This window comes from Cebidichthys violaceus, unplaced genomic scaffold (assembly GCF_023349555.1).
Source record: "Cebidichthys violaceus isolate CVI_PGR_0920_01 unplaced genomic scaffold, fCebVio1.0.p SCAF_10, whole genome shotgun sequence".
NCBI classification, from domain to species: domain Eukaryota; kingdom Metazoa; phylum Chordata; class Actinopteri; order Perciformes; family Stichaeidae; genus Cebidichthys; species Cebidichthys violaceus.
The window spans coordinates 13,608,592-13,680,680 of NW_027176263.1; the positions used below are offsets into that span (position 1 = coordinate 13,608,592).

The 72,089-nt window shown below is 41.9% G+C and overlaps 1 protein-coding gene across 1 annotated transcript; it reads left to right on the forward strand.

Annotated features, from left to right (window-relative positions):
- Window positions 1-347: 347 nt before the first annotated feature.
- On the forward strand, window positions 348-60,350 carry LOC137884746 (cilia- and flagella-associated protein 46). The gene is made up of 59 exons (XM_068726736.1): window positions 348-697; window positions 801-922; window positions 2,721-2,852; window positions 3,226-3,290; window positions 4,122-4,286; window positions 4,759-4,882; window positions 5,122-5,216; window positions 5,961-6,107; window positions 6,266-6,365; window positions 6,741-6,839; window positions 7,303-7,493; window positions 8,599-8,824; window positions 9,080-9,197; window positions 11,111-11,240; window positions 11,706-11,836; window positions 11,999-12,117; window positions 13,384-13,496; window positions 14,610-14,822; window positions 16,130-16,310; window positions 19,534-19,683; window positions 23,664-23,774; window positions 24,608-24,789; window positions 25,168-25,299; window positions 25,424-25,589; window positions 26,790-26,862; window positions 27,181-27,316; window positions 27,413-27,596; window positions 28,283-28,436; window positions 29,058-29,281; window positions 29,392-29,514; window positions 29,690-29,851; window positions 30,324-30,472; window positions 30,869-30,967; window positions 31,047-31,107; window positions 31,508-31,660; window positions 32,167-32,367; window positions 32,454-32,560; window positions 32,777-32,959; window positions 33,974-34,112; window positions 35,851-36,048; window positions 38,419-38,607; window positions 39,675-39,791; window positions 41,385-41,567; window positions 41,820-41,993; window positions 43,030-43,127; window positions 43,474-43,547; window positions 44,143-44,321; window positions 44,559-44,665; window positions 44,973-45,043; window positions 45,591-45,752; window positions 50,605-50,684; window positions 51,061-51,121; window positions 51,209-51,241; window positions 51,673-51,775; window positions 51,889-52,001; window positions 57,745-57,826; window positions 58,491-58,627; window positions 58,837-58,896; window positions 59,332-60,350. Exons 1-59 carry the CDS (start codon window positions 649-651, stop codon window positions 59,442-59,444), a joined length of 7,743 nt encoding a protein of 2,580 aa, XP_068582837.1. The 5' UTR covers window positions 348-648; the 3' UTR covers window positions 59,445-60,350.
- Window positions 60,351-72,089: the final 11,739 nt, after the last annotated feature.

Below are 72,089 nucleotides of genomic sequence, written 5' to 3' on the forward strand. Positions count from 1 at the left end.
AGTATTTGGTTTGACCAAGAAAATTATATTTGCATACTGAGTGGCCTGATTTCTTGTGATGCACTTTGAAGTTAATAAGCATTGGGACCAGGAGCCTAAAGAGGTGCTTTGTGTGAGTCAGAGAGAGAGAGAGAGAGAGAGAGAGAGAGAGAGAGAGAGAGAGAGAGGATGTAAAAAAAAAGGTCTAATTTGACTTTAGAGACTACAGTTTGAACTCAAGTTAGTAGTCAATCAATACAAACAAGTGTCAACCTTTTTGGTCCTATTCGTTTACCGTAGTTTCATCCCGTTCTCGGGTTGCTTAGTAACGCTCCCTAACTACAAACACGGATGGTGGAGCTCTAGCTTGCATTTCACGACGACACTGGGTTAGTTGTTCATTAAAAACACTAATAAGTGGCATATTTACATTGACGGTAAAAATGTAACGTACGGACGTATTGCTTTTGTAATCAAGCAGTTTTGAAATTCTTGTTGACTGATGTAACAAGTTTCACACACCTGTAACGTTACAGCTTTAAATTGGGCAATTTAGCGCGAACAATAGCATAACTGGCTGTCATTAAGTTAGTTTTAGCTAACAAACACAGGAAACGGCTCATTATTAGCATAAACACATTAGCTGACGACAGTTAGCGTTCTCCCGACATGGACCGGGATATTCGTCAGTATCTCACCGAGGCAAAGGAGCGACAAGGTTTGTATCGTACTGACGTTAATTCAGTAGTACTTTCAGCTTTAACGAGTTATTAAAATGTGCCTTCACTGTGTTTAACGTCATGTTACGTCATGTAATGTAGACTCTGGAGCTCTGCAGTCAGCTTACCGTTTACTTGAGAACGTGGCGGTAGCTGGAACCAGCGGACGAACTCCACGCATTGCCCCGGAGTTGTACGTTGTTTGTGCGGAAGCAGCTCTACAGGTGAGACCGGGGGCGGGGGGTGAATCAGTGAAACGTTACCTGTTGATATGTAGATTCAGCAGGGTCAAAGAAATTATTTGAGACATAAACCTAACGTTAGGTCATGAGTCGCAGCCCCTGGATAATACAAATGTGTGTGTGTGTGTGTGTGTGTGTGTGTGTGTGTGTGTGTATTTTCTGAGACCATGTGAATTCTTTGGAAACTATGTCCCTCAGAAATGTAAGTTTTATATTATCCCCGAGTTAGGATGCGATAGTCACAGGCCTCGTTTTGTCTACACTGTTAAAAATGGCCGACTAAAGTTTACAAGATATAATTATTGATTTAAATTACGATTAATCGAGTTTAAGATCGAACTAGTTGTGCCAAAAGTGCTACTTTAATGCCAATGGCACCTGAGGTTTATTTCCCTTTGGCAAATTCTTCTAAAGGAATTATGCCGCTAGGTTACATATCACACAATACAACTGATACCTATATATTCTGTCACCAGGATCATATAGAATCATGTGAGCACCTACATTGAAGATGGCCAATGCAGGTGTTCACATAGGCCTGATGCTGCCAATGCCATCTTATGCTGAAATCCTGGTGTTTGAAAGATTCACATGAGAGAGCAGTAGCTCTGAATGTGCCTGCGACGTTGCCTTCCAATTGCTGTGAGGAGCGTTGTCATGCTGTGAGGAGTTCAGAGGCTACTGAGATGCCGCATAAGACGCGTTGCTTCAAGCGGCCTCAGAAGATGAAAGATTTGCATCTGACTGAAAAAATGCTTGCCCCCATTTATATTAGTAAATGCCTGCTACATGTAAGCGTCATCATCTGCGGAAGTACTGACGTTATTGGCACGTGGAGAGGATTTTATTTGGTTTGAGTAAATAAAGCAGAAACATGATCCTTTTCAGGGTTCTTCGTTGATTAACACAACTGCTTTGTTGAAGTCAGCATCTAAAGGTACTGATACAGAAAATCATTTGAATAAAAACCTCTGCAGGAACGGCGCTAGAAGAGTCATCACAAATTCCATTATGTCACTGTTTTCATACAGTAACTTTAGTTAGCTAAATCTAACTATTCTCCCAGTGGGACAGGATAATAATGAATATTCACTAATGTCGACTGAAGTGTCCTAGGGCACTGGAAGCATATTTGAATAATGGAACACAGTGATATTCCATAATGTGATTTGTTCTGTCTTTTTTATGTCGTACAGCGAGGCTTCTCAGTGAAAAAGCAGCTTGCCTTGAAGTCTCAGGCCTGTTTGAATACTGAATTAGTCCACATCCCCAGCAGGACTACATCACAATAGTCTTCAGTTGTTGGAGAACTATGAATATTCCTGTTGCATTAAGACATTTTTCTAACATTTTCTCAGATACTGATTCACTGTGCGTCACTGTTACGTTTCACTTGTTTTATCATCTTCCAGCATGAGAAACAATGAGATACTTAACGATAACACAATTAAAAGCTGACAGTATACAACATTTCTGTTACGAATGATCTCCCCTGACAGCACTACAATTCCTTGAATGGAAACTACCCAGAGTGAATTCATCTAACAAGTAGCTGGAGACGGTGTATAAAACAATACTGACATGCTCGAGGGCAAAAACCTGCAGTTAAGATAATGTTTTTCGTCATGTGTAAAATCGATGTGCATCACACAACACATCAAGCCATTTCTGAGTTGTTTTGATACCACATCAAATTTAGAAAATTGCTGGTGACACAATGTAACAACACATGAGATTTAAATATGTATTTTGTTTGGCCTTTTGTGTTTTTTTTTCTCAGCTGGGTTGTTTGGAGATAAGCACAGCGTGTCTAAAGATGTACTTTGAAGGGAATCCGCCAGCTAATCAATTTCTGTGTCGAGCCTACCTCTGCCGGGGCCAGCTGAAGTCTCCGCCGGCCACTGGCAGTGTGGTGAGGACACCAAATTGGACACATCTCCTCAAGGGGGGTTGTGTGTATAAGTGTTCCTTTGCCAATGGGACACACACACACACACACACACACACACACACACACACACACACACACACACACACACACACGCGCGCGCAGTTACTTTAAAAATATACTGTACTGTTTCGCACTGTAAAAGGAGCAGATGTCCCTGCTTCGTAACCTACTTTTTTTCACAATGTGATTCTTCAAGGCACATTGCCCTTTGTCTTTTCACACTTAAGTGCAGTTTTTCTTGGTATTTTATCAAACTGTGGCCTCTATTGAAGAGTTTCCTTCTCTCATCTTTGTATGTTTTTGACAAAGTCTTTTGCATTTTTTTCTATTTCAGGGAGACTTTGAAGAGGCTGTGCTATGTTTTCTTAAAGCAATCGAAATTTCAAAGCATGAACCAAGGTACGTTACCTCTCAGAAGTGTGTTTGGCTTTGTTCTAGCAGTGTCAAGAAAGTTGACCAGTGTATGCCACGCACAGCTTATCATCTCTGCTATTGCTTGCACGTAATAAATGTGAAATATTCAAAACAGGAAATGTTCTTTTTTTTTAGCTATGATAGGTTATGAGGGTTCAGTCTGCTGCACAAGATCTATTCAGCGGCATCAAGGTTTGACTTGCAAAGAATGCAGTTGATACATGATTCTTCATGCTTCACCCCACAGGTGGATGATATTCAGCATGTTTTCTTCTTAATCTGCGAGCAGGGAGAAAAGGATGATAAATATAGATATGATGATAGAAATTGTGACATTTGAAGAACGACCCATCGGGAGATAGCGGCTCAGCCTTTGCGAACGAGCAGCGCCGACTCTCTTCCCTAATGAACTCATAACCTGTCAATAAAAGGGCTGAATGAGCAATCCCAATTAACACCAAAGGGAATAAGTTTATAATACATCCAGCCCAGACTAATGCACAACGCACTCTCTGGTTTATAAATTAGCAGCACTCAAATGGTCCGTTCACACAATTTCCTCTAAAACAGCGCCTTGGATTCATAAATTTCCCTCATTTTACATTGAAAGGCTCATACGGGGGGGGGGGGTCTCCTGAGGCCCAATGGACGATGGTTAATCCACACACATTTGCAATTCACAGAGCTTCTCTGTACAGAGTTGACACTTGGGCTGAATTGAGTTGTTCCAAGAGATCAAATGGCTTGCCCGTGGATCATGTGAATAATTAAGTTTTTCTCTGTTGAATTATTTTGCATCCGGTTTGTTTCTCACAGATACCACTTCTTGGCGTTCAACGCCTCGGTGCTGTACCTCCAGACAGTGCGTCCTCTCCTGCAGCCGGGGCGGTGCCGCCGCCTGGTCCCCTCCCTCGGGCAGGTGGTCCAAAGTCTGGACGAGGTGGCAGACCAGGACCACAGCTGGAGGGCTGAGCTCATGATGCAAGTGGCCCCTCGATGCTCTCTTAGTTCTCCTTCATGAATAAGTCCAGTCCTGATTCTGTCCGGTCTCATGCTGGTGACGCACAGAGCTAATTAGCCAGCAGTTCATTTGCGACCGTAGCTCTCTGGTTTCCATACTTATTTTCTTTTCTTTTTTTTTTACCTTATTCTCCTAAATGAGTGGAGAATCCGTATTCATGTAGGCTGTTTAATCATGTCTCCTGTTACACCTCAAATGTTACTTTGTTCTCAATGACCAACAGAGTATTGGTAGAATGCAATGCAATCCAAATCCTGGATTGTATTGGATGTACAGTAGCTAGGTGTATGTAAAATAATAAAGTGGAAACTTGGCATATATCGTTGTGAAGAACAATGTCCATGTTTAGTGGAAATATCCCAGTAAGCATTGCAAAACACTGTTCTTTCACACTGAAAGAATCAGTCTCATTTTCTCTCCGTTTCTACTCAGGCATCTCATTGAATGTCTCGTGGACGCCGGTGAAAAGGAAGATGCTGCAAGTTTTGCCAAAGTTACAGAAGAGTTCATGAAGTCCCACATCCCACATCTTTATCCAAGACTCTTTACGTTACTGGTGAACGGCATTTATTTTCATTTTGTAGTGGCATTTATTATGGGAGTGAGTTTTTTCAATACATTTTAGACTTAATGGCGCTCTGGAGTTATTGGAAGTGTTGGGATCACACAATCTGAAACAAGGCTACTTTTCATGCAGTTCACTGAGTCTAATTTGTAATACAGTAGAGCTTTTAGTGAAGCATTTGGGGATGATGAATAGAAATTAACTTCTACCTTTTACTCTTCTCTCCGTAGGTACAACACAAGCTGACAGAGAGTGATGACCTCATTGAAATGAGCAGGCAGTGTGCTACCTTAGCAGTCATTTACAGAATACAGGAATTTAAAAAGTAAGGACATTTTCTTTGCTATATTTAAGTAAGTGTGTTTTTTTTTGTTTTTTTTTCTTGCTGTCGTGATGAAAGCATCTATTGATTGGATGTTTGCGTATTAGCTCCCTGCTAATACTACAATCACGTTCAGTCATGTCCTTTATTAGGTATGACCTTATTAATGGTCATACCAGCTTCGGTTGTTCAGAGTTTCACCATTCTGTATTTGTAACCTACAGAGTGTGTTATGCTGGTGTCCGTCCCATCCTCGTGGATGTGATATCTCCTTGAGCAAAAAAAATTTGGCTAACAAACTATTATTTTGGCAATAACTCAAGAATTCATATACTAATGATGAGAATTTCACACAAATGTCTATGAGGATAAAATGATAACGTGGTGACACTTTGGACAGACATGGATGTAAACTGCAACATGACTGGTTGGCAGTGACAAACCGTATAGTACCACGACTTCTGGTGTGGCATCATACTAACCCAGTCCCAGCCCTCGACCCCCCCCCCTTTTCTGCAGGCATGTACTCGACATGTCAGAGCTCCTTATGGCTCTCTAGCTCATCTATAAACGTCAGCAGCGTGAGTCAGTCTGACCCAGCCATCGTCAGCATCATATATGTAATTTTGCCTCAGGTTTATGCACTGTTTAGTGAGTATATTAGGGGGGGAAATGGAAATACAGAATGCATGCATACTCTTGGGTGCATACGTTTATGTATTTTTAATTAACATGTTGTACAAACAGCAAGTTGGAAGAAATAAAAGAGGTTGAACCAACAAAAGAGGAGCTCGAGCAGATCTTTCGTCTCCTGGTGGATTGCACCAAAGCATCTGCTGTGCCTGTGAACTCCAGTCCTCCTCAGAGCCCGACACTCATCCAACCAGCTGACAGGTCTGTGACCCAGAGTGACCCGAACAAATGTCCTTCCCTGTCCTCTTACTAAACCTCCCACTACCACACAACCACATATGGATAACCCGAGGGCAGAGCATGGCCCGGATTACTGTACTTGGAATTGTATAAATTATGTTTTTATCTGGGATTTGCAGAGTCTCCTTCCTCCTGGAGTTGGCTCTGCTGGCCTTGCGAGTGAAGCGGCATGAAGTAGCTGTCGACTGTTTGAAGGAGCTGAAGTCGGCGGGAGAGGCTGTGAGTGTCCGGTGTTCTCCTGAAATGTCACAGGCCACACACTGTAACTATATGCAAATGCATGCACGGATTTTGACATCCACTCTTAAGTAGGCATTTGACAATAGATGAAATCAATTAGCTGAACTCACGCCCAACAGCTTAAGAGGTTGCTGCAGTTACTTTCAATAATGTAAGAATATTTTAATAGAAAGGTGTTAAGTATTTTTACAAATTTGTAATTTTGCTTGTATTGTGAATTAAGTGATATGATAACACAATTGGCAACGTTGCACATGTAAGAACTTTTAGCAGAAAATACGACTACCCTTACAGATGTGTCACCTTCTCTTCTGTGCACTGCTGAACCACATGTATGTGCTTTTGTCTTTTCAGAGTCTTGGCCAGCGCATAATAATGGAATGTGTCAGCTGTGAAATCAACCTCCAGAAGAGAGGGGGGAAGATGAACGACTACTCCAAAGCCAGTGTGGAGGTGCTCGATCATACGTCCGAGTTATCAGCCGTGTGTTCCCGTCGCATGTGATGCGGGCGGTGGACCCATTGGCAGAGTCATGATTAACTGTTCAGTAACATTTTCTGTAATCTCATTCTCTGTCTAAAGGCAGTACATCCATACACTCCCTGTCACTTCAATGGGTATCTCTGCCTTAAAACTACTAACCCAGCTAGCAGCGCTTAAGAGTTTTAGCTGGGAACTTTAATTATCAGTTTTTCCTCTCTGACTAAAAAAAAAAAAAAAAAAAAATTAAATCTCCATGGAATGACGACTTTGTAATCTCATTTTGTACCATTTAATATTCGGCTTGAAAACTGTCACATTTAAGAGTTGGCACCCCATTTTCCATACAGTCCAAGTGCACTTGCCAAATGATAGAAATGTTGTGCTCTCGTTGCTACAGGAGAGACGCTCTCAATCTGTAGTTTTGATCCCACAGGCCCGGCTGAAGGAGATAGGCAGGCTGGATCAGTGGCTGCAGACGGCAGTGAGGGAGAGGGACCCTCAGGCCGCACAGGCGGTGTGCGCTGCGCTGTGGAGCTCCTGTCTGCCCCTCTTGCAGCACAACCTCAGGAAACGCATCAGGACACCTCTGCTCAGGGTGGCCCAAGTCCTGGAAGACATTCAAAGGTTTACAGTTTCCTCAAATCCATCATGATACATTATTTGTTTATCAGTGCTGTCCTACTACAGTTGAACCACCTCCTAATAACCTCATTATGACGGCACAGCTACAGGTTATTATTTTTTGTGTGTAAAAACCTCATTTTCACATAACACTGCAACATTTGACAAGTGAAATAAAATGTTACATGAAGCTCAACACCTACAAATACACTAACTGCAGAGTGCAGATACATGTAATTTAACACAATGACAAGAACAAACTCACAAGAACCAGTCACATATATGTCAACAAAGCAGGTAGAATAACATAAAACCTAAATAACACGATTCAACAGGCCTCTGCACATTCCAGCAAAACTGCGGCGCTAAAACACGCATTCCACCACACACTGAAGAGCAGCCTTATTATTCACATCAGAGGGAACAATATTAACCATATCATAAAAACGACACGATAGACACATTAACACAGTAGTAACGCTACTGCAGATGAAGCAGTTCACTTACCAAAGTTGCTTTAAAGACAAAGTCCATCCTCCTTTCTTCGTTAACAAAGAGTTTAATGACACGGTTGTACAGTACGTCGGTGCGGTTCGGGTCCAGCCAGAGGTCCTTCTCGATTGCCATGGACACCAGTGATGACAGTCGAGCCTCCCCAGTTGTACAGACAGTAGCTGTGCAATGAGATAATAAGCTAATGGGAAAAATATTTAGAATACATGTAGTGTATTTATGAAAAATAATGAAACTATAAAACAGCTATAACTTTGTGATTCTGTCAGTGTCTAGGCCAGTAGAGAAGGCTTTGCTGGTCCTTACGGCCCACCACTGATGTCTACATATGTTTGGCTGTGTCCAGTAGCTTATTTAGCCAGAACAAATGACAAACAGGTTGTGTCCTGATTCAACATGCTGTCAAAGGGAGCATTACTTTACATATAGTATATTGCATGTTATAGTGGCTCTGTTATATTATAGCTCAACCTGTGTTGTAATGCAAGATGAAGTACTGTCTCCCAATTTTGAATTGTGGTATCACACCTACAGATTTGTCGTCATATATAATGTACTAGTTTATGCTGGAAGTGTTTGTTTGCTTTTTTCACAGTGTGCAGCTGGAGACGCGCTGTCAAGTCCACTCTGAGCTGGCAGCGATTGAAGAGGAGGACGGGCGCCTTGAGGCTTCTTTGACTCACCTTCAGAAAGCCCTGCTGCTGGATGACGGGACGCGACGGGAGCGCCTGTCGTCAGCTCTCCGCCTCCTGCAGCTCAGAGGCACCCTCTACCAAACGCCCCCCCGGGCCGAGGATAAAGCCGATATGCTTATGCAGCAGGTTTGCAGCCCGTCTGTGTCAGACAGTCTTAACATTACAAAATGAAGCGGTTCTTTAAAACTTAACAAGCGGAGGCTTTTTTTATGCAAAAGCATACTTGGTTTATAAACAGCAATCATACATAGGTACAGTGAAGGAGAACTTAAACTCTGTGTGTTTTTATGTATGGTGAGAAGAGCAGTGAGCCTCCTTCAAGGACTCTAAGTGATGGCTACAAGTTAAGTCTGACATCCAACCCTTCCTTCCCTTCCTCAGGCCAGGGACATGCAGCCCCAAGACAGGACGGACAGCCGTCCCGTCCTGGTCGCTGTGGGTCAGCTTTTGGCACCTGACCATTTCCAGATGGTGCTGGATGCTGACGACACCTCCAAAAGTACACATTTCTCTTCTTGATTTCAGTTTTCACTGAGACACAACAACATTTTCTCAATCACATGTGCTGTTTGTCAGAAGAAATATTCGTATGTTGGGATAGCTTTAAACACATATCCATATTGACTAAGCCTTTGTTTATGCACCGAGAATCACACATGTCATTAAACTTTGGAAGAATATTCCCCCATATACCTCTTATCTGAGGTAAAGTGCACTTTCCTCCTTTATGCATATGCATTTAAGGGGGGAATGAGAAGTAGCTGACTATTTCATGGCATCAAACTATGTTGAGCCAGGCACCGGTGGTTTTGTGCTCATTATACTTGACCTTAACATTCGGTCAACTGTAAAAAGACTTTCGATATGATATTTATGGATATTTATTCTCTGAGAGTTCAGCTGAACCACCCGATTAGCTGTCTGTCTGTCTGTCTTTCTGTCTTTCTGTCTTTCTTTTCAGCTGTGTCTGCACTCATTGTTTTTAATGTACTGTATTTTCTTTTCTTTTTTGTCATTTTCTTTGAGGAAAGCCCTGTTGCATTAATGAAATGATAGGCATAAAGATCAGGCCATACTATAAACTATTGACTTATAAAACATTGATGTTAGGTGTAGAACTGTGGCATTATTACATGTTTTGGAATTTATAATTAAGTCCATTAATGAGTATGTGTATATGATTTTATTTTTTTTAACCTGCTATCTCGGACAAATCCCACTGTTCTGATCTGACGGAGCTCCCAGAATGCAGCCTGAAGGCGGTCCTCTGCGCTGATTGTAACGGGCTGCTGTCTCAGCAAAGTAGGCCCTGATTACGCGGCTTGTGAATGAGAATAGGAAGGAACGTCACAGAGCAAACCTGACGTGTGCTGTCTCGCGTGTGAATTTGTCCCCTGAGACTTCAAGTCTCGTCAAAAGGTCGCTCAGTGGTGGCGTTGAACTTGCAAAAAAAAAAAAATGCTCAGAGAATTGGTGTGTGTTCCGGCGTTGACTGTGTGTGCTGGATCATTGCAGCAGAGGGGCCTTTTGATCTCACACTTATTCCATGCGCCTTGGCCCGCAACATCAAATGAACATTCAGCGGTCTAATGACCCAGGAAAGAACTCCCCTCAGCCTTTTGACAGCTAGTCAAGGGGCCCCTTTGGTCCGTAGAGGTTTTGTCTATAAACCTCAAGCGTCCCCTCGATGACGACACTTAACTGTCGTGTTCGGTGCTTCAAAGGCAGCACGCCAAGCATCCGTTGAGACGAGGGGGTTTTCATAGCTCATATTGTTGCCACGATGTTGTGTTGTACCTCAGATGGTCATCAATGAGAGGCGCATGCATGAGAGCGCGTGCGTACAGCCTTTTATTCCTTTGGTGAGTGTGCAGGCACTGGAGCGTTCTGCTTCTTTAAAACACGCCAGTCAAAGCCACAGACCTCTTTTTGTAGCTCAGTCCATAAAACAAATGCTTGAATTACTCTGTTGCTGCAGGCGGGTGTGACTAAAAATCTGGAGCTCTGTTGTTGTGCTTTTTGTTTTTGTGTTTTGGGTCTTACTTGTCTACATGATTATGTCGCAGTCTGTGACATCGCTGTTTTTGAAAGGGGCGGCAATGCTGGAAATGGGCCATTTACTCTCGGGGTCCCTTACTTGTCGTTCCTTTCTTACGTGGAAGTGGAATAATAAGGCTAATTTTGTAACTTCCTTGAAAAGGATAACATTCTCACTACCTACATTAGTGCACATTTATTCCATGTTTTATGCATCCTTTAGTCCTAAGGAGTCGTGTAACAGACTGACTCAAGTTTTTGTTACGCATGCATACTTGCCGGAAAATTGTGTTGAATCCTTATTTAGCGAAAATGCAGGAGCTTTTCCAGTAGCATTAATCGACTGATGTATTCAGTCTTCCAACAATTGTCTAGTTCCCGTAGGCGGTCTTGGATCTGGACCAGTAGCTCAGCTCTGTGCTAAGGCGCAGCATCACTCTACATCTGTGCAGAAGCTGGACGGACACCTGGCCAGACAAGGAGATAACACAGACAACACAGAGAGGTGTGTGTTTGTACATTTACATGTATTAATTGTGATTATACATGTATGATCTTGAATACAAGCTAAAGCCCGACTTCCTCGTGCCAGTTTAAAGTTTTCTTAGCAACTACTTTTTTTTAGCTGTCCAGCTTAAGCAGGTTTGTATGCCTTGTTGTCTTTTGATCCTCTCTACAGTTAAAGTTGTTGTGTGACTCTAGGCGTCTTACAACCTTCTTTTACATTCACAGCACGTAGTTGAGGCTGCCTGTCTACCAACATCATTACAGTAAAAAAGTGTGCACATGAGACATTGCAAGCTTAATGGGCTGGAGAGGGCAAGAGGCTTGACTTGAAGATTCCCCAAAGGAAAAGTTTGTTATTCATGGCCCGGCAAAAAAATCCCAACCTTAAATCATACACCGTGTGCTGCTTTGCCTTTTTAAGAAGGTATCATCTCTCAAGTGTTCTTTATTTTATTTTTTGTAGCTCCAGAGTGAAGCTGTGGGCAACGCTGGTGAAGACAGCCAGGAAACAGGAAGTGTGGGATGTGTGCCGAGCTGCTTGTCGATTCTGTTTGCTCTACGACGACGGGAGATGGAAGATCTCCGAGAATGACGGTAAGACGATGAACGATCCTCAGACTGACGGTACTATTCCTCAATATCGGAGTGATGGACAGGAAATAGTAGTGGTAGCTGTATTAGTTATACATAAAAGAGGGAGACACGGTTGCTTTCATTGAGAGATTTCTCATCACCGGTTTTGTGAATTTGATCCAGAACACAGGTCCTCGGAGGAGGAAAGCGGTGCAGAACGTCTTCACGGTTGCAATGGAAGCCAAACCTGCGTGAGGGACTTGCTGCGCCTTTTTGCCGAAATCCACTTCATCAGTGCTGAGGTGTGTGATGACTAACACAAACACACTTTTCATATGTTCTTACTGTAGTACTCCACATAAACAGGTTTCACATTTGCTCCTGTTGTACAAACGCGGTTGCATTACTACGTGGACGCCGAAAGCAGGTCAAAATATGTTAGAGCTCTCTGCTCCTTTTTGTTCCATTTCTCCCCTCAATGACTGTTGTCTGTTTTGTAGAATTCTTTTTATTTTTTATGAATGGTCATGGTCAGCCCAAAGAGCATTGCTTTTCCAGTAAATGCCACTCCGTGGAAACACTTAAAGGTCTAGTGTGTAGGAACTAGCCGTGAGGTTGCAGACTGTAAACAGCTGAAACTGAAACCAAGCAGGCAGGAGAACTACACAATTCGTATTTTCAGGCGAGTTTACGCTTAAGAAAACATTCTAATTAATATTACATTACAGATATCACAGATACATTCCTGCCAATAGATCCCCCTAAATGCTACACACTGTACCTTTTTTAATGTGAAGCAACAGGATGTTCCCATATGCATTATGCCTAATTCACACTACTTTATTTCAAGCTTCTGTGGATGCAGATGTTGTTTTATCGAGGTGTTGATGTTCATAAAAACTATTCTAGCTATCTCAGATCATAGGAATATTGTATTGGATTTGTTTGTTTTTTAGCTCCTTTTGTAATATTCCACTGCTTGCAGTAGTAAACATGCATTATGGGATTTTGAACAGGCCCGTGAGGTAGATGTTGATTTGTTGGAGTCAGAGATTGTTGTGCCTGTCTTACGAGCTTGTCTCATTGTGTAATCCCGCTTCCCATCAAGCCTGCAGCTCCAACTCTCTATTAAGTCCATGGAGATGTTAACTTGACAGCACTTTGAAGAAAATGGAGACAACTATCCACAGCAACTACATGACCTTGTCAGAACTGACTCACACTGTAGCGTCTATGCTTGCTCCCCTCATGTAGCTCTCTCTTTGTTCCACGTTACACGGGATATTCTTTTTTGAGCATTGGGGTCATAATTCATTAAGTGAATAGATACCTACGTCTCAGTCCTCTTGTCTTACCTGAGTTGTCCACCGCTGGAGTAAAATGCTCACCGGTCGCTTCCTTTCTTTTCTTTGATCTGCTGCCGCTGAGCTTTAGCGGCTCTAGAGAAGCTGTCAATCCCATAGCGGGAGGTCTTCTCTTCTCATTTGATTATGAATTCATCAAAACAGGAAGTCATTTTTAATATTATCCTTTGTGGTTGAGAAATGAAAGTATTCTGTCTTGTCAAGGCCACCGTCCAAAAGCTGCTCACAGAGGGGGTTCAGCTCAACGGCCCTGCTGTCCCCGCAGTGCAGAGTGACATGTGTGCGTCTGAGGAGGATCCACACTGGGTTGTTTACAGGTGAAAACACACACACACACACACACACACACACACACACACACACACACACACACACACACGCTAGCATCATGAAACTAGAATATTTAGTTTGTATTGTATGTCTATATGTATCTACTTCATTATTTGCATATGACAGATTTAATTATTCTTATATTCATTTAAAGTTACATTGTACATGACCATATTAAACAATTTACATTTTCTGTTGTATTAGTGATTATTAATAGCTATAACAGCAATATAAGCAGCGATATGAAAGCTTTCAGTGACCAATTACCTCCTTTTTTTGTTTGTTATTCTATGTTAGTTTTGACAAAATTGTGACTTCTGAATTCTCAGGTCTCAAAAATAATGAAACCTGATATTTTATGATATCATCTGATATGTTATATATAATTATATCAAATTCCCCTAATTCCTCTATGTGCATTGTCAACTGTAGTCTCTGTTAGTGTGGTTTTAAAATGCTGTTTAAAGAACAATAACGTGCTTTAGTCTTTTAAAGTGAACACATTGTGTAACTCGCCAGAGATGATGATGATGATGACAGGTAGTGGTGGGAATGACACAATCACTTAAACTACAAACCCATTAACTAAAACAGCTTTTGTTTCTCTTGAACCAAAACTGCACAGCAGATCTGAAACCATTCTCAGACCAATTACGTGGTTTAAACGAGGCTGCAAACATTATCAGTGATGTGATTACCTTTTACTAAAGACCAGGATGTTGTAGATCTACACCACAAAGCCCCAGGATCACACAAAGTCGTAACAGCCTATTTTCTTCATTGAATTGACAAGACCTGACACATCACATCCAGCGTTAGAAATACTGCTCCTCTCCTCTTCACCTCCAGCACATTGTTACATAATGCGGGCTGAGAGCTTCACCCAGGTGCTCAAACAAATTGGTGTTGAATGCCTCATTGGATGTAACGTATTTGACATTGTAGGGGTGGATCATGCAGAAAAACCTGTCAGCAAATGGAACTATTCTTGTAAAAATCCTATCCTGCGTTGTAATTTTAAATAAGCATTGTTCACTAGAGACAACACAATATGGACTATCTCCCTTTCCCACTCTGTATTCTCTGCCTCTCTCACCCAGAGACTGGATCCAGGCTCTGTCTGCCTACGCCACCTCCAACTTCTCACGTGCAGCGGAGCTCGGAGCAGAGATCGAGGAGCCGTGGGTGGTAGCTAACGCAGCCACTTACCTGTGGAACTACAGCAGCCACTTGTTGGCTGCTGGGGAGTACCGACGCCTGCTTCCCGCCTTCCAAAGTCTTGTGGCGATACTCCGAAAGAAGGAGTTCTCTGGGTAGGCCGGGTCTCTAAATTAGTATCACTTTTCATTACAGGGTATACACCTGTCAAGGCTTTTACACACTGGTGGGTGTTTGTTTTCCTGCGATTAATTTGCACGCCAATATATAATTTCTTCTGAGCGAGGTCAATTTTTCTGAGCTTTCATACCGCAAATAAAGGTATTATCCAATAATGGTACTGACGTTATGAATAGTTTTAATGTGAAGTAATAGCAGGCGAGTATTTATCATTTACGTGTTGTTTATTCATTACGCCCCCGGTGTGTAAAGACCTTCTAAGGGGTGTGAGACAACTTTTAAAAGTGAATATACAGTTAAATCTCAGCCTTTCATTCATTTTGGTGAAGAAAACTACATTAAATTGTTATTTTTATGTTTGGATTATATATTGGATTATTATTTAAGATATATTTTTAAAAATCCCACACAATGGGGGCACGGTGAAAACCTGAACACAAGCTGCATGCATTAGAAAAGTATGCAGATAAAACCAAAGAGCTAATAGAACGATGGCCAAGAGTCATAAACATAAAAAACATACAACAACGCCTATTTAGTACGTATGATTCTTTAAAAAGAGAATTGTATTAAAATACCAAAACAAAAAAATAACAGGAAAACTCATATCTGATGCAACATTCACAGGAATTTCTCAAAATTCACCTAAATCTCTCATTTCACACAATTCTCTTGCAGTTATTGTGTTCACTAGTATTGGTAGACAGGCACAGTTTATCAGTTGGTCCGTTATTAAGTACAATAGGAAATGTCCATAAAATAGGTCACTTAATGTTACTCATAGTAGAAAAGAGGTCCCTTGGGGGAAAAAGTTGTGAACCGCAGATTAATGTACTATGCAAACACTTTAAATTCAGTTGAAACTTGAAAAGTATTACATTTTCAGCTGATAGCTGCAATATGTTCTCTCAGAAAATCGTTTTAGGCACGCTCAGAGTTGACTTGTAAAAAAATGTTTGTTAATTTATTCTCTGGCACTGTAGCTCACTCTCAGAAAAACAGGCGGTTTAAGCTCGGCTCTTGTTTCTGGCTGTAGAGAGAAGCAGTGAATGTTCATGAAAATGCACCAAGCTGTCCTTGGGCATAGAAATAATTACTTGAATGTTGGGATTCAGTGATATCATACATCTTGCTGTCCAAATCTGTGGTACGTTTTTTTTTTTTTAACTTTCAGAAGGAACAGTATAAAACCAAGGATGTTTGGCCTTCAAGCCGAAATTCCAGTCCTTGTTTTTCTCCAGATGATGTCAGTTTGGAGCGTTCTCGGTTTTGTATTTCTCAGGAACCGCGCTCTGCTTGTGCTGCTCTGTGATGCTTTGGCCCGGGGATTGATTCAGGCTCCAGACATTGCCGAGCAAGCCCCGCCAGGAGACGAGGGTAGAAGCAGACAGGAGAAGGCTGCCAGTGCCCGTGGGGCTTTCTTAGACCCTGTTGCCCTTCAGGATGTCCGCAAGGCATCTGAGGTATGTCGTATGCCGGTGTGTGTGTGTGTGTGTGTGTGTGTGTGTGTGTGTGTGTGTGACAAAATGTTTCTATGAGTAGATTTACTAATCAGTACCATACAAGTGTTTGTGACAAACACTGACTTTCAGTTTTGTTCATTTTCACTGACATTATTGAAATCTTTGATCTCATGAAATGTGCTTTTAAACAAACCAATAAAAGTGCATTTGTTGCCAACATGTGCAAAGGCTCCGTATGTTGTAATAAAATCATAACCAAAGTTGGATACAAACCTCCTATGTCGCAAAACATTTGCATAAAAGCTGCACACGTCGCTATAAATTTGCATCAACATGCCCTCTGTTACCATACATTTATATTAACACTCTTTAAATCTGCATTCATTTGAAAAATAATTAATTACATCACCATATTTGCATATAGATTAAAAAGCCTATCAACATAGAGAACTACTTACCACTATCTGTTAAGACTGCAGTGGTTATTGTGTAGTTACTAATTCTGTCCAAAACCTCAGTAGCAGATACATTATATTGTAAAGAACAATCAATGAGTTCTAGAGGGTTTAGAACTCTCAAGGTATCGTGTAACATGAAATCATGACAACTCGGGCCCCAGTCTTTCTGGGTCCTACATGTTCATACGTCACAAAGTAAAGTAAAGCAAAACATTTTTGCATTGAACTTTGTTGATTTGTTGCATTTTGTTGAAGCACACATGATTGACCCTCCCATGCTTTTAACTTTCTGATCTGTCCACTGTGAAAACAAAAATTCCAGCATTCAAAGCTTAAGAACGGATCAGAATCTCACAAAATAGCAGAAAGGAGTGTGTTGAGACTCTGAAAGGAGTGCGTGCATAATCTCTGAATGGAATTTGCTGAATCGTGTTCAGAAACTCAAGTTGTAATCTTTTGTACAGATATGTATGGAACGCTTTTCACACTGTCGACTCTTTTGAAAGTTTTAAACTAGAGGTGGGCCGATGGTGGATTTTTATTGGCCAATATAACGACGATAGTTTGGATAATGGCATATTGTTGTATGTAAATAATAGACATCTAAAACATAATTCAAAGGCTGTTGTGCAATGATGGCACAATGAACCCCCAAGGCAATGGAAGGGGCAACAGTGCAGCTTACTTTCAACCTTTGAAAATGTTCTCTTAATTTTATGAATTATGAAATGGATTGGTATCATATGGATCCTGACCTGTTTTAAAGAAGAAATGTGAAGCTTTTTTTCCATGTTATTTTGGAGCTATCACACTTCATGTCATCCTCCATAAAATGTTCTGTAATTCAGCCCACAGGTCCAGTATTATTATGCCAAAAAGGTACGTGGGTTCACTAAAACAGACAAGACTACAGGGGCTGTAACTTAAGGTCCTTCCATCATGGGGATGAAAAGAAAATGATCAAGGATGATAAAAAAAATAAAAAAACATTTTGGGACGGTCACGGAACGGAAAGTAGACCTAGCCTGGAAAACAAAACAAAGACAATATTCTCTGCAGAAGTTGTCGATGTAGAATTGCGAGAGACAATCCAAGAATGCGTAAGCAACAACTCCGAGGCCTCTCAGGAAGCATTGATTCATCCTCCATAGGATACGTGACAGATGTTAGAGCATCGCAGATGAAAAGTTGAGGCACTCTTATGTTCACACTACGAGCAACAGTTTACAACTCGTTTTCAATGGAAGCTACAAACTGATGCCCGACACTTGTCTAGCTGGCCTAGACCGCTCAAATTGTTGGTCCGCTTTTATCTACTATGATGTCATGAGAGGGAGTGTCATCAATGGGAGATACATCCCCTCCCAGTGGTTGCAGCAGAGACTACAACCCATAATGGCAGCTGGTTAACTGACTACAATTCCCATAATCAACAGGGCAGCTGCCTTGGCTGCCCAGCTGAAAGAGATGTGACTGATTACCCTGGAGAGGCTGTTGTGAGGGACAAAGGAGAAAACGTTTGGAAGGAGAAGGACAGGAGCAGACAAAAAGAAGAGAGTTTTATGTTACGTTAAAGACAATGAACCAGAAGTAAACTGAAGATACTTATGTTTGTTTTTTGAAGCGGCTTTCTACTGGAATTAACTTTAACAACAATCTGAATACAGTATGTTGAGTTAGAAACCACCACTTGTCATCTTGATTTGTGCATCCACGCCTCACAAGCTGATCCCGACCTCTCAAGACATCACACTACCCACAATTCCTGCTCCGTTCCGTCCTAAAAAAAAAAATGGAAGAAAAACAAACCGTTAGCCGGTTCTTAGAGCTATTTAACTCCATAACTACGTCAACAAGCACTTAAGAGAGACACTTCCAACGGCGACAATGTAGCCGGACACTTTTGTAGCTTTGTCGCTCGTAGTGTGAACATAGCATCAGCAAGATATACAGTCTATCCCCTTCGTCGCTTAACACACATGTAGCTCCCGTGCAGTGACGTGCGGTGAGGTTCGTGGCTGGTGAGGCACTGACTGCGATAAGTCAGATTTACAAATATATGAACCCAATAGAGTAGCTTAAATCACCATTCAATTGGCAGCTTGCACATTGACTACTGGTTGTTTTTCATATTTCATATCGGCATTCTTTACACACACATAGGTAAGGTACATATATTACTCTGCCTCACCTGCCTCTCCTGACCACACGTCCCTGCTCCCGTGACTGTCTGTGTCTCGTCGGATGTCTATGCTCTCTGTATGAGCTGCAGTTGCCAGTTGAGTCCCGTTTCCGTTCTCTTTTTCTATTTAAATGATCCACCATGAATTTCGGCTCTAACTCCAGATGAAAGGCACTTTATCAGTGAATTATTAACTAAATTCCATCGTGTCTGTTTCCTCTTTGGAGGAAAGATAAAAAAAGTGATCCTTTCTGATGCATTTTTTATAAATAGCCGACAGTAGGGCAGGGTCGGATTCAACGTCTCGTCTTGAACAAAGCCTCACTGAACTCTTTCGTGTATGTTGGCCGTGCCTGCAGCTGACAGGCTGGCAGAGGGCGTTGGGCTACAGAAAGGCTTGTTATAGATACATAGAATAATGTATGGTATTTGATAGACACTACGATTCACATTTACATTTTAAATGTCATTTAGGACTATGCAGAATCCTCTCTGTTAATGTCGTGTTCTACTTATTGAGCTTCTCAGGCTGCTAATACCGTACCAATGCAAGCTCATTATCGTTTTCTACACTTCCTCCCAGCTGTGTGACTTCGCCCTTCGCATGTCCACCTGTAACACCCCTGGGGAGGCCGTCCCCATCGCAGCAAGGAAACGGGTGGTAGCCACGTGGGTGCAGGTCAGGAGGCTGCTGCAGCAGGAGATTGGCACAAAGATGGACACTAAAGACGAGGTACCATTCTCTTCTGTTGGTCTATGATGGTTTGTCATCATTACTAAGCCTGTAGGAGATCATTTTAATGGATGGCAAGTTCTAGCCATAGACTGCACGTCTTTTAAATCTACCTTCCACAGAGAGGAACATTAGTGTATGGCACAATCCCTGTCTGTCATAACAGCTAGACCATTACTGAAAAAGTCCTGGAAAATGATCTCTAGAGCAGAGTGGGGACCCTATGTTCATTACATTGTAGTCCAGGATTGAGTTGCACCAGTTATAGTATTCATAAATCATTACTATTCATTTGAGCGTTGGCTTTCTAAATTAGTCCACATGCCAGTCTAAAGAGCCCTATACACCCCGAGGTTTTATGTTAGTAATGTACAGTATGGGTCCCCAACATTTATATGATGCCGGATGCTAACTTGCATATGTTGGGCAGTTTGCATAATTAGCATTCTTCACATTAATTAGCATAATCATCTGTATTTCAGCAATTATTTAGCTGATTTGGACAATGCTAGAGTGCGTTTCGGGGTTATTCAGGATGCTGAATCCATTTATGTCTATTTAAAACAGAAGTGGCCATATTTCCAAGTTTTAAAGAACGCTCTATCGATTGGATTGAAAAGATAACTTGTATGTATTTCAAATAAATGGAATAACTTCAAATTAGTTATAAATTGAAAGATATTTATCAACACAATTATCCAAACATTTTTAATGTTAATTCACAATAGCCAACACTCTGAGGTGACTCACAATTGGGTATTTGAGAAAACAAAGGCACCACACCAAACTGTTATGACTTTTGCTAAATAATATCTTCAAATACATTACATTACATTACATTACATTAATTTAGCAGATGCTTTTATCTAAAGCGACTTACAATAAGTGTATTGAACAGAACTACTAGAGAACTACTAGTCACCAGAAGTCATAAGTGCATCTCCTTGCTTACACAAGCATCTAAGAGCATGAAGCAGAGCATAAACCTGTCACAGTTCAGCTCCACACCCTCCTCACCTGTTCACTCACTTGCCTCTGATCATTAATCAAGCCCCTATATAGACTCCTGCCTCCCAGACACACACTACCAGATTGTTCTTCGGTTTTCTATGCCAAACTCTCCAGCACTCTCTCACGGACTGATTTCCTGTTACCGACCCTGCCTTCCTCTGTTCTACCCGCCTTGCCTGACTCCCGGTAAACCCACCAGCCTTCTAATCCTGACTCTGTTTAACTCTGCCTGCTGTATCTGGAAGTTTGTAATAAAAGCCAAAGATCCCTGGATTCTTGTGTGTTGCATTTGGGTCCATATACAACCGGTTACAAAACCAGAGTAAAAGTACAGTGCAGAAACAAACAAATACAATAAGTGCAACAAACCAATACGAATACAATAAGTGCAACAAACTAGTATGAATCCAATAATTGCTGAGTGGAAGGCTCAGGATAGTACTTAATGAAGAGGTGAGTTTTCAGCCTGCGCCGAAAGATGGGCAGCAACTCTGCTGTCCTGACGTCAGTGGGGAGTTCATTCCACCACTGTGGGGCCAGGACAGAAAACAGCCGTGACCGGGTCGATCGGCCGCAGGGACCTCTGGGCGTCGGGGAAACCAATCGCCCAGAGGCAGCAGAGCGAAGTGGTCGGGCGGGGGCGTATGGCCTGACCATGGCCTGGAGATAGGAAGGAGCTGTCCCTTTCACTGCCCTGTAGGCTAGCACCAGAGTCTTAAACTGGATGAGCTCTTACAGGTAGCCAGTGTAGAGAACGGAGGAGGGAAGTTGTGTGGGAGAACTTGGGGCGATTGAACACCAGGCGAGCTGCGGCTTTCTGGACAAGCTCCAGAGGTCTGATGGCTGACGCCAGGGCTCCAGCAAGTAGAGAGTTGCAGTAGTCCAGGTGGGAGATGACAAGAGCCTGGATTAGCACCTGCGCCGTCTCGTCAGTGAGGAAGGGGCGAATCCTCCTGATGTTGTAGAGCAGGAATCTGCAGGAGCGCGTAACCAATGCAATGTTTGCTGAGAATGACAGTTGGTCATCCAGGGTCACACCCAGGTTCCTCGCTGTCCGAGTTGGCGTCACCACGGTATCATCAATGGTGATGGACAGGTCCCGGTGTGGGCAACCCTTCTCCGGGAGGAACAGTAACTCGGTTTTGTCTAGGTTGAGCTTGAGGTGGTGTGTCGTCATCCACTTCGAGATGTCAGCCAAGCACGCAGCGATGCGCGTCTCCACTTGGGTGTCACCGGGGGGAAATGACAAGACCAGCTGGGTGTCATCGTCGTAACAATGGTAAGAGAAGTTATGCGAGCAGACAGAACCCAGAGCTGTTGTGTAGAGCGAGAAGAGAAGGGGGCCCAGGACTGAACCTTGTGGAACCCCTGTTGTCAGCATGCGTGGTTCCGACACGGCCCCCCTCCATGTCACCTGGAAGGATCGACCCGTCAGGTAGGATGCAAACAGGGAGAGTGCAGAGCCTGAGACGCCCATCCCCTCGAGGGATGAGAGGAGGATTTGATGGTTCACAGTGTCAAACGCCCCAGACAAGTCCAGGAGAATCAGGACAGAGGAGAGAGAGTTTGCTCTCGCGGCGTGAAGCGACTCTGTCACCGCAAGGAGGGCTGTCTCTGTCAAGTGACCCACTTTGAACCCGGACAGGTGGGGGTCCAAGAGGTTGTTCTGGTGGAGATAGGAAGACAGTTGATTAAAGACAGCACGTTCAAGTGTTTTGGATAGAAAGGGTAGAAGAGAAACGGTCTGAAGTTCTTGACATCCGAGGGGTCAAGTGATGGTTTCTTCAGAAGGGGGGTGACTCTGGCAGTCTTGAAGGCCGTGGGAAAGCATCCTGAAGCAAGAGATGTGTTGATGAGGTGGGTGAGGAAAGGAAGGAGGTCAGTCGCAATAGACTGAAGAAGAGGGGAAGGGATCGGGTCATATGCGAGAAGGGAGTAAAACATGGACAACAGGTAGAACACACAGTCCTGGAATATGTTTAAAACACAAGTAAACCCAAAACTCCAGACTCTGTACATTGTTGTTGTCTTGCTGTGAGTGCGTGGAGCGGTTTGCAACATGCACTATCGTAGTCTCTGCAGAAGCAGTAGCTGGTACGGGCCAGGCCTGCAGCTCTACTTTGCTGTGGTAAATGGCTTTAACCCAGCTTTGCTGCTACAGCTGATAATGGCCAAGAAAAATAACAGAAACCCGTCAATATTGCAATGTTTGTGATATGAGAAGGAATTTATTTATTTTCTATTTTTTGAAGGGAATGGTATCCCTATGTATACTATGTCTGAGATTAAAAAAGAGTGAATACCCACTGAGACTGTTGTCATAACATAATCATGTCACATGCACAATGTATCCTGTATTACATTATGATTCTTTAATGGGCTTATAATATTGTACGCCTGACATTTTTATTAATCTTTTTGATTCGGTAGGTGTTACTTCCACCGCATTCATATTACAGCATTGTATCCGCTGGACTGCGATCATCTCCGTATGCCATATTTCTTGATTGTGCGGCTCTACAGCGGGGACAGAAATGTGGGGGAAAGCGCTTATACAATTTGTCAGCTGATTAGTCACCATAATCCTTTTGACCGTTTGTCAGCCAAGAATTTCCTGCCTTGCATCAGTCGCTTCAGCCTGATGTGCTTTGAGTCACAGCTACACAAGGTTTGTTTCTCGCATTGCAAATTAGGAAGTGCAGTGTTAATATAAATGTGTTTTTTTAACGTTAATCTCAATAAATCCTTCATTAACACATTTTCCACACAATAGCAAGTCATGCATTATCAACAAGGTGATCATTGGGAAACATGCAATATGATAATCTCACTGCAGGTTCATGTATGATTTATAAGCAAATAATAATACATGTATATGTATTTTCTATGATTAAACATATGGGATTGGTGTGTATTCAGCAGGGGACGGCGTTGCTCAGCCTGCATTGTTTTCTTCCCCATCTTTGCAGTGTGAGAATGAGGAGGTGTCGGCGATGACGCGTGTGCTGGTTGCAGTGGAGATGCTCCAGTGCAACAGGAACCCGAGGCATATGGAGTTCTCTGTTCCCGGTCTCTCGTCGGTACGCACGTCTCTGCTCACGTTTTTTTTTCTACAGTAGCTGTTGCCCAGATGGTGACAACAGATGGCGAGGTGGCCCGTGAGCACACAGACACTGTCTGCATCTCATCATGTGTCAATATCTTCAAAACTACTGCAGCTGCCTCGATAATAGTGCTGTGGTTGGGTCTAAACTTTGTAACTCTGTGGAGAATGCTTCTTCTTGGTGCTCAAGGCCCTTTGACCTTTTTCCACACATTTATCTTTTGTCTCTCATCTGTCCGCGTCTTCTCGGCTCTCTTCTATTCTGTACTTTTTTTTTCCATCACCCCCTTTTCCTTCTTTCTTTTCCTTTTTCTTTCCACTTCTCCTTTAATCTTCTTCCTGTTTCCTGTGTACCTAATCACTCACCATTCCTTTTCTACCTTCCCCTCTATCCCCGGTTTACCTCAAAAATTTGCTTCACACCTTCACTCAGTGCTCGTCCTTCTTTTTCTCATGCTTGTCTTTATTTTTTTGACTCAACTCATCTGCTTACCGCCTCCTGTCTTTTCCCTCGCCAATCCTTTCTTCATTTCTGTTCTGCTTTTTGTCTTCCATCACACTTTTTGCCTTTACTCTATACTCACTCCTCCCAATTTTCTCCATTCCCTGCCTGCATTACTTTACCCCCCCCTCCTATATTTTTACCTCCCTTATTTTTATTCTCACATTTAATTGCCCGCCGTCTTTTCTCACCCTCCCTCTTCTCATCTTTTCTCTCACTCAATCTTCCCCCTCTTTTCCCACATCACCCTCCTCTCCTCCTCTCCTCCTCCCCTCCCGTCCCCTCTCCTCTCTATCCTTGCCTGAAAGCTGGTGAGCATGGCGTCTGAATGCAGCTGGACTGATGCTGTGGTGGAGTTGCAGGTGTGGTGCCAGCTGGCTGCCTGCTGCCACCATGCCAAGGACCACAGCTTGGTGCTGCGCTGCACAGAGAGCGCTCTGCAGCTGGAAGAAGCAGCAGCAAAGAGCTTCAGCGCCATGCCCTGTGTTTTGTAAGTGTAGTGAGCTGATTACAATTGATTTAAACAATAAGAGCATTTTAGAAATGCCCGGGGTAGATCTGTCTGTTTTTTCCCAACTCTTAAAAAAGAAAGACGACATGCGTGTGCTCTGTTGGAAAGCACCTTAGGTGGGTGTTTGGAGTGGTTGAGATTTGTGCTTCCAAAGCTCTCTGAGGAGCAAGTGACATCTTGTGCATATTCAAGAGTATTGCAGTTGATGAGCAAGAATTGCTTTCCTTTTTTTTTTAAGTTGCAAAGTTTGGACTGAGTATGCAAAGTTTTTTTTAGGGCATGTCATATTTATTTTTTTCATTTTGGTTGATTGATTTGACAGTGATTGGCAGCTAATACATTTCCTCATATCCCTAGGTATGGCGTGACTGCGGTGAACGAGCTGCTGAGCAGTGCCGCTTGTTTGCGAGGTTTGAGTTTAGTCCACGAGTCCAGAGGAGATCTACACACCTACAGGGAAGCTATGAAGGTGCTTCTGTCCAGTGTCAGGTGCTGTTTACAGTCACATTATACATCGACTAATGCCTTGGGCAGCCACAAAAGTTTATAAAAAGTTCCTCTTATTAAACGTTTCTAAACCTTACATGTGTTTGCTATCTTGTTGTGTCCATAGCAATGCAGAGAAGGCTGAGAATCCAGCGTTGTGTGTGGCAGCTGCCAGGCATTACTGGAACACATGTCTACCCCTGAGTCAGACTCCTGAGGAAAGATGGCAGCTCCAAGAGCCCCTGGAGAAGATCTTGACTGCTCTGGTTAACACCAACATAAAGCATGCAAACGTATGGAACCTTCATTAGTAATATTTACACATTCACTCTAACCCATATACATTGTTTCACATGCAAGCATCAGCCAGGGGTTTTAATGTGAACAAAACTAAATCCTTTGAGGGTATGTTTGGACCCCCCCAGGTCTTTGCAAAAAATGGCAAAACTGATCATTTCCTATATATAGGCACAAAACTGACGACATGTAGACAAAAATTGTACATCCCCACACAAAGTCACCCTCCAGATAAACATCAAAGTTTTAAATTGTTTCACAAAGGTTATATTTCAGTGTGTGTCTGTCTGTCTGTCTGTCTGTCTGTCTGTGTGTGTATAAATATTTAAGATATTTGAATAGAGGAGTTATAGCACACTCCCGTTTTTGTATTTTTGTTATGTTTAACAACTAGACATTATTAGCGGTGCACTTAACTCCTAAGCAGGAGCGATACAGCAGCACAGCAACAAGAGAAACCAACAACACAGAGCCTGCCCCTCTGCTGAAATGCTCCAGACGAGTCTTTCCCGACACTCAATTTTTAGTCAAGCCAGCTGCTGACAGGACGAAAGCTCTGCCAAAAAGAAGTACTAGCATCAAAATGAATAACAAGTGAGCAAAACAAGAATTGAATGACAGCCAAACTGACCTTTCATGTTCTGCTATTTTTTTTTCAGTTAGGTTGCTCTAAAGTTGAGTAAAATAGGCAGTAAAGTTCTTAAACTGGCTCAGTCATCTGTAATTGATGAAACACTTTTTCTTGAGGGGAGAAGTATGGGAAAAAAAGCGTCTTCCAAGTGGACAGCGATCCAGCTGGGGGGATAAACACGCGTTCCAATGCAAAATAACTTCAAATCCATAATCAACAGCAGCTCATTTGAGGATTCAGAATGATGTTCGGATGTTGTGTTCTTTCCAACGTGCCTTAATGACTCAATGTGATTATTTTTCTGTATAGGATGTCCAACTCTGAACATCGAAAAATGACTACCTCACTCGGATAAGTGAACCCAGTATTGTCACATTCTCTGGGTGTGGAAGGGTTTTCACAGATAAGGGGGCAGTGTGATATACAGGGAAAGGTCAGGTAGCAATTTATGCTAGACGTCAGTGAGCTTTATGTATGACCAAACACCCACCACCACCAGCAGGACTCTCCTGCTGTATCCCCTTTGTAGCGACTTAAGTGTCAATCCTTTCCCTTTTTATTTCAGAAGCAGGACAAAGTGAAAAGCTCGCTGACCTTGACAGCACTGCCTCTTGGGAGTTCTAAACATGAAGCAACAGGTGAGTGGGAAAAGAGTGGGAAAAGAACCCTGATGATCATTTTTGGATGGCTTCATGTTTTGTTTTGCTTCCTGCTTCTGATTGGTTGCCTATGTACCTAGTCTACACTATAAATAATGGATGACACAAGAAATTGTTATTCATTCCACAATAAACAATTAAGCGTTTCGCGCCTGTGACATTTGCATTTGGATGGGCTATGTGGGAGAGCTGAGTTTCTTAGATCTACATTGATAATGGCGTTGTGAACACACACTTACATGACAACACAGATCAACCATCTGAATAGAATTCCTGTGTATTTATGCATGTGAGCAGATGAAGAGGATCTCACCCTGAGAGCAGCCATATACAGTCTGTTGCTCCACATACACATTGATAAAACAGACTGGAAAAGTGCACTGCAGCTGCTGGACCGAGCTATCAGAGACATGCCTCGCACCAGACACCGGCTGTGAGTAAAAGAAAGAAAAGACAAAATTACACACAGGGGAGGGAAAAGATATGAGAGTGACAGAAATAAATCGTATTGTCCTCTGTGTTTTACCAGACCGCTGCTGAAACACAGAATACTGCTAAAAGCTCAACAGGGGAAAAGCGTAGTGACGGACATGCAGAAGTTACAAGACGAAGGAGAGCCGTACTGTTCACTAATGTGGCACCAGGTGGCACTGTGTGCTGGCAACATAACCCAACAGCTCACCTGCTACCAGAAGTCCATCACCTCTCTGTCGGTAATGTTCTGGCACCATACTTGTGTAATTACTTAAACCTGATACGTCAGCAGATTAATGCAGATACACCATGTTGGAATCTGTCATATTAGAATTCTAGTCTTAATATCATCCTTATATCTACTGTGTAGTCTCCTTTTCACTGAGCAAATTTAACATTTATAGCTACGTCTCTAGCACCATCATGTGGAGCCACTACGTCAGTGCAACTGTGTTTCCAAGTGTCCCTTTGCAATGGCCTGGAATACAGCAGGAGAGCCTCTCAATTTGGGATAAATTAAGGTTAGGATAAGAGTTAGGTTTAGGATGAAATAAATCCTTTCTACCATCTAAAGACGTCACTTCATCCCAAACTACAGGCCACATAAAGGACTATTTCCTGTCAACTATTAAACAAATGCAAAATGGAAAAATAACAACTTTTGATTTGATTGACTTTTGTGTTTGGGGTGACCGTGGATAAGTGGAGAGCAGGGCCGCCTTTCAATCAGAGGGTCGGCGGTTTGATCCCCGGCTCCTGCTCCACTAGTCTCATGTCAATGTGCCCTTGAGCAAGACACTTAACCCCAAAATTGCTCCCGTAGCTGCGTCTACGGTGTGTAGATAGATACTGAATTTTAAGTCGCTTTGGATAAAAGCGTCTGCTAAATGACCGTAATGTAATGTAATGTAATGTTTGTGAACAGAGTGAAGAGACTCCGTGGCAGAAGGTCAGCCTTCTGCTGGAGTTTGGAGAGTGGTTGTACTGTCACAACTTCCCCAAAGCCGATGCCCAACACCAGGTCCAGTGGGCCATAGACATCCTTCTACACTTGGAAAGTGAACAGGCAGAAGGATCAGGTAGAACGCATTGACTCATCTTGTGTGAATGACCAGTTAGTTGTGTTAATTATGCTACCGTGTACTCTTGAAATCTAGGAAAAGTTAGCAGATTTTAGAATTCCCCTTGAGGGACCCATGTGGGCATGGAACAAATATCTCAGGGATTTTACACAGTGTTAGTCTGAGCAGTAACATCTGATCAGTCTGATCCAGAAAGGAGCCGTGCCACAGCTTTTTGATAATTGCATCAGCAATTTGTACCCTCATTTCGACTGAACAATATTTGCTTGGTTTAATGTTTGCACAGAGGAAAAGAAACTGACCAGACAAAGAAGCAGATTTCTCAACGTCCCATGTGGGTAACCCGCTGAGAATAGCAAAGCACTATTTCTAAGACTGTGAGAGGTCCTTTGTATTCTCCTGCTAAGAGCCCCGTTAACTATTCCCTGAGAGACCAACTGAACGCCCAAATAACAGAAAAAGTGGAAACTAATTACAGAGATATGCGCCTCTGTATTGTTAGCTTCATTTGTGATTCTTAGTGTAATGGCCGCTAATGATGCTGTGCAATTACAGATTATTGTACACATCTGTTAAACTCTTTGTCACAGTTAATCTTTTATGTTATTTTTCCTCTAGAGGACAAGTCCAAAAAAAGGGATTTGAGCTCAGTGAAAGGCGAGTCCCTGGTGGGAGTACGGGGCTTGTTATTGACAGAAAGTTTGTCGGATCTGAAAGAGGTGCGGCGCCTTGACAGCTTGGTACGAGCACACGCTCTGCTCGCTGTCATGGCGGACAGGACTTCACCTGAGCACCAGCTTAACCTGCTCAGAGCCTGCGTCTTTGTGCTGCGGATATGGCAGGTACTGCATTTTTAACTCTGACAATGTGGACGATGAGGCTGTTGTTCAAGTGCATAATCAAATGTTTAAGCTGTGGAGCGTGTGCATATGTGGACTGTCTGTCACTCCAGGTGTCCATGGCGGTAGCTCGGGAGATTTCCAATGAGGCGGCAAAGAGCCAGCCCCCCCAGCCTCCGGCCTCTGCTGCATCCAAAAAAGACAAAGCCAAGGCCAAAGGCAAAAAAGGGAATGCTGTAAGTCTTATTGCTCAAATTTCATTTTGAATGTCGTTGATTTACACCGCTTAGTGTAAAGCCCTAGGTATTCACTTTCGAATGACAAAGTGGTTCCTTGACTAGTTTGTCAATGACAGCCAGCTATCGTTTAATATATCGAAATATCAATTCTGTGTCTAATCTGTTCGACCAGCCTACCCCTGCAGAAGAGAGACCTAAACCCGTTGTCTTGGATCAGGAGCTTCCTTCCACGCCACAGGACTGGGTTCGCTACGTCTGTCCTGAACAGGCCAGGCTCATCTTCAGAACCAACGGTCACCCCCACTGCATCAATGCACACAGCATTACAAAGCAGGCAGGTGTCTCAGTTTCATAACTATACCGGGTATTGTGTTATCCCTGATTTCAGTCTTGTTTTCAGGATAGCAGGGATTGTAGCTGCTGGTTATATATAACTAATGGCTCAGCTGGAAAAAACATCCATTTTGTGTCAATGTCACTCTAAGAAGCTGTCTTTTGTTGGTGAAGAGAAAGTGCATTTATTCATCTCTGTGGGTCAAATTCTGATTGGTTTGATGAGGTTGAAACTTCAGTATTCTGAAATCAATATGTGTTGTAATTCGTTTATGGATCTACCACCAAAATGGGATGGAAGTATGTGATGAGATTGGGTTTGATAAATTAGGAAGTTGCACAAACAGGTGACACCGTGGGCCACTTCCTGTGGCCCACAAAGCACCAGAACATATTAATATGGAAAAAAAATTGGCTATGCCCTGAAGAATATGATTTTTATTTATCTTTTTAAATATGTTGTTTGGCTGCAGACTCAAAGCCTGTTTTATCTCGATCTGTTGGAAAAAGAGCTCCACTCCCTCTCACTCGACCACCTGACGCTGCCCATCATACATCTTGCTGAGACCATCGCTCATGACCTTTTGGGTAGGAGGAGCCTCTCCGACCTCTACCGACTGAGGTAAGAACACTGGGAAATTAGAAGGGGAAACTCCACAGCTTTTACATATAGTAGTACTGTGTGTGAGTGAAACACACACCCGATCTCCAACCGAGCTGTCTGACCAGTTGCATTGTGGGTAATCTAGATTGCCAACGCTTTTAATAATCGATTTTAATTGATTTTATCGATTTGTTGTTGCAGCCCTAAATAGTATATATATTTACTTTATTTGAATTGTGTGCCACTGCAAGATAATGATTGGACTAAAGTCAAACTTGCTTTATTTACAGTGAACCGTCCAAACCCAGAACTGATGAGCATCAACTTATAGCAGAATTAGTCACTTTTAGTTACTTTCAGAAATAATGAAGTGACTTTGTATGTCTCTTGTTGCTCTTTTTTCCCCCCAATTAGAATTGTGAGGCGCTGTAGTCAGCTGGGTTTGGAGACACATTCACCATATCAGGAGAAGCTCCTGAACCTGAGTAAAATCCAAGAACAAGAACAGATGGGGTAAGACAACATGACCGTAAAGATTTATTGGTTGTACATTTTGTTTTAATGACCTGTGATCTCATGTTCATGGTTCCAGGTGCCACAAAGTGATCGCTTTTTCACAGGAGAGAAGAGGCCTTCACAAAGCTTCCAATCAGGTCAGCCTGCTTCTTACAAAGTAGATATATCTTGTGTTTTCAATTCTGCTTCAAATAAACTCAAAGAAATTACTATTAACATGAACAACCTTTGATTTACTGTAGTTTTATTACTTCTTAGAGGATTATTGGCAATCGCTCACAGGTGACTTATGTTGATGAAGGAGATTGACTATGGTATAGTTCTTTTACAATGTTATAATTATATAAATATAATAATTCTGTTGCATCCGTTCTCTCCCATGGTGGTGTGAATGTGTGTGTTTTTGCACTTGTATACAGTATGTCTTGCATGTATCCAACCTGTTAACAAGTTGGCAGTTCAAAAAATAACTTGATCTGTTTACCATTTAAATCAATTTATATAAAAAGTGAATTGTTTATTTTGGTGATTTTTCAGACAGTGGAGGTGGATGGAATGGCTGGCTTTTGGCGACCGAGGAGTGATGCGTGTGCTCAGCACATCTGGCTGGACAAAGCTGAGGTTTGCCTCAGCATCGGGCTCCGTCAACCAGCCAGGCAGCTCCTGGCAGAGGCCCACTCTGTGGCTCTGGTGAGTTAAAACGGAAGAAGATCACGGTCTGCGAATCTGACCAATCACTCTTGCTCACATAGAATTTTCACAGTTTTTTTGTTTTTCTCTCACTTCAAGGGGATCAGAAATCTACTTGACAAAGTACATTTTTACTTGCCCCTTTACAAATACTTTTATTTATTAGCGGTTATCAAATAACAACAAAGATATAGTTAATTGTCATTTCATCTCTATTTAAATAAATGAATCTGTAGTTTTGCCCATATTTTGTAACGCCACCCAACTAAACTCCTGGTTCGAAGATAATTGAAATGCCTGCTTGCTTTTCAGCTCATAAACTTTTTCTTTACCTGGTGCCATTTTCCCGATCGGTACTGTGCATGCGCAACTCTCAACAGAGATGAGAAGGAAGCGAGTTGGATCGCCCCTTAACCACTTCCATCATTAGCTCTTGATAAAATCTATTAACTGAGTTTTCTGTTTTCCATTCCATTATAACGTTTACTCAATTCCTCTCTGTCTAGGAGCTCAGAGACCTGAAAGCAGTGGCTAGAAGTTTGCTCAGCCTGGCCATTCTGGCTTGTGAAGAGCAGAACTTTGGACAGGCTTTGGTCCTGCTGGACAAAGCCCACGCTGTGGGTGGGGATGAGGAGTTCTGGTACCAGCTCACCCTCACCAAGCTCAGAGCTGTAGTGGGCCAGGGAGACCAAGACGCACACACCAAGGTAGAGAAACACAACCTTCTTAAAACCCACTACGGAACAATTACCTTGAATACTTTTCCCATCATGCCTGTTGTTTTCTTTCACAGGCTGAACAGATTATTAAACAAGGCTGTGTGGCTCTGAAGCTGGTTCTGGAGCAGCGGGTAAACCGAGCCCCAGAAATCACATTCTTGATCACCTCTTTAGAGATGAGGTAACCCCAAACTTCTGTGGTCATCACAAATCACCCTTAGCTTCTCTGTGTTGTCCTTTTTGATTAGGATTTTTTTGTTTTTATGATTTTTAAGCTGCACTATCCAGTTTGAGTAGAAATATGCTTTATTTACAGGCCTTCCTGTTCATAGGCACAAGATATGGGAGAAAGGAATGTAAATCCTGATCTAATGGGGTGTGTTTTGTTGCGTTCCAGGGCTGCCATTGAATGTATACGTGCCCTTAGTGGCGGTGAACCCGGAAAGAGATTTAGCAACGAGGTTGTCCAGAGGCTGATGGCCGCCTGTGATTCACTCGGAGAGTGTGCCTGTGGTTTCACTACACTCGGCTATAAAGAACACGCAGCGGAGACGCATGTGGAGCGCGCACGTGGTCTGAGGTCAGTCAGTCTGGAGCCGTACAATATGCCGTATGCAAATGTTTAATCTACTTGGGTGCATGTAGATAGCTTTGACAGTCAAGTCTTGAAAGTCAGCATATAACAGTTATTTCATACTACTATTGCACCAACACCAGACTCAAACACAATGGGTCTCATGCAAGAACATTAGAGGCTGACGTGTACCACTACCCAATGTTCTATTAGGACTAAAAGCATTAATGTTCTCCCTCATGGCAGATTAGCACCAATTAAAATACATTATCAGAAGAAAGCCAAAAGAAAGACGTAACAGTAATGTTACATAACTTGGTAACACACAATACATTTACTTTGTGTTTACAGTGCATGCTTTAGAGTGCTTTGACACATTCAAATTTAACCTGGAAAAAAAACATGAACGCTTAGAACACGATGATGACTTCACCCTCTTGTGGCTGAAACAGGTAGTACAAGAACAAATAATTAGAAATATCACTTATATATCACTGTCCTTGCAAAACGTTTTCCCCACCTGTTCTTAAGTCATAAACACAGGGGAGAAAACAGTGTAGATCAGACAAAATGGATCACCAGAATGTTTTTCTCTTTTGCCTTTCTTCTGCAGCTTATGTTGCTGTGCTGAGATACGATGGATAAATTGTCAAGCTATGACGATGATGATGATAAAATGGTCAACAGAATATTATTTATACAAAACTTTGTCTTCGTATTTGTTTTTTTTAGTTGATTTTAATGTCATTTTTAATTTATTAATATTAGGGGAATATTATTTTAGGTCCTGACCACTCATGAATTTCATTTTTACCGAAGAGAAAAATCTAAGTACCAGGAAATAATGAATGCTACTAAGTTTTAAATCACTCATAATATCCACATAGAACAAATCTGTTCGTATAAGTTGTTCTTGCATGAGGCCCAGTCTGTTCTCATATACTCTATTTGACATTTGTCTCACACAACCGTACATAGTTTTTTCCGTCTGTGTTCACCCGTCACAATATCTCTCTGCAGAATGCTAGCCAGCCATACTGCTCACGCAGAAGACAAACAGCGCTTCCTGCTCGATGGCCTCTCCCAAATGCAGCTCGCTGTTACAGAGCAGGAACATGTGGCGCTGAATGCTCAGATGCTGCTCCCCCCACAGGAGGAGGTAAATAAAGTGCATGCACATTCCTTTTTTATTGTGACGATGTCCTTTCACAAACTTTGGGAGGCATTTCATCCCTCACACATTCAGAAAAACACGGCGTCTTCTGCCATCCACACTTTTAACCGGCCACTCTACTTAACATTCTTTTGATGACACTGATCAGCAGAGAACGTGGCTGAAGATGAACACTAGAAACGGAGGCATTGCTCATTGTAAAAATATAATAAATTAGCTTTGAACAACTGTGGGTTTGCTCGGCTGTTACTCTCCAGCTCCGAAGCTGAGTTCTGGCTAAAGTTGCTGGCCCATTAAGGACATGTGCAGATGGCAAAATGTTTAAGCCTATTTAGAGGAGTATCCAAGCATGTTTTTCAGTGTTGACAGAAGAAAGGATTTTTCCTGTGAAAAGCCCTTTTTGTGGCTAAATGACAGAGCGTGAGGCTTTGTTTGTGCTCTCCGCATCTCATTTCCAAAGGAGTCTAATTAACCGAATCACAATTAAGCTGCTGCATGAGGTCATTAAGGCCCTGTTGTATGTATTGCTGTTTATATCTCAGAGATGATCCGAATCAATCAGGTAAATCCTCCATCGCTGCTTCTTGTCAACATCAGATGGGTCGCACGAATCCTGTTTTATCCAGACACTAACACAAGCTGTCACACAGACGAGGTTATCTGAGCGCTTCGGTGCCAGAGACGGCCCGGCATAACACCGGCTGCTGCAGCATCGATTTACATGCTGATGGAATCATGAATGAAAGGCGGATCGAACAACTCTCAGACCTACTGCGAAATCTTGCTTTTGAGTTTTTTGATTAACTAGTCTGTGGATGTTTTTTTTTTGTTTTTGTTTTTTTCAAATACATAAACCCCTGCAAGATTTATTTTCTAATTTCACAAAGGATAGGGCATCCTGTGATGGGGATGGTGGATGTTAGCAGATGTGATGGCTGAGAGTGAGTCAAAACGACAGACTTCCAAAAATAGAGATAAGGCCGAAACACGTGGGTGAGATTAGCATAGGTGACATTTATCATTATTCATAGTCATTATTGCCACAGCAGATGCGAGCTGGTTTGCTTTTAGACCAGTGAGGGGCACAAATAGATGACATGTGGACACGTTTCAAAACCGAAGAATAAAGTCTAAGAAGTGGATCCTCTGTTACTTCAACACATGCGTAAATGACGTCCCATCAATAGAAGAGTCTGTGGATGTTTGCCACTGGAGGCTGGATTGTAACAGTGAGTGTCCTATCAGCAGATGGCGCTGCTGCCCCATGTAAGTTTTGATACCCAACCTACATTGGAAACGAGAGACAACAGCTGGGATCACTGGAATCATGCTCATTTATTCATTCTTATGAGCTTCATGTGCTAGCTTTTGTTCCATATTCAATTTGCTTTAAGGTAGTGGTTTTCCATCCCATTCAAACACAGCCCAAGTTTCTCATGCGCCATGTCTCACAATACTTCTTACCTAAGTTTGCTATTTGTCTGTGAACTCATCGTCACAGCCCTCTCCTGCACCCTAACTTGAGAACAATTGTTTCCAATTACCATTTGAATAGCAGTCAGACTTTTTTAATACCACAAAGTGAAGGTGCTTCTGATTTTGGGTTGGCAGCCCATTTAAATAGGGAAGCAAATGGACTTCTGTGGAGTTTTCTTCATCATTTAAACTTTAAATGATGAAAATGAATGAAAAAGTTTTTACTGCTGCTTTCATCCCTTGCCAGAGTCCTGGAGTGTCTCTGGCAGCCGTGCGGAGGCTGCTGCGCCTGCGACTGGCCCTGGCAGAGTTTAGTCTGGCCGTGCTGGAGGAGCACTGTGCTGAGGAGACACGCCAAGCTCTGGCCCGCCAGAGGAAGACCTCTGCTGAGATAGCGCTGGAGGAGTTCACACGCTGCCCTCCTGAGCCCAACTCCATAGAACAGGTTAGTCGGTACACAAGCACCTCAGGCTCCGTTTCGATGTACTCTATTCTAGCGCTATAATGTCAATTAATGTTATGTAGCAAATTTACAGATTATGCTAAAGCCTTTTTACGCCAACAAACTGTTACATTAACTGGTCATTTTTTGTATTATGAGGGTATAGCATGTTATTTAATTAAAAGAATAAGTCATTATTTTATCTTTTTATCATCACTATGTAAAAAGACCAACAACAACAATTAGTTCATCCTACTCAGAAATAAAGCTTACACCTAAGAATTCATAGAACTCTATTGTTGTCCAAAAAATGTAAAAGACTTTTAGGCATTAGGTGACATATTTCTTCACAAAATAACAAGATAAGGTCAACGCATATGGATGAACTTCATTTTTCTAGAGCTTTAGTTCTCAATAAGTACAAAACATATACACCTTTCTAACGACAAAGCAGGGGTGGAACAGTCAGAAACGTTCCATCCTGTGTAACTCAGATTTGCCCTGTGCTTAAATTATTTCAAGTTTCAGGTGGAGTTTTGTCGACAACATGTCCTTAGGGCCCAGGAGGTGACACATTTACACTTCAAAGAATTCAAAGTATGACTCTAAACATCAACACGTTTAAGATCCACGTGAATGAAGTCCAGCTCACTGTGGAGGTTAGAAGGTCAGTTGCGTATCATTGCCACCTGGGGACGCTAACATGCAATGTAACACCAGGCTGTTATGGACTTCATAGCCCCCATCTGTGACCACACGTGAGCAAATGTTGTGGCTAACCAACACACTACAGCTTCTCTCACACAGCCTATGTGTGCTTTTAAATAACCGCATAAAGTGCTTCATTGGCAGTTGTGTATTATTAATCACTGTCATAACCAAACAAGTGCAGCAACAAGCCATCACTCCAAAACGGCTCCCCACCAGTGTGTTCGTCTGGGACACCATCACCCAGGATTTAAGCTGTTTGGAGTGTTTTGTCTCAATTTGAAATATTAATTTATGATTTCTTACTAGAGTGCTGGGTTTAGGAAAAGTTGCCAAGGGTCATGGGTACACTCTTGTGACTCCTCTAATTAAATAATGATAATCTTTATTTGTAGAGCAAATTTCAAAATCTATTTTACAAAGTGCTTCACAAAGGCAGCAGAATAAAACAGATCATAAATTAGGTAATAAAAATAAACATTTAATGTATAAAACAATATAGTGCAGAAAAGGTTGTATGAATGACAGTTCAGAGTAAATTATAACCCAAGTAAAATCAGGGAAGGCTTTCCGATGAAAGTTTTTCATCCTAAAGAAAATCACTGACTCAGCCGACCTGATTCTCTCGGTCCGATCGTTGCAGAGCCTCGTGGCCTTGACTGCAATCACTCTGTCCCCTTTGGTTTGCAGCCGGGCCTCTGGAACAGTCAAAAGAAAAGTAAAAGTATGTACTGGTGCGTACGGTACTAAGAGGTCAGAGATCTAGCAGGGAAAGATATCACGAAGAGACAGAAAAGTAACCTGTAAAATCTTAAAATCTAGTCTAGCTCTAGAAGAGATCAAAGAGGGATGTGATCACGTCTCTTCCTTCTGGGTAAAAGCCTGGCAGCTGACTTCATGTAAAAAAGCTGTTGAGATGAAGTTTTGTAAAATTGTCTTAAAAGTAAAGATAGATTGTATTTTTGACATATTTCTAAGATGGTATTTGCGGTGTGCTGTACTAGAAAAGAGAGAGCCAAATAACAGAGTCATGGATTTGCTGTATATCAACATATATTGCTCCTAATCTTGTGATTTGTAAACAAAAACAAAGATTTGATTTCCAGAATAACAATATCTACCAATTTGAATAACCCTAAAAGTCACAAGACGGATACACTATGTAAGAATTTCCTTCATTCTGAGTGCCAGTCAACAAATGTATAGAAAGCCAAAAAAGATATTAGCTGTTGCATCAGCCAGAACTCTAGAGGCTGAGAAGTGTGCATAAATATTACTATTATAGAGTCTTTGAAAAAGAAGGCATGCTATATCAATCCCTCAAATGGAAATCTGTATTTGAACACGCGCAGGCCTAAACAGGATTTACACACATGCATGAATGTATGGAGAGATGTTAGTCAGAGCGACGGGCAGCCTCACTGGATGGAAACCCGATCAGTTGGGGTTGCCTTGCTCAAGGGCTAAACATGTATTAGTATTTGCTTCCATTATGGGCTTTCTGTTCCGCCAAGTCCTGAACATCAATTAATCAATGTGTCCATTAAAATGTAGCGAGGTTTGTGTGTCCAAAAGCTTGTTTGTCGGATGATAGCACAGGTAAGAACATTGCCTGTCCTCCATCCATCTCCTCATGTGACCGTAACTTCCTCGGGTCTTGTCCAGGAATGGCTGAGTGTGGGCAGCACCTTGGGGCAGGTGGCCCTGGTCCAGCTGGCTGCGGTCAGCTCTCACTACCTGGTCAACATGCAGGCCAGAGCTTTCTGCCTGAGTCTGATGGGAAAATACTTCAGACTGCTGGCTGTGCAGGAGGATCCCATGTACCTGTGTGCTCTCTGGGACAGACATGAGCAGGTACTGTAGACAACACAAATGTTCATGTATATAAATGTACACACAGAGTAGTGCTCTTGTCTGGTGCATAGAGGTAATGTGTTTTATGGGATTTGATAGATGATGTAGAGAATCACAGGGAGTATCAGGAAATGTAATGAATAGATTTGAAATTGAGACACAGAACAATATATTTAAATTCCCCAGTTTGTTCCCATTGAAATACAAAATCTCTTGGATCCGACGTCTGGGGACCAAAGATGATCCTAATCTTTTTATTTGAGAAGTTTGCCTTATTAAGAACTTTATGGCTTTATTCTGGAAAAATGGTGTAAGGAAGAGATATATAATGTCCTCTGTGGCTCTGGAGGCTATTTTATGGTAGTTTATGAAATATGCTGTTGAGCTATATCACTGGAAATGATGCAGTGTTTTAAAAACCAGTATGTCTCAGCCTCTGCTGCTTCGATTCTTTTTAAAAATCTGTTTCTCTTTAGTCCCCCTTCTTTATGAAAGTACAATAATAAATCACTGGCGTACAAACCTTCCCGGTCTAAAAGCTTCTAAGGAACTAATTTTGTTCAGCACATGTATTTCAGCACTGTAGTCATGTGACCTCCGTCAGCTGCCATACCTGGTATTTATTTATTTTCCTGTTATTTCCTGACTGCACCCATGATGGTTTTAGAGTAAAACACAAAATCTTTTTTGTCCTTTTTATTAAGTAACTCTGCTCCAGGCTGTTTATGCCTTCAGAAATGTTGTGACCACAAAAACAACATACCAGAAAGAAACAACATGCTGTTATTATGTAATAATTGTAAGTCATATAAATCTCTGGCGGATTATAACCACAGGATTTATTTCCCATTTTTTTGGGAATCCTGATGCACCCGCATACACACCAGCGGAGAAATAACCTGGAAAAAGTTGCAACGCAGGGTGAAAAGCTTATAGTGATTAGAGGGATTGATGTCAGCTTACATAATTGAGGACAGAGAAGCTCAGGTCTTCATGATTTGTGATCATGAGGGGATTTTGTACTAATCACGCTCATTGTTCTGTGATCTTGAAACAACTTTGTGCAGGAGGAGGCCTGGTCCGACCCCAAAGCCGCTTCCGCGGAGGAGGAGAACTCAGAGAAAGACGTAGAATCAAGCAGACGAGAGGCGAGGGTGACCTCTGCCAAAAGTGCTGAGCTGCAGGTACATACCTCCTGACAAGTGACCCCATCACTTCTGACTCATCTCTAATCTAAGATCCTCACTCTGAGCCTCACATCTCAAATCCCCTGGAGGTAACTCTCTGGGCGCTCTGCACAGTTCTCATATTGAAAGAGATCTACTGTCCACTTTAAACTTGAGCAGAATAAAATAAGCCTCTAATATATTATTTATGTGGCAACATTTTGGAATATTAAGTAAGATTCAAGACGTAATGTTGAAAGGTTGAGTCTTGACTTGGGTGTCTGCATTGAGATCAACTACAATTAAACAAAATGTAATGTGTCATTCGGATCATATCAACATGAGATGAATACCTTCACCGACAGCTTTAATCTGATGATGTGTTCTGCTGTTAACTAGCATACTGTAGAACCTTCTAGCCTTATGTACACTATAAACATGTGAAATAGTCTGAGCCTTTTAAAAATATTTAAAAATATCTTACCTTCAAATGTAAAAGCAAAGCATTAATAAGGAATTGTTGGAATGAACACCTGGCTGAACTGCACATTGATGAAGAGAGGTCTTTAGAGGGGTTAAAAAAAACATACCAATACAATATTTATTGTCCTCTTAGTTTAAATGAAAGATATTCACCCGTGAATAACTATTATGGCCATTATAGGTTTACAAAGAAAAACGGAGCAGGGGAAAGCAGGTATGCTCCCAGAAAGAATATTACAGATTTACAAGAAAATAACTCAAATAAATAGGTTGTTTTCTTTTGAATAATCTGTGTTGTTCTTGTAAATTTTCAACTTTAATCCCAGGAAACTTTTCTCTGATTATTAACCTCCTCCTGGCTCTGGATTATTATTTTTTACTTCCCAACAATGGCCCTAAATCGGAAACAGTTCCACTCAAGCTGAAAATGTTTTTAAGCTAGGTTAGAAAAATGACTTCCACTTTCATTTTATGCAAATTGGAAATGCAAAGTTCAGACTTGATGTAGATATATCACAGAGAGAGCATGAGAGGTCTATGAGATGTAAAAAAAACAAAAAAAACACAACCCAGCAGTGGGTAGATTGAAAGATTACAGGAAATAATTATTTTTTGGAGTTGGACCAAAAGGAGAAGTTTTTCAAGTCTTGCTGTAATTGTTCCTCTTGTCCATACTGGATGTGAAGAGCTCACCTCCTTACACCTCCTTGCACTCTACAACATAATGGAAGCTAATAAGAGGCTTCAGTGGTCTGAGTAAGACAAATTAAGTTACAGTCTTTGAAAAGATTCCCTGTTTGTGTTAATATCCCTCGCCCTCAGCTCAAGGAGGAGCGGCGGTCCACGCTAACAGGAAAGCACTCTTAAGCCAGTAGTAAGCGTCATATTCGCTTCAGCTGAACAATGGACTGTATTTTTACAGGAAAAGACATCTGTGGATTTTCTTTCTTCCCGTCACTAACATTGGAGACAATTTATGAAAGAATCTTTTAATAGCCAGTATGATGAGGAGGGAGGATTACAGGGTGAGAGTTACATAACCCTTACGTGTTTGATTGATTGATTACACAGATTTACAGCTGCCTGCATTTTGTGTGTGTGTGTGTGTCTGTGATTTCTTCTTGGCAGCGGAGGAGGCGTAGGGCCCAGCAGCTGTTGGCACAGGCCAGTAAGGCACTGGCTGAGGCCGTCAGCCTGTGTCTCCAACACAAGCTGCCCTCGTTCATCCTGGCTGATGCCTCTCTCAACATGATGGAGTGTCATGGCCAGTCTGACCCTGCAGCGTCGGGTCAATACCTTGCCCTGTTTCAGGTATTGTGCATCAGATCATATGTGCATTTTTTACTTCCTCCACTGCCCGAGTCTCATTTCTGTAGGACATACCACATAGAGTGCATCGTATGAAACGGTTGTCCATATGCTACCACCGACTGACTGCATGTAGGACACCTACAGGTGTCTCTGTGCATGTCACAGTCCCTTGCATTCCTCGCGGTATCATCACCCACTATAATTCCTGCTATTACCAACAACGCCCTCCTCCATCTTCTGTTTTTTTCCCAGAGCTGCCGCACTGTCGCTGCAATGTCCGAGGTCCTAAGCTCTGCCTGCGCCGGCACCAGCGCGTCCCAGCTCTCGGCTCTGCTCAGCCTGCACAGGAAGCTGCTCCTCTCTCAAGAGGAGAGGCCCAGCGGCATGCTGCAGGGAGCGGAGGACTCCCTCAATAGCCTCTCCAAGGTGCCGGGGTCACCAAACCCCACCACTCATGATTTATGGATGCTGTCATACTCTGCTCAGTAAATTCCCTTGATGGCGGACACACACTATCGGTGCTGTTACGGCCTTTTGCTCTGAATGCACTTCCGAAACCACACCGAGAAGTGGAGCTTCAAATAAAATACTTAAAAGTTACACCAACATGCACACTAGCTAGTATGTGGGAAAACTCGAGGACATCTGCAGCCTTATGAACACAATACAGCCGGAATCTGCCCCCTAAAATGCAGATGAAACTTTTGGAATGTTAACGGAGAAGCATGTTAATGTGTAAATATTAGAAGTAAAAAATGTAAATGAATAGATGCCTTATAATCAAATTTGGTAGCGCTACTGGTTATGTGATATAATACTGTATACAATGGTGATTATAGTCCTCAATTTCCCTCAAAGCAAGTTAAGTGACTCGTGTTTGATTATGTTATTAATAGCAACAGTTATGTCTTCAGAAGAAATTCAAATTGAAAAATGCACTTTATCATTGACATGACAAAGTAAAAACTGATTGTGATATTATCATCATCGTTTTAACACGGACATGACTGAAATGTCATCATTTCATCTGTGACCTTTTCGGACAAATGACATCATTGGTTTAGTAGATCTAAAATGAGGTGTTCGGCTTCTTCAGATTTCAGATCAGTTCTAATAATTAAAGTAACGAGTGAATCATTTACTATTGTTGTTGACAACCTGAGATTCTGCAACTCTGTCTTTTTAGTTTGTTGTTGTTACCTTTTTAAAAAATGGTGCTTCATCACAAAACCAAAGCAACGACCAAGGACCTGATTCTCCATATGCTTAAAATGTTATTAGAATGTTAGTTCATCCACAGCAAATACAATCTTTTTAATTCTGTAATAAAGTGTAATATATTTAACGCATGTGCCGTAGCTGGCCGACAGTGTGTAGCATATACCAGATGATGGGGTTGCCATCATCTGGTATATAATATGTTGTTGTATTTATGATCTTGAAACACCTTTATGGTTTGCAGGCCTTCAGCCAACTGACCATCCGTCCCAGCCACCTAAATATCCTCGCAGAGCTTCCGCCCAACCTGAACATCCTGCTGCTTCAGCACTCTGAAGACGGGTAATTTCTCTTTTGTCCTTGTCTGTTTTCTCTCGCAATATTCACCTTTCTTTGCCCTGCTATAAATTCTCTCCTTATCGGCCTCTGGCTGTTTCATGGTATAGGAGTAACTGACCGCAGGTCTCGCAAGTCACGATAGGTTTGAGGCTGAAGGAACACTGTAGAATTGAAGGGGCCTGCTGTGTGGCACACCTGCCACTAGAGGGCTGATGTAGAAACTATGTATGTGCATTTATGGAAAGAGATGCATTGATGTTAATTGAAATGTAAGATATTTAAAACAAGCATGTGAAGTAGTGCATACAGTATACATTTTTTGTGAGTGTTTGCTTGTTTTTGTTTTTAGGTCAGAACTTTATGGGGCCTTCTATGAGATGACCAAAGCTCCAGATCAAAAGGGAAAGATGACACAAGTTCCAGGTTAGAGGCTTGTGCGTTGTGTTTCTGGGTTGTCCGTCCGTCCGTCTGGTCCATTCAAGCTTCGAGCTCTTCAGTACAGCACTACTGCATTTATGCATTTGTATGCCGCATCTTTGTCCCATTGCCCCGGGGAACATGGTCTTCATGACACATACGTTACTATTCGTAGCATTGTTGTCAGCATTTAAATGGGGCCAAAGTCATTTAGTATTTCCATGTAACATTTATCTGCAAGGCAGATGAAAAGTTCAGATTTAATGAAGACAGGGAGAGAGGAAAGTAGTGTAGAACATTTCCCTTTCACCTCTTTGCTTACTGGCCTGGCATGGAACACTGACTTGCATAAGTCATCACACGGTATTACCTGCTCGCATGACCTTTTGTGGGACTAGTCTGACATAAGACGTTGCAGCAATTGCGGGGGGGGGGGGACAGTAAGGGAGAAAAAAAATAAGATGAGACGGAAGAAGAGAGAGGGGGATCTAACAAAGAGACCAGGAGGAGCGGGGGTGGGGTGCTCATGGGGACCAATTACCAGGCTATTACATGTCTGTGAGTATGCGCGTCTGATTGTGTGTCAACACTGTGGTTGCAGGTACCCTGACGTGTTCTACGGTGGCCAAGGTTTCAGTCTGTCCACGGGCTCTGCTGGCACTGAGGGACCAGACTCGGGCCTTTGGCCTAGAGTCCAAACATGCCCTCATCAGGCAGGCCTGTCGGCAGAGTGCTGAGGGCGGGCCGGAGGCCTCCGAGGAGCACCGTGCTTTTCCCCGTGTACGTCTTGTTGAGACCTCTGCTCTTCTTTCACACCAGTAACATTATCCACTGCAAGCCTCATGAATACGCTCACTCCGCTGCAATTATCATCATCTCACGTCTCCTCTCGCTTGCCGGGGAGACTTGGGACGGCTCATTTTTCCATCCAAGCATATAGATGTGTGCATGAAAAAACAAATACTTTGTTAAAGCTACAGAAGCTCCTCTTCTCTTCTCTTCTCTTCTCCTATACAGAAAACTGCCGCAGAAGAAATGTTAGGAGCTCACTTCAGAGAAATTGTACAAGATATGGAAGACTATTTGAATCCACTTCTCACACAGTTTGACTTCTCATACTTAAGGTGACGTATTGTGTATGTCATGAGATTCTCCCAATTTGTCCACTACAAAGGCTCGACATATTTCATTTAGTTTCCTTCACTCGAGGAAGGAAACTTTGCTACTTTGAAGTGAAGTTGTGGCCGGTACAAATGTTTTTCCTCTGTTGGCGTTCACAAATGCATGCAGCAAGCTTAAACAAAGTGAGCGCTGCACGTCTCTATTTCTGACACTTTATCACATCTTACGCTATCTGGTTCTGTCTTGTGTTGTTGTCAGACATGAGGTAGCTCAGCCCTACTGATCCTCACCTGTCCTCACCTCCCTCAGAACCCAGGCTGCACCACCACCAGTCCCTGAAATGACCAAAACCAAAGAGAAAGAAGAGAAAGGGAGCTCAGGTAAAGGAAGAGCATATTGGTTGTGAGCTTTCTTGTGTCTGACACCCTGAGGGCCTTGTGTTTATCTTAACAGTGTATCATATGAACATCCGACATGATGATCTGCTGTGCTGCTTATCTGTTTATTGGCAACCCATCAGCAGATTTCTGTTCAAGAAGGCTGCAGCTCACCCCCCTTCAGGCCAATGTTGTGGCTTTACATGTGATATAATGTGATAAACGTCGATCTACACACACAACTTGATAACCCGGTACTTTGACAAGGCGCAGTGGGGATTATAGTGCCGCTAAACCTTTTTTTTTTTTTTTTTTTTTTTAAAGAATGAACTCTCTACATTGTTGGAACAGTGACACAACAGTTAGAAATGATGGATTTCAGAAGTGCAGCAATAAAGATTAAAGGTTGTTGAGCAGCAACATCTTAAAGATTAAAATAAAGGATGAGTTCTGTGTGTGTGTGTGTGTGTGTGTGTGTGTGTGTGTGTGTGTGTGTGTGTGTGTGTGTGTGTGTGTGTGTGTGTGTGTGTGTGTTTGGCTAAATTACCAGCAGAGTCAGGGGAGTGTGTGGTATTGCTGGCAGACAGGAAGTTGCTAGAGTTGCCGCTGGAAGCGTTGTCCATCCTGCAGGATGAAGGCCTGAGTTCTGTGTCTCGAGACTTTTCCCTCCAGCTTCTCCACAGTCGCCTGAACAGAGAGGAACCAGACAAAGGTACCAGAGACACACGTGCACTGATGTTTTAAGACACTTCCTAACCTTCCAAACTTCTAAATCTGTCTGTTTCATTCATTCATTCATTCATTCATTCAACAGGCATTCTGTTATAATTGTCCAAAGAATGGTTAATCCAGACCTTTGATCGCTCATTCCCCCTAACGTCCTTTCTTCATTTCTAAAACACCGCTTGTTGCCTTTGTTGCAGACTAAAATTTATACTTCTGCACAATACAGTGGAAGGAACTTGTATTTCTGTCAAATATCTTTTGGAAAATTGTGATACGGATCATGTAAGAGATATGCTTTATTAGAGTTCTATCACTATCTTTATCATTTTTATGTTGTTGGTAGAGTAGCAATCAATACGATTCTCACGAGTTCTTCAACCGTAGATTTCTGCTTTATATTGCAGGCGAGATATTGTGGAAAACCAACAAAGAACAGGAATGAAACCAAAAAGATATGACTTGTTATGAAAGATGACATATGAATGTTTTAAACGTGGCAAAGATCGTGTAAGAACAGGTTTCCTGATGGGAGAAATAAGACCATGCAGTCTTAGGTGTCTTATCTACTGAACTGTTCATAATTAGTGGGGTTTTTGTACAGTATAGGTGGATGTTTGCCTCGCATCATTCCCCGTCATATTTTAGTAAATGATTGCTTACATTTGCGAAAGCATCTTGATGCCTGGATTTCGACTGCAGGCAGCCATCCATAGAATTTGAATATGTTCAGGAGAGAAAGGTCATCTCACATCCTGCTGGCATGCAGAAGTTCATGCGGACATCCGTGGACACCAAGGCCAGCTTTGCTGAAGTGGTTGTCCATTAAAAGTGGCCATTTTGATGTGGCTGCCAGAGCAATTTACGGTCAGGACTGTAGTTTTAATTGTCCAGGTGTAATATATGAAGGACATGTAAGCAGAGCCTTTGTACCTCACTACGGACATTTTTGGCTTTTACATTTTTCCATCATTTTGACCACGGTGTGAGGTATTATTTTGTTAAATTTTGGAAGTTCAGCCTCCTATAATAAGTTGTTTTTCTCATATTTCCTTGTTACCACTGCAGTGTTTGATGCAATACATCAAAATCAACATTGTTGCTAATCATTATCATATCCCAGACTGTAAAATCCCCCCCCTAGCATTCAGTCTACAGAAAATAATTACATTTCTTGTTTTCATAAAAGCAACAGTGACATCGTGTAAACAAACATTCGAAGGGCTAACATTTTGAAAATGAATGAATATTTGAAGGTGATGATCAGGACGGATGTTTGTTGAAAGATTTAACTCAGTGAGAGTGGAATTTAATATCGATATATCATTTTAGGCCATTTTTTGACGCAGACATTTTTGTACTCTAAGGACATCAGATCAACTTTTTTTTTACTTGTGGCACAAGGGCTAAGTTTGATTAAAAAGCAAATGTAAAGTGAAGTCAATGGCCAATCTTTTTAATGGTTTACCTTCTCAATCCTATAACAAAGCTAACTGTCCATAAAAAGTACATGGCTGACATGTAACATAAATAAAGAGCCTTAAATTAACCAAAATGTAAACTATGTGCTTAAAGGAAAACAGCAATTAGCTGTTGATTTGTAATTACTATAATCTCTCATTAATAAGTATAGCAACATTGTTCACCAATGTATTGTTAAAGGTACACTGTGCGGTAATGGACTACAACATCAATAACTATGTTTTCATTAGTGTATAATTGCCTGAAACTAGTCATCTTTGTTTTATGAAAATGAACCCTTCGTATGTACGTCAGGAGCAGGTCCTCTTCTCTCTACAGTAGCCCAGAACCAACTAACCAAACACTGGTTCTAACGAAAGCCTAAATGGTTCACTATCATTGACCCAAAACTGTGATTGGAACACAAGGCAGGAGAGCAACAAGTACAGTTGTATTGTTAGAGAGGACTGCTTTTGGTCACACAGAAACGTGTCACAACAGTTGCAAAGCTGCAGTTCTCTAGTCAAGCCAGTTTGACTGTTCAGCAGCTTATAGCATGTTCTGCCCCTTTCTCTCTTCATGTTGCTGCTGTATATTGCAATAATTGATTACTGTCAACGATAAACAGTTTTTTGGAAACAAACAACAAATAACAATTTGATGTGGAAGGACAGGGTCTGATTTTAAAATCAATTAAAAAAACAAACCTGTATTTTAATTAATATCATCCACACATTGTGTCCTTCTCCAGTCTCTCAGGTTTTTATTTTGGAGGTATCCTATAAGCGTAATATCCCATAAAAAAAACATCCAGTTATTTTTTGGCAAATGATGCTACAAACCTCTGGGAAATTATGAACATTCATATTTTGAAAAGAAAAGAAAAGGGAAGAGGAAGATCACTGAATCTGATGCTGCAGACTTCTTTACCTTTTTAAAGGTTGAGTCATTTGCATAACTTGAGTGAATGTTCAAAGGTTACTGTTAAACGTGTGTGTGTGTGTGTGTGTGTGTGTCACTTGACAATTGCATATGCCACTGGCAGGAAGCTACAAATACATGTATTTCCTAACACATCTCTTGATGCCTGGATCAGACACATGGGTGACGATCAGACCAGAAATAAAGTGATCTCTTTCTGTACCATCATTACCATAATTTTGACATCTCTAGTTTACCATCGTGTCAAGAAGATAAAGTGCCTGAAACCACTTTGAAAGGGCTATTTAGTAGTCTGTGCAGTGCTTTCATGATGTGTGCACAAGACAAATTAGCGCAAACAATAAAAAGACGGCCTTCAGGTGTTTGTATGAACGTATGTCCTCACTGAGAGTGAGAGTAATCGGCTGATCAAACTACACCGATTTTATTGTATTCCATATTAGCAGTGATTTAGTGAAATTAGAAAAACTAGTAGTTTTAGTTATTACATGAATAGTGGGAGCTGCTACAAATAGTGGTGGCTTGTTGTAGCGGCAAGTAAAAAAACTCAAGTAGTGCTGAACAGCTGTCTGATCCACCCTGACGATAGACAGGACCTGTGTGGGCAACACAGGAGTTGCACCAACACATGTACAAGTAAATGTATTCAATATTACTCAAATAATTGAGAAAAAAAACCACTATATCTTGCGGACAAATGAACTTAATAGCCTACTTTATGGATAGGATTTTGAATTTCCTAATCTTAATGACGCACCTAAGTACAAACTGTGACCTTTTGTCAAATGTATTCCGAGCACAACGCTGCACAGTGGTTCAATGTGGCAGACTTAACCATAAACTGGCTTCAGGTTGAGACAGAAAGCAGAATAAAAGGTCTGAAAAGTTTGCCCTGAGCTTGACATTAAAGGTTGACACGAGTGAATATTTCCCTATTAACTCCCTCGCTGGAAGGCTTCCCAAGGCTCTCTTTCCTTTGTAGAAAGGTCAGGGAAGGATTGAGATGCCTGGGAATTACAAAGCTCTTTTAAAGAAATGTCCGCCCTGTATTACATCGCTGTAAATTGGATTTAGCTGGATTGTCTTCCTTCCCTCTCTCTATTACCAATCTGAGAAAACGAGTTTCTGTATGCCTTTCAACGTAGTCCAATATTCATTAGTAAATCTTTTTTCCTGCACTTCATCAGCTGACCTGAACTCATTCCTGTGGTGTAGTAATAGAGCACATATCAAGAGAACAGTCCTTCAGCTTCCCAAGGCTAAAGGAGTCCTGGTATTGTCAAATTTACATCTGGGTCTGTAACATCAACAGACGGACACGTCCTCTACGAGTTTCTCTCTTTGATCGGGGGTTTGTTCCAGTTACCTCTTTCCATTAAACAAGTTGCCAACACTTTAAAATTTGGAATCAGTTTAGGAGACACTTCACCTACACCCTCCGTCAGTTCTAGCTCCAGTCTTTCGCACCCCTCTATTCCTACCCTCCTGCTGTTATGTTAAAGTCTTTTTTTCCCCCTCATTTGCAGATTTATCAGCAAAATGTAACCTTTCAAATACCACGTCAGATCAGCACCTCCTCTATGTGTGCAAGGCACAGTCTACTGCAGTGCAAGATTTTACAAAGAGTCTATTTTACCCAGCCAAGATATACCCTGACAGAAGTGATATGTGCAACAGATAATCAATCGCCCACAAAGAGATTTGGCAAAAAGATTGAAATAGTGGCGAGTCGACTGGGTCGTCTCAACAGATCAAACACTTTGTGGTGTTTTTGCTTTCCTGATCTTTACCTCCGCCAAGGAGGTTATGTTTTCGGTTTGGTTTGTGATCAGCAATAATTTGGGTTCATCCTCAGGGGACTTTAACTGTCTCCTGAATTTGAAACTATGTAGTAGTTCTATTGCATTATTTTCCCTTGGCAGAGACTTTTGTAAGCAGGTGTTGGAGTGGAACAGTACAAGGGCCTGTGTGTTCTTGGGCATGGGGTTTGGAGATGTGGTGGGTTTTTATCCGGAAGATGGGGATTCGCTAGCTGCAGTGAGATTTCACGTTGGACCAAAGAGTTGGACTGATGGACCAACAGATGAACTTCTCTCTTCCAGCCCCATCACTGGAATGAAAATAAAAAATTTAACTTGAAGATTACTTCTTCAGTGTGTCTGTTTGATTACAAAGGGGGGGGGAGTTGAATCAAATGTTTCAGGTAATTAAATGGATAATCAATGCTTAATAATCAATAGTCTGTGTTTTCATTTTCCCAGGGTAGTAGATATCACTGCCGTGAGGAAACTTTTAGAACTGTTCTTCACTCACCAATAAATGTCACTGACTTTGCAGATGTTGACTTTTTTTTTTCTTTTCTTTTCCCAGTCCCAAACGCTGTGTAATCTACCCCGCAGACAAGTGTATGTATTAATTCTGCTTCCTGTCTGTGGCAGTTGAAAGTGACAACAAAAAGGAGACCAAAGGTGGCAAGGGAAATAAGGGGAAGGCAGATCAAAGCCAAGCCATCAAAGTGGTGAGTTCAGTAAATTAATCTGGGGCTGCCAGATACAGACGGCAATATTACTTTAACCTGCAGTCAGCACTGGCAATTATTTATTTCCTCTCGCCTCCCTTTTAAGTGTGGTTTTTCAATCAATTACATAATGTGTTTTCGTAAAGATCCTATTTCTAGCGTTTATCCTCCGTCATGCACCACTTTGCTTGTTTACAACCAACCCTTTTCCTTTTTACTTACATTTCTGTTGCTCCTTCTCCTCTGTCTTAAACCACAATCTCGTATTATTTCTCGCAACTGATACTTGCAGATGTTCCTGCACGTATATACTGTGTAGACTTTGTTTGTAACCATCTCTGGTTCAAGCTGTAACAACTCTCATTTATTTTCCCAGATACCTGTGAATCGTGTGTTGCCTTCTAACACCATCCCAGTGGACACACGTCACATGAAATGTATCTGTTTTTGTGAAGTAGTACACATTTCTTGACACATATTTATAGAAATGTTCATGGATTATTGTTCTTAACATACTCCCACAGATATTGTTGACCCTCACAATGAAGGCAACTTTGGTAAGAGAGATGACATTACATACCTCACATTACATATTTACAGGATTAATAAATTAGAATATTTATTGGTAAATCCAAGAGTGGAAATGTACTGTACTGTGGCAGAAAAAAATGCTTGTTGTTGGTGATCAATTACAGTACTGTTAAGCTCTAGCTGCTTTTCTTTCATGGATGCTGTGTTCTGGATTGAAGTACAGGAGTGCAGGGATGCTCTACGATGATTAATGTTCTCTTCATACTGTAATGCAGCCGGGCCAGTCAGCTCGTAGCCTCTCAAAGCAACCTTTTCCCTTTTACAAAATAGTATTTTACTTCATTTTATTCGACTTTTGCGGCCTTGTATGAGTCATATTCCAGCTCCCGGTTCAGTGTCACTCCTTTAGCGGTGTGAGGATCCATCATATTTGTATGTTGTTGTCCATCTGGCTCAGAAGGGACCAGTCTGAGCATGAGGATGAAGGAGATTTTGGAAACCCACAGCCAGCATTGTACCCATGTGTGGGAGGGCTTCATGGGCAGCAGAGAAACGCCCAGGTCAGAACGCAATGCAGCACCTCTTTGCACTGAGCGTGCTGAGCACCAACTGTGTTTGTGACATTGTAATGCACCTCATCTGCACAGCTAACCCTTCTCCAATATGCATCAAGTGTGTCTGAGATGGAGCAGCTGCTGTGCAGATGCAGTGCCTTCATTTACCTGGGGATGGAGCGCTTCATGGCAAACATCCCACCGGCCAAACTGGCAGCCTTCAATCTGTCTGGTACTGTACACCCATACAGCATTTCTATACAAATGAATGTATGTTGTTTTTGAAATGTTTGAATCGGCATAAAAAATGAGCAGTATGCCGAACGTATCCGAATGTACGATGACGTATACGGGCCGTTGTAGTTGTAAAAAAGAAGAAATTATAGGGAGGGGGTAATATTATGAGAAAGAAAACTAATGTCTGAGATTGAAGTCATAAATATACAAAAAAAACCTTAAATTTTAAGTGAGATTTAAGTGGTAAAAAAGAAAAAAAAAGTTATATAACGTAATAAGTTTGCGATAAAAAACTGACACTCTGAGGTTAAAGTCACAAATTTCTGAGAAATGAAAAACGGAAAAGTAATGTTTTTTTAGTCACAGAACTATAATGCTTCACTAAGGTTGGCTCAACCTCATCACACCACAGATTGCCGTGTATTTTAACTGCAGTGGATGACATAATCAAATTATACTTTGCAATCGGATTCAGCATTAAAGTAATACTCATGATTTTTGCCCAGAACCACCATATTACCAGGAGCATCCAGACTTTGAAGAGACCATAAATTGGACTTATTCAGAACTTTTTTACTTTAATCTCAGAAATTCAGAGCTTTTTTAAAAAATTGCACATATTTATCAGTTTACATTTTTGGATGAACCTAACTTAACACAGCCTGTAAAAAAAGTTATTAAAAATATAATTACTTAGAAACCTCCACACTGCTAAATAAATATATAAATACGACATTGGTAAAAGTACCTAATACTATGTGTACATATCCATGCTCATCCAGGACTCTCTGAGCTGTATAAGGCAGCCCTCTGATGAGAAAATAATCCGAAAAAAACAACGAGGGAAAAGCTGTGGAGTAATTTGTCATTGGCTCCATTAGGAGCCGACATTTGAGGAACATGAATCCAGCATGACTCACGGTCTTTGAGTAGTTTGTCATTGTCGGCACTCCTGCGTGGCAGGATGACCTGTTCGATGCCACAGAAAGGTAATGAAGAAATGTCACGGTGAGAATCACTGAAATGCACATCTATGGGATAATCCCAACGGTTTCTGCGTGTTGCGTTTTTAGTGCTCACCGATCCATTGTTTGAATTTTCTGGTTTCTGGAATCGTACAGATCACGTGTGTGGATGGCGCGGTAATGGAAGATGTTTTGCCTGTGTGGGGATGGAGGAGATAATGATTAATGGTGCCGTTGCACTGTGCGAAACCTCCGCAGCGGTAGTCGCCCTGGGAAGAGGGTGCAAGCGTGTCTGTATTCCTTGACTGTGCTTCTTCTTGTAGTCAACAAGTGATCCCTTATGTTTTTCTCTCTTTTCTTTACAAATAGGAGGACGTTCAGGGTCAATTGGTATTATTACACTAGAGCAGACTAAATGTTGATTGACACATATCACGGAGAAAATATTACATTTTTTGCTCTTTTTAATTAAATCAGAGCACGTCTTTTTCTGAGAGCCAACTCGCATGCTTGATCAATCCATGGTCAAGGCCCCCCCCCCGTTGTGCAAAGCTATTTTACATATTCACGGCCTTCTCCATAAAGTCCTGCATGGGATGACGCAATTGAATTCTCATTACATTTTACATTACATTACAGTCATTTAGCAGACGCTTTTCTCCAAAGCGACTTACAATAAGTGCATCAACATTGGTAATCAAAAGAACTACTAGTCACCAGAAGTCATAAGTACATTTCCTTTTCCAAACAAGCATCTAAGAGCCTGAAGCAGAGCATAACTCAGAGCCAAAGTACAGTGCAGAAAGAAGAAAAACAGTTAGTGCTATAAGTAATACGAATACAATAAGTGCAACAAGCTAGTATGAAAACAATAAGTGCTAAGTGGAAGGCTCAGGGTAGCACTTCCTGAAGAGGTGGGTTTTCAGCCTGCGCCGAAAGATGGGCAGCGACTCCGCTGTCCTGACGTCAGTGGGAAGTTCATTCCACCACTGTGGGGCCAGGACAGAAAACAGCCGTGACCGGGTCGATCGGCCGCCAGGACCTCTGAGCGACGGGGCGACCAATCGCCCCGAGGCAGCAGAGCGAAGTGGTCGAGCGGGGGTGTAAGGCTTGACCATGGCCTGGAGATACGAAGGAGCTGTTCCTTTCACTGCCCTGTAGGCTAGCACCAGAGTCTTAAACTGGATGCGAGCTCTTACAGGTAGTCAGTGTAGAGAACGGAGAAAGGAAGTTGTGTGGGACAACTTGGGGCGATTGAACACCAGGCGAGCTGCGGCTTTCTGGACAAGCTCCAGCGGTCTGATGGCCGGGGCTCCGGCGAGTAGAGAGTTGCAGTAGTCCAGGCGGGAGATGACAAGAGCCTGGATGAGAACCTGCGCCGTCTCGTCAGTCAGGAAGGGACGAATCCTTCTGATGTTGTAGAGCAGGAATCTGCAGGAGCGTGTAACGGATGAAATGTTTGCCGAGAATGACAGTTGGTCATCCAAGGTCACACCCAGGTTCCTCGCAGTCCGAGTTGGCATCACCACGGTATCATCAATGGTGATGGACAGGTCCCGGTGTGGGCAACCCTTCCCCGGGAGGAACAGTAACTCGGTTTTGTCTAGGTTGAGCTTGAGGTGGTGTGTCGTCATCCACTTCAAGATGTCAGCCAAGCATGCAGCGATTCGCGTCTCCACTTGGGTGTCACCGGGGGGATATGACAAGACCAGCTGGGTGTCATCGGCATAACAATGGTAGGAGAAGTCATGCGAGCGAATAACAGAACCCAAAGATGTTGTGTAGAGCGAGAAGAGAAGGGGGCCCAGAACTGACCCTTGCGGAACCCCCGTAGTCAGCATGCGTGGTTCCGACACGGCCCCCCTCCATGTCACCTGGTAGGATCGACCCGTCAGGTAGGATGCAAACAGGGAGAGTGCAGAGCCTGAGACGCCCATCCCCTCGAGGGATGAGAGGAGGATTTGATAGTTCACAGTGTCAAACGCCGCAGACAAGTCCAGGAGAATCAGGACAGAGGAGAGAGAGTTAGCTCTCGCGGCGTGAAGCGACTCTGTCACCGCAAGGAGGGCCGTCTCTGTCGAGTGACCCACTTTGAACCCGGACTGGTGAGGGTCCAAAAAGCTGTTTTGGTGGAGATAGGAAGACAGTTGGTTAAAGACAGCACGTTCAAGTGTTTTGGATATGAATGAATGAAATAGAGAGTGGTCCTCTCAGCCATCTGATTGAAGCTAATCAAACTTTTCTCAATGGAAAGAATTGACTGACTTAACTGTTCCTCTCCTTCACACCCATCTCATGAGATAGACGTGCAAACTGTTCTGGTTTGAGTAAAAACAAAATAAAAAAAGATTTCCCTTGATGTTGCTGAGATAGTTACCACTATCGCTGCAACCTTCTCGAGCTAATATAAAAGATCAATATAAACATCACTGTGTCATATAAAACACAAAAGAGTGAGAATGATAGAGAACCCGTCTATGTCATCAAATGTCTTGAGCGTCTGGTGTCCTGGTTACTTATCGAGTTCTGTGTAATCACACTGCTTTTTGAGTTTTGTAAAGCCTTTTTAAATGGTGTATTAGGAAGAAAAATAGGCGTCAAAGTACTGTAATGACTGTATGACTGACATTTGGAGCGGAGCTGTTTGCCTATGATGTAAGCAGTAAATGGAGCGGTGGGCTTTATCTCTTCAAACCCATCAATCTTTCATCCCCTGTGTGGTTATATATAGACGTAAGCCTGTTCTGCAACGAGAAATCAATGAGGTTTTACTATCGGATCCCTGCTACACTTTAACATTCCCACAGCTTCACTCATCTTGAAATCTTTAGATTCTCTCTCTACTCTTTATGTGGTATTTTAAGACGGATATTTGCTGAATCATTTCTACCTAAAGTCACTGTTGCCTCAGTCAACTGATAGCTGGAGAAAAATAAAACTCAAACCTTTATGATTTTCTTTTTTCTCTGAGTAGTCTCAAAAGAACCCCTGACCGCCGTGATTTAGTTACAGTCTGAACAGGAAGACTCCAAACCCGTCTCCCTCTTCTCGAGCACTAGAGGAGGCCTCTTCTTTCCCTCAGCACTCGTTAGATAAAGAATAACCTGCCCCGAATCACCTTCCAGCTCCTCACCCCTTCGGAGATATATTTCACAAAAACAATACGCCTTCATCTTAATGGCTCCCTCCACCGGCATACAAAGAATGGGTGGACTTAATGTGATTGACAGAGTGTCAGCTTGGCCTTACACATGGCCGCAGGCCACCCATATGCGCCTCCCGCCAGCCCGGCACTATAGTGCTGCTAACTATAGTGCGACTGACACCATGGTCTGACTTCCAGCTGTTACCTCACAACAAACCGGGCCGCTCCGACTTAATTAGCCATCAGGATAAGAAGAGCCGATGGCAGATTTGGGTGTCATGCGGCACCATCTGCACTCATATCACATATCACTTTGTCTTGTTTAAGTAATGATATTATGCTTCTTAACATGACTTTATTGGGGGGGTGGGGGGGACGAAGCTTGATGTCTGTTACTCTGCTGTGACTATAACTGGAAATCAGAGTGGACTGATGTTTTGGCCCCAGGCTGCTGAATAGCAACAGGCCGTCATTGTATATAGGAAGAAGAGCTGCGAGGCGCTGCCTGTCCTCGCTGCAGAAAGATGGTATGGTGACCTCGCTGACACACACCTGGTGTCTGACACAAGCACCAGTTTTCCTCACTCCTATAGGTCTAGTTCGAGTAGCTTGTACAGTAAAAAGCCTCTACTTTGCGTTCTAATTAATAGTTGGACAGTGTCGCCTGTGACGTGACTGATAACCACAGCATTCTGAAGTGTTTCATTGATTCTTCTCCTTGCGTGAAGTCAGTCCGCTGAAGGCTAAAATGACACGTTTTAGTTCATAGACAGAGTTGCATACAATACATTCTCCTGCAGAGAAAGCGTTGTGTTTCGCCTCATAGTTATTCCGGGAGAGTATGGAAAACCAGAAATAGCAGAAAAGACCGAACGCTCCCATTTTTATTCATGATGAGTTCAATCATCTAACCGCATACCTTTTTATTTACATCGTACACAAATCAACTTTACATTTTGAACACATTGGATCGATAGTTCTTTTCAACACAGAGAGCAAAGACAACGAAAGACAGGAGATAATTACACTCTGAAACGATATAATTAACCATTAACAGCCTGTGTGTTCGCTTGATGTGCACTGACAGTTAACTACTAACTAGCAGTTAAACCTGTCCAGATAGCACCAATTTAGAATCCTCACTACTGTCTAAAAACCTATAAAACAAGGTGGTATAAAAAGACTCAAAGGTGTGTTTCACCTTTAGTCTCACGCCTCGGCTTCATGATGTCCTGCTTCCTTCATTAGTCTTCTTGAGTAGCTGAAACATCATTGGGTGTTGTTTCCATATTTTGAGCTCAATGTGTATCTCATACTGTTAATACTTAAATTATTCCCTCGTCATTTTAACAATTGTTTTAGAATATAATCATTTTGTTGGCATACAACTCTTATGATTCTTTGAAATTCTCCTCCTGGGAAAATTATCTTTGAAAAAAATAGAATATAATTATTAAAAACACCTTGGATATTTTATATTTTGGATATATATAACGTTTTAACAGTATTCTAGTCTAGCACTCTTGAGTGTTGTGTATTTTGTTTGTAAGAGGGTTCTGTTAGTTGTATTCCTTCTGGTGCCAGATAATAATAATAATAATGATAATAATGATGTTCTCTCTCCTCAGACTGTCGCATGGCTCTGCTCTTCGACCTGACTCAGAACAGTGCCAGTGTTCTCCGCCAATCAGACCTCGACATGTCCAAGAGGTAACAGCTCTATCGAATGAAGCTCAAACGTCTTATAGTGATCACGTCTGTCCGGGTGTAATCGATCATTATAAACGGATGATTATTATACCCAAATTGTTGTTTTTTTTTCTATATTTCTAATGCAGACTGCCATCTTATTGACATTTGTATATTTATCGCATTGAATATTAAGTAATGAAATTGAGTTGAATTGACAAAACACAGTACAGCTGTTGTTTCAAGAGCGGCTTCAACCACAGCTGCTCTCCTCCGAGCACATCTGTCCTCTGTCTCCATCACTAGCAGCCGTGACTGTTACTCACGAGGTGGCCGCAGGAACACGAAGTTCTGCTGCTGCCTCTCGTTGGCTCGTTTCTGGCAGTTTGTCATCAGCTTCGAGGAGACTACATCGCACACTGAGAGAAAATGTATTTATGTTTCGCATCATGACGGGAATCAGTTAGCCAGGCAGAAGCAGAAGGGTTTACCATGAGGCAAAGTATCATGGGAATAAAATTAAGAAAAAAAAGAATTAATGTAGTTTTAAATATTTGTTTCATACCTCATATGATGGAAAATAACCCAAATGAACACTGTAAGCGGCTACTTGATTACTCTGAAGGAATTGTTTAAACAGCATTTCATCACTATAAGCTGTTAACACGGTTTCTCTTCTGTCCAGTGCAGGACAGCTGGACCTGGAGAAACCCCTGGAGACCGCTCTGCTGCTGAGTTTGGGTGGTGTCGGCTGTATTGTCCTCCACCAGTGGCACAGCAGCCTTCAGCAGAACACACGCACTCTGATCAATGTGCTAGACAGTAGGTTCTGGACATATGTTTGCTTTTTCTACATTTCCCATTGCGTACTGTCCACCTCATACATTGTAGTTTAACCTCCTTAAATGTTTACGTTAACTTATTAGCAGTTACAGTAGTGTGTGTGTGTGTGTGTGTGTGTGTGTGTGTGTGTGTGTGTGTGTGTGTGTGTGTGTGTGTGTGTGTGTGTGTGTGACCATGTGTTCATGCAGATTTACTGAGGGTCAGGCAGACCTCTGGCCAGACCGTCCACGCCCTGAGGAGAGGGGACGGTAAGGTCACATGATACTGTTTATCCCAGTTGCATTTTCATTTAGCCTCACATTTGCATTTCTGTTTACTGTAAATAAGTCCAGTGTCTTTCTTTTTTTTTTTTTCAAATGGATGCATCAAAGACACTCGCACGTCTCTCTTTCTCTGTATGTGAGGCTTTGGGGGTTGACTCGTGGCTAAATTGAGAGCAGGGCCTCCTTTCAATCAGAGGGTCGGCGGTTCGATCCCCGGCTCCTGCTCCGCTAGTCTCATGTCAATGTGTCCTTGAGCAAGACACTTAACCCCAAAATTGCTTCCGTAGCTGCATCTACGTTGTATAGATACTGAATTGTAAGTCGCTTTGGATAAAAGCGTCTGCTAAATGACTGTAATGTAATAATGTAATGTACAACCTTCTGATGTAGTTATGGCTTCCTCTGGCTTGTTCTCTGCAGATCAGGCGCTCCGCAGTGACTCGGAGGAAGACGATGCTCGCCACAAAACCACTGTCGCACCAGCAGCCTTCAACTGCATCGTCTATGGTCTCCCAAACTTAATTGTCACGTAACATGCTGTATGTCCTCCCTGCTATTTCACAGTACAAGAATATTACGGGCATACATGTCAGCCGGCTTTGCAAATACGACTCTATGCAAAAAAACAAACAACTAAAGCTACTGTAACATGAGGGGGGATGGATATTTCACCCTGACCCTGTATGTATCGTATTCATTAAATTACTAATGTTTCTGCTGATATTGCCCAGACAAGTTGTACCTTCAGGATCAGTCAATATATTGAGAGTTTAGAGAGTGCTGTCGCCATGATTACCGTTGTGTCATCATTGATGTGGTTTACCATCAGACTTTACAAAAGTGAACGGGAGAAATAAGCTGAGGTCAAAGTAAACGCTGTGACAGAACAGAAGTGGATGAAATCCTGCAATAAAGAGGACTGAGCTAGAAAACAAAGGCTCACAGCCAGGTACGCTGTGAGTGCAGTGAAGCAGCTTCACCTCGTCACTGAAGTTCTGTTAATGCTTGTAATATCTATTTACTCAAACCTCGTTTATTGAAGCTTTCATTATTAGTGCTGTTTTAGTCTCTCGTTGGCGGTATTTACAGTTCTGTTGTCTTGAGGCGTCACATGAAACTCTCAATTGAACAATTTCAAACGTTGACCCCACAAACACTCACTGTGTCACGCTGCGGCAACATGAAAACCACGAGAAGTCTCTTTGGTGGACTTCAGTTCAGAGAAGCTGGATTCATCCTTTTCATGTAAATGAGGCTCAAATTAAATATAACTGTGTTCCCTCATTTTAATTTAGAGGATGCCCTTATCAGACATTGCAGCGCCCGCTTAATCCTTCTACGTATTGTTGTATTTCCCTGAATGTTAATTTGGTACATTTCTAAATGTTAAATAAATATATCCCAAGAGGACAAGAAAGGTGTTGTTACTGTGAGAACTGTGTAACCTGAGGTTTAAAAAGAGTGGAAGTCATTTAACATTTTTTTTTATGTTTTATTACTCGATAGATTTGGGACTAAAACACAGGTCACTTTTTACCTTAATGCGCATATTAATGGACTAGAGGCACTTAAAGGTGCAGCATGTATAATCACTGTAATGGTTGTCTATGATGGTCCGTTGGCACAGTTCAGGCCATCGCATTGATTAAGAAGCTTTGTAAGACAAGACAATAAAGGTGGTGCAGTAAAGCACAAGGCTCCACTCTACTTTTAACACTTTTACAGATTTTATACAGCTTTTTGAAATTCTTTTTAGTTTTCAAGTTATTCTCATTTCCATACTCCATTCATCCCCAAGTAATTTGCTACAATTTATAAGTGGTATAAAAGAAAATAAATTGAATTAGATGCAAACATCCTTCTAACTTCTTAACTTCATGTTGGTTTTAAGCCAGATGATGCCTGTATAGAACCTCAACAATGTAATGTAATGCACAGTACGCTGCAGTGATGTCACATACATGTTCACTTTTAGACTCCTAACGTTTAACGCTATGGCTATCAAGTAGCAGCAGACATTACAGACACATTGGTGGCGGACTGTGCCAGCAAGCTGCGCTTGTGAATGCTGGTCTGAAGTCAGTACATCCGATAACCGTGTTGTTGTGTCTAGCTAATACATTAAATACAATACACACAGTATATCATTAAAACTACTACTACTCCTATACTTCTGTCGCAATGGAAATATTGGCGGTAGCAGTGTAGCTGTGAAGTGGTGTGCATTTTACCAATCATGCTAATTGGTGAAGAGAGACGAGTGGAGATCAAATCATGAACATAAAAACAAACGCCGTGTTTCATGTAGACTGATATAATGTTTCTACTACAGCAGCAGTGGATATAGTAGAATAATAATAAGAAAAGCTGAACTATATCCTTTTGATCAAACTGCTGATTATTGAACAGCACTTAAGTAATTCAGCCGTTTCAGCTCATGTCTGCATTGCTGATGTCAGGACAGCTTGTTCTTCAGCTGATGACATTCAGAGCAGTTTGCTGCACGTGTCACGTTTCTTGTTTTTCCCTTTTTCTGATAAATAACCGCTGCTAACTGTCTCTCTCAGCAGCTTGTTTGTCTTCTCACCCAGGGACAACTTGGCTTTTCTGCCCTCTGGGCGGCCAACAGATGTCTCTCAGTGGCTCCCAAAGTTCAACTTGCTCACACTTAGATCTCCACGTGAAGAGAGTGTCCCTGTTGGAATATTGTATAGATAGTTACAGTATACGGTAGAAGCTGTATTCAACTTTTAAAAGATATTTCACATTCATTGGTATGTAGGCAATTTTGTTTCAGCTTTCATTATCAAAGTTGACTTTTAACCAAATCAATTAAAGCCCTACTTCCACCAATCAATAAATGAATCAAACAAATGGTTTTATTTTTATGAATAATATGTTAATGAATGATTAAAACAGTGTCATGATGACCACTACTACTACTACTACTACTATTTAAAGCACTCTTTTCAACACGTTCTTACTGATTTTTTAATGCCCTAAAGGTTTGGTGTTTGCGCCGTGTTTTCACCCAAAGAGAAAGAGAACTACAGCCAGAGGATGTTCTCCCACAGCTTGTTGTCTGACCTTTGTATGCACTGTATGTTGTGCGTATGTAGTGCGTATGTAGGTCAGAGAGAGCTCTTCCCTGTGCAGCAGACTTATCACGCAATGGACGCAGCAGAGACGGGAGGAAAGCAGGCAGAGGCCAGGAGATTACTCTCAGAAAGAGGTGCTGTTACATGCTCAGGATAAACAGTGAGCCTCATCACCACTATGTTTGTGGATGGCATCTGCAACCATCGGCAATCAGTATATGTTGTGGTCTAGCTGGTAAAGAGGAGTACACATACTGTTCATCAGCTACAACTTCAAGGGGTGGGAATCTTAAAGTTTGACATAATTAAGGGCATGACCGCTTTGAGTGACAGGTGGATGCCGTCTCAAGTTGCTGCCACTAGCTGTTTCCTCTGCTGTGTCTCCCTGGCTCGCCTCAGTGCCACTGATGACCCCCCCCCCCATGAACAATTGTAGGTATTTATTTTACTCCCTGATTTAAACGGCTTCCAGGCTCTTTCCTCACAAGATGAGAGGTCATTTCAAATAATATATTTACTTGATTTTGTCAAAACAGCTTCAATGACAAAATTAAATTGATTAATAAATAAATAAATATCCTGATTTCATGTGTTATTATCTTTAATCCTTAATGTTTCTGAGTAAATTTAATATGACAGGCTGAACACACATGTGCTGTCCTTTTTGTGGGACAGCACTAAACCCTCACGGACTTTGCGGGAGTACGCCTCAAAGTCCATGAGTCCGTACAGACTGTTTGAGGGCTCTCTCACAGACATTTTGAGCCCTTTATGAACCTTTTTCGTAAGTCAGCATGGTATGCTGACTTAGCCTAAGGGAATTACCCACAAATCATTGCAATGTGATGTTAAACACGGGCTTACCAGTGGAAGCATGGAGACGTAAAAAAAAAAAAAGGTAAACAAAAAGGACGGCTCACGTGTATTCAGCCAGTCTTATTCAATTTACTCAGAAACATTAAGGGTTATAAATGGAACAAAAAATAAACGTGAATTCAGGATATTTATTTATTTATTCATCAAATATTTGATTTTGTCATTGAAGATGTTTTGACAAAAACGAGAATTAAATGACCTCTCATCTTGTAAGGAAAGAGCCTGAAGACGTTCAAATCAGGGAGTAAAAAGTATAAAATAAATACCCACAATTATACATCATATGTTTAGTCGTTTTCATGGTAACGTGATATGTTGCAGCAAAGTGCTGTCCCATTCCTATTTACACCATTTCAAGCCCTCACAGTCTCTCACACTCAACCACTTACCAGGTGACGTCAGTAGGTCCCTTGAGGGTTCAGGGTTTGAGGCTTTAGGGGGGACACTGGGATTGGGCCTCAGGCTGCGTCGTCACTGCCAAGACGGCGACGGCTGGAGTCACCCACATTGAGCTCCATATTGGCTCTTTGGAAAACTATGGGTGACCTCACGGAGACAACGTCCATATCTTTTACAATTTATGTTAACGCACAGCCTTTTGATTTTGAAACGTTTACTGCACGTACAGTCTTTATGCGTATATAAGCTAGATGATAATTGTGATTCTTATGTGAATAATTTTTTTACCCCCCACGTCTAAGGCACTAAATTAGTTATCGCTTGATCTTTTACAATGCTGGGTAAGATGTGTCGTTGAGTGTCTTAAAGGATCGACCTCACAATAGTCCACTTGAGTACAGGACTTGAGACGGTGCTGAGGATTCTGAAGATGAAGAAGAAACAAAGGCATGCTTAAACAAGCAGCAGGAATACTGAGATACACCAATGCCCTGACAAATGGAAAGGGATGTTGAGACTGACCGCTTCCTCAGATAATCTTAATCAAATGCCGTCGTATTCTCCTAGGTGCACCTCATTTCTCTATCATCATCCCCCTATATCCTCTGCCCTGGCATGATCGGTCAATCAATCATGTTTGCCATCCCTAAGTACCTCTGAGTTCTCTTAACGCTGCTCAGAAGAGGGGAGAGAAAGGAAGCGAGGGCACATAAGATGCATCCTATGGGGAAGTCGATTATCAGACAAACATTTCTGTTCATTTGAAATCCGTTAGTGACTGAATACTGCTGCTGATATAGTGGGATGCATTGGCACTGCATCATCACAGACACTTAGATGAGCTTAACATAAAGACAGGGAAAACATCTTGCCTGACTGCAAATATAAATACCTACGCCTACCAGCACCTCTAAAGCTCACTAATTAACACTTAACATTCTATCTTACTTGTTTAATCCGTTCTAAAGGAATAGTCTGGCATGTAAACCTCTGTAAAACCATAACTTGTGGGGATTAACTAAACAGGGTTTAACATGAGCTTTTGAGGTGCTGGTAGGTGTATTTTGAGCCAGGTGTTCCCAGTTTCCAGTCTTTGCTTTTAGCTAAATCCTGACGCTAGGCAGGTATAATGTTTGTCATGTACAGCTTCTGAGTTTAGCTTATTAGCATGCTAACATTTACCAATTGGCAGTAAACAGAGTACAGATTCATACAGAAAGACAATGGCTGTAACCCCAATCCACCCAGTATGATGACCAGTTGCTTGCCTCACTATCAACGTGAGGGAAGCAAGGTGACAAAGGGAAATGAGATGCACCACTTTATGTACACACAGGCTGCATAATGTGAGGGGTGCTGCATGTATGGAGGTGAGTACAATGACAGAGATAAAGGCAGAGTAAAGACAGTATATTATCTGATAAACTTCAACACACTAATACCAATATGCATGTCCTCTTGCTACCGCTAACAGCCAACGCCTGCAACCCTTTCGGTCGTTTGCCGTTATCAGCGGTTATCAGCCTCATATATACGGGTTAGAAGGGGCCTGCTACACCTACTAGTTGAAATCTGAAGGTCGTTATCTTCTATTCAAACGTTAGAAGACGGCGGCGACCTCTAGCAGCCGTAGTAATTATGATGGGAGCAAAGGAGGAAGTCAGGTGATAAAGTTATAAAGAGCGACAAAGCCCCTGCAAGTAGAAGTTTGGGGTGGATGGATGAATCAATCACAGGATTGCTCCTTTACTACATTGGGAGACTGCTGTTTATGTTCCATCTAAAACCAAACGTAACTTATGTACTTTTACGTACTTTTATGTAAGTTACGTAACAAGCTTGCTAATTTGAAACCAAACCAATCTTTTCCTAACTTTAACCAAGTCCTTTTGTTACCTAAACCTAAAGTTGTTTTCCTTGAGTTCACATCATTAATTTCACTTTCATATAGTAGTAGGTGAAGTTTGGCGGGTCTGAAACATTAGAACGGTACCGAGTGATAACCTCCGATAACACCCATTCAATCAGCTGTTAACGTTGGAAATGCGTGGTTTCTTGCAGAGTGAATGTCACTAATTCTGGTGGGATTGTAACTCGTAAGAGATGAGTATTCTTTCCATCGGTAGACTTCCCCCACCATCACTCCATTTCTCAACCATGCCACTCATGTAAGGCATGTGGGTGATGGAGGCTGCATTTAGGCTACCTGTGGCAAGCAGTGTTACACACAGTCATTCTGACAAGCAAGGTTGATTGATAACCCTGTGAAGTATTCATGAAACCTCTGCTTCTTTATTCAAGGCCTGAGCGGTCTGCTTGTTAACCATGGATGTCCAGACAAAGCTCTGATTTATGGCAATGCTTTATTTGACAGCCGCCTTCCCTTGGCAAAGTTTGGGGATTTGTTGTTTTGCATACTAGAAATATCCTAAATGTTGTTCTGTTTGGCTTTCAATGCCCACAAAATAGTTATCATTATATATCAATGTGATTTTGAAATATATTTCTTGCTAGGACATATTCTTCCAGTTTTATCCGCTGATCAAACATGTCCCTCGTCATTTTTTTGTACTTTCCTAGCCTCTTTTATGTTGGGGCAAATCAAAGTGAATGTTAGATGGCATTTAAAAACATCTGTTTTTGATTTAACCTAAAAACTTTATTTATTTCTAACTAGTGTGATTTAAAGCAATCCATATTGGTTAGGAAAAGAAACATCAATATATTTTTGCATTATTTCTTTACCGCTTTAAGATGGAAAGCACTTGGTTTAAATGGACTGTTACTCCCTTAAAAAGTTTTCATTTACGCACACATAAGCACTTCATGAACGTAAACTGGTCTCAACTACTGCTGATATCACCTTCCTCTCCTAAAGATGGTGCAGGTTGGACTGGGATTGCTTATAATGAAACTAAGATACACGTAAATGTACTAATCCCTAGTAGCTTACTGCTTCCTTTTGCTGATGTGTATTCTTTCAAATAATCATAACTCATAACCCAACATTTTGAAAAAAAAAACATGGTTATTATTATTTGCATCTTCACTTTGAACCATGAGAGGGAAAACAGCCACTAATACAGGCTTTTCTTTTTCTTGTACAAACAATTTACCCACAGTTGTAATGCATGGCAAGATTTGGGCTTTTCACATTTGGTGTCAGTAGGCATAATCATATTATACATGCTGAAAATGCAATTATGTGTGACAATCGGAACAGAACAGCAAGAATAGCAGCTCTCTGTCTGAGCGTGCATGCTTTTATTGATTTCATAATTGAACTGGTTAAGAGATGCTGCGCAAAGTGAATGTGTGTTACGACTTGATGTCAAAGATCACTTGATGAGCCCTTGCGAGGCCATGGCCATAAGAGGTTTACATGCGAGGAGGAAGAGTAGATGGGAAATTGTTGCTTTGCAATCTCATTATTTCACAGTTCAGAAACAGAGACAAAGACAATTTCATTACTGGCAGAAGGTGCACACGAATGTAGATTCTTTGCATAGTCTGCAAATAAAGAATGTTTGTGCTTAATGTTTCCTTCATACATGTCAGCTTCATTCAGGCTGACACCCATGGTTGAGACACACACACACACACACACACACACACACACACACACACACACACACACACACACACACACACACACACACACACACAGAGAGATGGCCAGTAAACTAAAGCAATAGCAGCTATGATGAACCTACTGCGCCACAATAATAACGTTGAAGTTTGCAGATGGAAAAAGGCCCACTGACAAGTAAATAAATCTATCATTGTATTCACGCAAGCCTTAATTCAGCAGAATTGCTGATGTGGAATTCTAAATTGACAGATAAGTATTACTCCCCACAACATAATTGTCTTTCACATATTTGGAGTACAGCGAAACCACCAATTTGTGATTTGCATGCAATGCAACCTCTATCTGGGGAATAATAAGGAGAAATCTTTTCTTCTTTGCATTCCTTTCTCATTTTGCAGGTATGTAGTAAAGGAGCAAGAGATGAGCACAGCATGTTGTAATAATACAGAAACATCGAACAGCTGCTTAACATCTGTTACATGCACAGCTTTAGCTTACGCTCATATTCTCTGTAGTGAGTGGGATCCAAAATGGATCAAAAGAGACTATTATTACATGAAATTGAACACATATGTATAAGCCTAAATGCTGTATTTATTTGATTAGATGTATTTAAAGCAAAGCAAAACATGTCCCTTAAAATACTTGTGCGTGTCAACTGCAAATCAAAAGTATTTAACATATAAAATGAGTGAGTGACACTTAAGAGGTGCCCCTGAGCAAGGCACTTAAACCCCAATAGCTGCTCATTGTTTCAACAACTGTTATTGTACTGGGAGGCTCCCAGTTGTGAATATCTGAGAGAAACTATGAATGTATGGGAAGGCATTGCTGAAAATGTGCATTCGTACATGAATGTTTGCACTGCAGTTTTGCAAACAATGCAAATTCAAAAGATAAAACACCACAGATAGTCTATAAATATGAATATTGATGAAACAATTATTTAGGAAAGCCTACACAATTAAACAAAAGGAAATTAATCAAGTAAACTAGTTTTGACAAGACTGTTTTTCCTAAGTAAAGTTAAAGGGCGCAATATGTTCTCTAAACTTTCCCCACTTTTTCTCCTATGTATCTTTCAGCATCATTTGTTTGTCTCTCATGGGTTCTTTCAGTGTTTCACTGATCTCTTGTGTCACTACGGCCCCTTTTTTAAATGTGTTTTCCCTCTACACCTTTGCTTCTTTTTCAGCTTTTTTTAGATACAATATGGTGTTTAGCAGGGTCAGGTATTTCCACACTATACTGTAGCAAAAATGAATCTATTTTTGCATCTAATTTACAATCCCTATAACAACATATCACACTATTTTTTTTCTGTGAAGGCTCTGTTGTGATATTGGTGTCAAGTTAGCAGGTCGGGGTACACTTCAAGAACCCAATTATCTCTGAGGTTATTAAGTTATACTTCACATTGTTTCATTATTTCAGCATGGCTGGTGGGCTTCTAGTTCCATGGCGGTAAAGTAGCAAAATCAGTGGACAGCATCCTGGCACTCCGATTTTAAGTCCTGTGTTTGTGTCCCACAGTTTTGTTGAGTTATGTTGAAGTTACGTTAGTGATGTTTGTGACATGTTTTCTGTACTCATTTTACCTTACACTGTGTACATTTTACTTAGCCCAATCATGATGTTTTTCCTAAACTTAAGTTGTTTTGTTGCCTGAACCTAGATGCAAAATGTGTTTGTTTTAACTATGTGTTTATTGCCACCATCATGGAACGTTGTGCTGGGCGACCCCTGTGCGAGATGATGCTGATGTCTTTTGGTCATGTCAGTATGCCAACATGTTTTCAATGCTAATGCTAATATGCGGATGTTTAGCAGATGAGGCTAACCTGCTCAACACTATACTTTTAGTTTATTACATTCAATAAGTAAACATATGATACACATATACTATCTTCTTCAAGTATATATACTGTAAACATATAATACATTCCATCTCATTATTCCATTGATTCCAAATCAATATCTTGTGACATTTTAATACATTGTAATATTTAATACATTCTTCAAGGTGTGCTTTTAATCATACTAAACATGCTTCTAAACTTAAATCCTTCACAGTATCCTTGCACCTTTTTGAATATGTTTGGATAACATTGCACGGACATAGCATACATGCTTTTGTAACCTTGAGGTCAAAATAGGCTCTAACAGTAGGCCATTGGAAATGAATAGGAAGAGTTGGCCTTGAAAATATCAAAGAAGCCCATTGGAGCCATTAGGAGCTCTTTCCTTGAATAGTCTAGTAGTCAAACAACAACTGTATATTATATTGACCAGTCATGGTGATGATGTACATTAGCCACAGCCTTTATTGAATTGATGAAACGTTTTTTCTATAGGAGGATTACAGGGATTGACTTGCTCAGCGGAATATCACCAAACAACATCATTATATATTATGTGAATTCAATATTTGTAGGCTACGCCAACGACGTGACTGGGATATCGCAGTGAAATTGGCAACAGATTAAAGGCCACATGAGGTTTTGTTCAGACATTCATGGTTCCCAGATGATGTGTTCTAATGTATTTAGTGATGCCCTGAAAATTTGTCTTGAGCCATCATCAGGTCAAACTTTCAATTCGTCCAGAATTTTACTGGTGTACCAAATACCTTCAACACTAATGAAATTCCCATCAGCTGTATCCGTACTTTGTGTCTAGACAAAACTGAGCTACTGTTCCTCCCGGGGAAGGGTTGCCCACACCGGGACCTGTCCATCACCATTGATGATACCGTGGTGACGCCAACTCGGACTGCGAGGAACCTGGGTGTGACCTTGGATGACCAACTGTCATTCTCGGCAAACATTTCATCCGTTACACGCTCCTGCAGATTCCTGCTCTACAACATCAGGAGGATTTGTCCCTTCCTGACTGACGAGACGGCGCAGGTGCTAATCCAGGCTCTTGTCATCTCCCGCCTGGACTACTGCAACTCTCTACTCGCCGGAGCCCCAGCGTCGGCCATAAGGCCTCTGGAGCTTGTCCAGAAAGCCGCAGCTCACCTGGTGTTCAATCGCCCCAAGTTCTCCCACACAACTTCCCTTCTCTGTTCTCTACACTGGCTACCTGTAAGAGCTTGCATCCAGTTTAAGACTCTGGTGCTAGCCTACAGGGCAGTGAAAGGAACAGCTCCTTCCTATCTCCAGTCTTACCATATTAGCATACCAACATTTTCTCATTAGCACTACATTACATTACATTACATTACAGTCATTTAGCAGACGCTTTTCTCCAAAGTGACTTACAATAAGTGCATTCAACATTGGTAATCAAAAGAAGTACTAGTCACCAGAAGTCATAAGTACATTTCCTTTTCCAAACAAGCATCTAAGAGCATGAAGCAGAGCATAACTCAGAGTCAAAGTACAGTGCAGAAAGAAGAAAAACAGTTAGTGCTATAAGTAGTACAAATACAATAAGTGCAACAAGCTAGTATGAATACAATAAGTGCTAAGTGGAAGGCTCAGGGTAGCACTTCCTGAAGAGGTGGGTTTTCAGCCTGCGCCGAAAGATGGGCAGCGACTCCGCTGTCCTGACGTCAGTGGGGAGTTCATTCCACCACTGTGGGGCCAGGACAGAAAACAGCCGTGACCGGGTCGATCGGCCGCAGGGACCTCTGAGCAACGGGGCGACCAATCGCCCCGAGGCAGCCAAGCGAAGTGGTCGAGCGGGGGTGTAAGGCTTGACCATGGCCTGGAGATAGGAAGGAGCTGTTCCTTTCACTGCCCTGTAGGCTAGCACCAGAGTCTTAAACTGGATGCGAGCTCTTACAGGTAGTCAGTGTAGAGAACGGAGAAAGGAAGTTGTGTGGGACAACTTGGGGCGATTGAACACCAGGCGAGCTGCGGCTTTCTGGACAAGCTCCAGAGGCCGTCTCGTCAGTCAGGAAGGGACGAATCCTCCTGATGTTGTAGAGCAGGAATCTGCAGGAGCGTGTAACGGATGAAATGTTTGCCGAGAATGACAGTTGGTCATCCAGGGTCACACCCAGGTTCCTCGCAGTCCGAGTTGGCATCACCACGGTATCATCAATGGTGATGGACAGGTCCCGGTGTGGGCAACCCTTCCCCGGGAGGAACAGTAGCTCAGTTTTGTCTAGACACAAAGTACGGATACAGCTGATGGGAATTTCATTAGTGTTGAAGGTATTTGGTACACCAGTAAAATTCTGGACGAATTGAAAGTTTGACCTGATGATGGCTCAAGACAAATTTTCAGGGCATCACTAAATACATTAGAACACATCATCTGGGAACCATGAATGTCTGAACAAAACCTCATGTGGCCTTTAATCTGTTGCCAATTTCACTGCGATATCCCAGTCACGTCGTTGGCGTAGCCTACAAATATTGAATTCACATAATATATAATGATGTTGTTTGGTGATATTCATGTTTAGTATGATTAAAAGCACACCTTGAAGAATGTATTAAATATTACAATGTATTAAAATGTCACAAGATATTGATTTATGGAATGTATTATATGTTTACAGTACATGTACTTGAAGAAGATAATATATGTGTATCATATGTTTACTTATTGAATGTAATAAACTAAAAGTATAGTGTTGAGCCGTGAGGGAGAAACAGGGACCTTTTGAGATGACCATGACCATATGGTGATGAGTTTGGAGAGGCCGGCTACAGGAATGTGAGAAGGAGTGAACAGTGGGGGAAGGAGACGTGTTGATTAAGCGGAGATGTTGGGGAATACAGCCCTATGGAACGAGGGGGGGTTCACTCCAGATGAGGAGGGGCGGAGCAGGCCAAGGAGGTCAACCGAGAGTGGACACTGTCCGAAGCCAGGAGGGGACAGTTAGATTTCAGCCAATCACAAAGCTGATAATGGGCTTTTACAGTTTCAGGCGGAGACTGTAAAGTATAAGACATTATTGCCGAGGATTTCTCTCGAGTTATCGACGCTGCCATTTTACAGTGAACAAGGGCGCTGGGCTGTTGGATGGAGCGTGTGTTAACTCTGATCCGCGGAACATATTCTATCGATAGCATACTTCAGTTTGTAATTGTTTAGCTCCTGTTAGTTATTAAATACTTTTTGATTGTAAACCGGACCCAGCTGGTTATTTGATACGACTCTGCTGACGAAAAGTACAGTAGAGAGCGTGACCTGCGGTCTTCCTTAGTGAGAGAGGTAAACCTCCAGCAGTACTCATTCAGTATAGATAACAA

Excerpts from the sequence above, each read along its gene's own strand:
- LOC137884746 (XM_068726736.1), top strand. The coding sequence starts at position 649 with ATGGACCGGGATATTCGTCAGTATCTCACCGAGGCAAAGGAGCGACAA. Across the intron at positions 4,287-4,758 it reads TGGAGGGCTGAGCTCATGAT|GCATCTCATTGAATGTCTCG; the intron begins GCAAGTGGCCCC and ends GTTTCTACTCAG. Across the intron at positions 29,282-29,391 it reads TTGTGCTGCGGATATGGCAG|GTGTCCATGGCGGTAGCTCG; the intron begins GTACTGCATTTT and ends CTGTCACTCCAG.